Source organism: Ictidomys tridecemlineatus, chromosome 9, assembly GCF_052094955.1.
Source record: "Ictidomys tridecemlineatus isolate mIctTri1 chromosome 9, mIctTri1.hap1, whole genome shotgun sequence".
NCBI lineage: Eukaryota > Metazoa > Chordata > Mammalia > Rodentia > Sciuridae > Ictidomys > Ictidomys tridecemlineatus.
In genome coordinates this window covers 134,232,270-134,304,358 of record NC_135485.1, presented here as the reverse complement: position 1 = coordinate 134,304,358, position 72,089 = coordinate 134,232,270, and the positions used below count along the sequence as shown (strand labels likewise).

The 72,089-nt window shown below is 40.3% G+C and overlaps 1 long non-coding RNA gene across 1 annotated transcript; it reads right to left on the bottom strand.

The window, feature by feature from the left end:
• Positions 1 to 14,227: 14,227 nt before the first annotated feature.
• Positions 14,228 to 63,297, bottom strand: LOC120892592 (uncharacterized). The gene is made up of 6 exons (XR_005737350.2): positions 63,156 to 63,297; positions 52,019 to 52,073; positions 51,700 to 51,827; positions 48,029 to 48,272; positions 43,235 to 47,154; positions 14,228 to 16,936 (listed from the first exon to the last, which is right to left on the bottom strand). It is a non-coding gene; the product is annotated as an uncharacterized LOC120892592 (long non-coding RNA).
• Between the last annotated feature and the right edge of the window lie 8,792 nt (positions 63,298 to 72,089).

Below are 72,089 nucleotides of genomic sequence, written 5' to 3'. Positions count from 1 at the left end.
TTCGAGTCTTTGTCCTGCTCCTTCCTTCACCCCAAGGGAAGCCGTCCAAGCACACCAGTTGTTTCATGCCACCATGTCTTAGTTGTCACCCTCCGCCTCTGTCCCATGCTTACCCTTCACATGTAGCACCCTGTTTCCAAGGTAACTGCTCTCATACACTTCAAGAGTCATCTTTTCAATTTCTCCCGTGCCTTCCTTGTTTAGATCTGAACCCACGTTCCGCAGTATCCTTACTTTTACCCCCACATTTCTGCACTTACTTTTTAAAACATTTCTTTCTCCCCTGCTTACAATACATGATATAACTAGCGCTCAATGAATGTGGCTAACTAAATGAATGTCTTGAATACATGAATGAATGAGTGCTTTCTGCATTTCTGCAGCTCAAGTGCTTGGTTTCCAATCCTTTCTCTCGCCACTTACCCGGTGGACGAATTTGGCAAAATAACTTCAAGTTGCTGTCTCCGTTTCTCAGTTATAAAATGGAAATGGTAATAATACTGTCCGCCTCATTGAGTTGTTATGAGGTTTTAAATGAGTTAGTATTTGTAAGGCTCTAGAAGAAGTTTCTGGAACATAGTGCTAAGTGTGCAAAATGCATCAGCATCCCGGAGCAGAGGTGAAAACTACCTGAGGTTGGTTAGGTCCATGGAGACGGGGAGCAGAGACAGATTCACAAGCTGTGAGGAGAGAGAACTGTTGGGCTTGATGACCAAGGGAGAAAAAGAAGTTAGGACCAAGTCTTGGGATTCTATTACGAGTCACTGCAAGGGGAAGACAGGCCTCCTCCATGAGTTCATTACTTCTAAGCATTTGTTCACCTCAAAAAGCAAAGAGGGTCTGAACTTGAAGGATAAACACAATCAACTTCTCTGGGAAAGAGGGAGTCTGGTGTTTTTTAAAGACAACAACGATGTGCTCTAAATAGTCGAGAAACAGATTGGCCTTTATTCTGTTCCAGGATCCCATCCAAGACACCACATTACATTTAGTTGCCAAATCTCCTGAGAGTCCTCTTGGCTGTGATATTTTCTCAGACTTTCCTTATTTTTGATGACTGCATATAATTTGTATTGCCACAAACTTAAGGGCTAACACAATACACATTTATCTTCTAGTTTTGTGTAATGGTGCTGGGTCATATGAATGTGTCTCACTGATTAAAGAAAAATTAAGAGATATTCTCTGTAAGGATGATGAAGTTGAAACTACTGTTCACCCCTCTCTAACCATGACATTTACCTATAGACCGACCTTTCCCCCAGCCTCTGGTAACTACCATTCCAATCTCTACTTCTTGGAGGTCAACTTTTTTAGAATCACATATGAGTGATATTTACGGCATGCACAGTAGGCTGACTATAATTATCTATAATGCTTTATGTATTTCCAAATAGCTAGAAGAGAGAATTTTGAATGTTCTCACCATAAAGAAATTATAAATGTTGCCAGGTATGGAGGTGCACACCTGAAATCCCAGCTACTCAAGAGGCTGAGGCAGGGCAATTCAGAAAGAACCTGTCTCAAAATAAAATAAAAAGGGTATAACTCAGTGTATAGCACTTGACTCACATGTGTGAGGACCTGAGTTCTACCCCCAGTACTCTAAACGAAAAGGAAGGAGGAGGAGGAGGAACAGAGAAATATCCCAAATACGCTGATTTGACCATTGCACAATGCATACATTTATCAAAACATCATCTTGTACCCTGTAAATATATACAATTATTGTCTGTCGATCAAAAATAAAAATAAAACAAGAAAAACTCAGAATAAAAATGCATGCTTAATATACATACTGATACTGGCAACCCTCACTTTTCATATTCATATATGTGTGTATGTATACATACGTGCATATATTTCAATTATCATGGTTTAGTTAAATAACACTAGTGCCTCAATAACCTGGCTCAAATTTCATTTGTATATTAACTGCAATTATGCTTCCTTGTACAAACTTACCAAGAGTAGGGTGAATGGTACTTCTTACCATATCACTAACAGTATGGGTAAGTATCTGTTATGCCTGGGACAACTGACATACTCCTTTCTAAGTCTGATGGGCTTCTAACACTTTATTCTCTGTGCTTTCAACACCTTGAAATATTTCCAAGAACTTTTTTAAAAAATTTTACGTGAATTTTTTTTAGCCAGCATCACTTCCTCTTGGATGTCTTCATCCTGTTCCTCACGACTACATTTTTATGTTCAGTAAACTTTCAGTAAGTTCCCAGGGCTGGCATCTAGAGCCTCTCAAATGGCAGCAGTGTCAGCATACCCATGGTCAGCTGTCTTCTTTCACATCTCATTTCATCTCTGGCCGTATTACTTTTCATTTCTCCACCGCACTTTCATCTGTTACACAATTCGCTCTTTCAATCATCAGTTTTGTAAACTGGCACGAGTTAATCACAGGGAGACATGGAGGCAACCCAATTTCATGCTTTGCTGTCCGTGAGTTAACTAAATAACAGATGTACAGTAACCACAGTGAGGTGATTGGTACATCTCTTATTTGCACAGTGATTTCTGAAGTGAGCTGTTGGCAGAGAAGTTTGTTCCTCCTTATCTCAAGGTGTTATGTTCCCAGCACACACTACAGTTATTCCTGAGAATTGTAAGTGAGACCAGGCTGAGAAGTGGGTTGTTCAAGGCCACCCAGAGCACTTTCCTCCACTTGTCCTTTCCCTCCCCCTTTCCATTCCCTTTCTCTTTCCCCCTTCCCCCTTCCTGTTCCTCTATTTTCTTTCCCCCATTTAAATCTGTGAGTCCTTTTTGCAGAACCCGGTTCCATCCTGGTAGAGTCTGAATCTGTTGAGACCACAGAGATTGTCTTTTCTGAAAACCTTCCATCTTGAAATGGTGGTAGAGGATCCATAGACCAGTGACCTTCTGAGGCTCTCCTTCCTCATCCTTCCGAGGTAGGATGCCTACAAGAAGACAAATATCTCCCTCCTGATATTATTAATCATCTTTCACGACACCTGGAAATACATTTCTCTCAAATTCTCCTTCCACTATGAGGGAGAACAGGAAAAAATAACAAGGATGTTAAACGATAGGCACTTTGGGTCGAGGCCGGCGAATCTAGGAAATACTGAAAATTAAGGATTGGGATTTACGGAATCCCTTTACCTTTCTGGATGCTGTTTGACTTACCTGTCAACCACAAGCTTTCCAGTAAATATGGCTGAAGAAGAGGACAGAGATGATCTGGGCCCAGGTTCTATAACAGATAGCCAACATGCTTCTGTTGAAAGAATCCACATTTAAGCAGATTCTTGGTCCCACTTTTAACCTACCATGTTAGAAGTAACAACAGGGATTGGGATGGAGGGGAGGTGGCCCTGAGAATCGGCATCTTTAATAAGTTATCCAGGTGATGAAGTCTAAAGCTTGGGAATCACTACTGGCCACTCTTCTTTCAGTACAAAAAAAGGGGGAAAATAGGGCTGAGGCTGTGGGTCAGCAGTAGCACACTTTCCTGACATGTGTGAGGCACTGGGTTTGATTTTTTTTTTAAAGAAGTATGGGGGAACAGCCTGCTCTCCAAAGTATTGTGCTTCACTCCTGCAATCCTTCAAAACAGAAAAAGGGTGATGAAGGTAGCATTTAATGTATCAAATATTCGTTTTCATTCCCTTTCCTAAAAGAGGACCATGTGTCCTGTCTTTGGCCATGAGAATTTCGAAGAGCTTGACATCACACCAGGTCACATGCCTGATGACAAAAGCGACGTAAAACTGATGTGAGTGACATCTGGGAAGATGCTACAGGAGCCATCCTTGCCTCTGCCAATGCTCTATCTTTCTGCCGCAGACTTGGATAAGACCTTCTTTTCCTTTAGTCTGGATCCCCAGATGAAGAAACTACGTGAGGTAGACTAGCGTTTACATTGGTAGGAGAGGAAACAAAGTGTCATTACAAAAACTGAGATCCTGGATTTGTTTTGTTTTGTTTTACTTTGTTTGTGAGTTGGGTACTGGGGATTGAACTCAGAGGCACTCCCCCAGCCCTGTTTTGTGTTTTATTTGGAGACAGTGTGTCAATGAGTTGCTTAGCACCTTGCTTTTGCTGAAGCTAGCTTTGAACTTATGATCCTCCTGCCTCAGCCTCCTAAGCTGCTGGGGCTGAATTTGTTTTTCAGTGGAGGACCAACATGAAGATTTTTAATCTGAGGAGATAATTTTTTAAAACTTCCTTTCCTAAAAAGAATAGTAGATATGAACATGCAAAAGTAAAAAGTGACTTTTGCTATCTCTAAGGTAGTGCAATGGGTGCACCTGCCAATCCCCAGTGATAGGATGACCCAGGTGTGTAGCCCTCCACCCTGCACTGTCTCACAGACAACAGGACAGCTCTGATACACCTCAAAACAATGGAGACAGGAACTATCTGCCCTGATTCCCTGCTATGGACACATACAGTTGATTATAAAATAGCACCAGGAAAATTGTCTTCAAATCTATCTGAGTTTTGCAAAGCTTCTCCTGTTTGGTTTTCAAAAATCACCTTCTCTTCTTTCATGACAACAGGACAAGACAAAGTGTCTGCTTTAATATTCAAGACCTGTTATTCCCAGACAGTATAGTGCTGTTCAGCAGGAAAGTTCTATTCAACATATTAAAAAATTCCTCTAACTCTTCCCCTCTAATGTGTTTTGAATGTGTCCCCCTCCCCCCCAAAAATATGTGTTAGAAATTTAACCTTCAGTACAAGAGTATCGGGAGGTTTTTAGGTCAAGATGTCTCCACCCCACAAATGGAATAATGCTGATTTTGAAAGGGTTCCAGGCCGTGGGTCTGCTATGCTCATCTCTCTCACCCTCTCGTGTTCTCTTTGCCCTTGCTAGATGCACTAGCCTTTTGATCTTGGACTTCCCAGCCTGAAGAACTGTGAGCTGATAAATTTCTGTTCCTTATAAATTACCCTGTCTGTGGTACGCTATTACAGCAGCACAAGACAAGACACATTCTCATCACATGTGAATCACAGACACCCTGACTGATACCTTTGTAGGTTCCCAATTTCATCTTCCCAAGAGCATAGACTACAAACACAAATCAGAATGGAAGAGCAAAGTGTGTGGCTAAATCATCTACACATTTCCTACTGAGTAATAAAAAAAAAAACAATGGCAAGACTCTGAAATATATAGAGATACCATTGGGATCTATTTTCTTGTACATGGAAAAGAACACCCAGAAACTGCCTTTCTTCAATTGGTAATCTTCTAAGTAAATAAAAATATTATGCAAATGTTAAAAGAATCGGTCTAAATGATACTGAAAGCATGTTTACTTAATATGCTGAAAGTATGTGCAGGTCTACTCTATACCTGGGTGGCATGTAATTTTATTAAAGCAATTAATCACACAGAATTTTATTAAAGCAATTATCACATGCCATTTTTGCTTCTTGATTAGTCTACATAGTACAAGAACAAATGTCTCTGTTTCAAAATAAAAAGCCAGTAATCCCTCTAAGGTGTGATTAGAACCATGTCATTTGGCACACTGTGCTTTAAAATGGTATCAATTTCTTCCCCATCACACTTCCAAAATATATGACCATAATAAGAATGCCATCTAGACTGGTTAGGGCATTTGTTCATTAAAAAGCCAACTCTCAGCTACCTTTAAAGCCCAAAGATTTATCAGATATAATTTTTCAAGCATGCTTAAAGAAGCAACCTTAAGCCAAACACCTGAGTTTCCAATATGTTGTTTCAAATACAGAGAAAAGATGGTTCCATGTAAGAAAGAGCTGTCAATAAGCCACAAATAACTAAGGAGAATTGAATGTGCCTTTATATCATGACCCAAGCCAACTGAGTCAGAAGTCAAGATAGTTGAAGTCTCTCTTTCTCCCTGACTTAGGAACCTTTGATGCTGGGGAACTATCTTTAACTCTTACAAGGATCCCAGTATCATCCAGGAGTTTCTGAGACTGTCCAGTCAGGACTGAGGAAAAGAGGATGTTCTAAATTCCACCAGGACTTACCTGTGGAGGGACCGTCTCAGGCCAAGATAACCACTAGAAGCCTGACAAGTAGGTTTTTTTCCCTTCCTTCTCTCACTGCAAGAATTCAAGGTATGTTAAAAGGTCTAGAAGTTTTCCACCTGGTCCAACACTTCCCAGGATACCCCAGAAGGCTCTGGCCTTGTGTCATAACCCCAGAGAATGTCTAGATTTCTGTAACTGACTCGAGAACTTGTACAGGCACACACATGGGTACATACGTACGTGTGCACACCCATACTAATTATAGGCTGGCCCACTCACTCAGACTGATATCTGAACAAAGACTCAAGATACATCCATTCTCCTCAAGGTTTAAGGGTACAAAATAGCATGCTTTCTTTATCAACTGGCCATCGCTGCCAGAGGCACCTCCACTCCACTAAATTTGTCATCACGGTGATGGGACAGGGATGCCCTCCATCTCTCAGGGATTCTTTTACTTCTCATGCACCTTCTTATAACACTTTCTTCCCCATCACACTTCCAAAATATATGACCATAATAAGAATGCCATCTAGACTGGTTAGGGCATTTGTTCATTAAAAAGCCAACTCTCAGCTAAATGAAGAGCCAAAGATCATTAGAGGTGACAGAGCATGGAATTTTTGAAATGAGTGCCTCCCATAAGGCCTCAAATATCACCTTGGCCGTTTATGACTCTCTTGGTGTGTATTTTATACACCATTTATTTAAAACAGCTTTGAGAGAAGGTCATTCAGGTATTTGGATGTGGGTTAACATCTAAAATGAGCCATGGTTTATTATTCTTCTTATTGTCCACTTACTAAGGAGAGTAGAGTAGATGGCTGAAGTCTATGGGCTCATTTGAAAAAGTGCAAAAACAGCACTTTTCTTCTCTTCTTATTAGAATGAATACCTTGATATTTAAGGCTCTAACCCTGCAGAAGTGAGTGGTGATTTTGTGCATATAGTACATCTCTCCTCCTCCTTCCAACTCCTGAGCATAATATTCTAACTCAGGCAGGGAAGAGCTTCGGTGAAAGGACATTAGTGTCTGCAGCAATGTTCGGTGTAAATGAATTGGATCTATAAGACAATCTTATCAAGCTTGTTTTAGCATAAGTGGCAGCTTTATGTTGTAGCACGAGAGGAGGCAGTGAAGGATACCGAGATGCCCCATAAACCTGCAGGAATTTTACAAGCCAAGATAGATGTTGAGATAATGAGGACAGATTTACTTGTCAGAAGCTCTGATGACCAAATGAGAGTTTTCCATGATTTCCAAAAAGAATGTTTTTAATACATTCATGACACCATAACGCTCCACAGCAATTGATGATCCACAGAAAGGCATGTAAATTCGTATCAAAAAGATCCACCTCTGCTTGTCAGGAACACCAGTGGGCAATTTGAGAGTCACTTCGGCTCGGTGGTATTTTTGAATATTCACTTTTGCAAACTCATCTCCAGTTTGCTCTCATTATTCTGGAACTAATTGAAGGGCTCCACACAGGAAGACTAAAAGCAATTCCTTTAAGACGCTGAGCAGGATTTTTATGAAAGTTCCCCGTGAATGGGAACTAGGGGGAAATAGCAACCATAGGGCCAAAGATGAAGCTCTGTGGTTTAGAACATCTTTGAGAGGAACAGAGGAGGATTAAATGGTTAAGGCTCAGAACATAAAGAGGCTAATGGTGGAAGGCCCCCAGAGGACAGTTTAAAACTGTTAATGTTCGATGAATTTATTAACCTAGAAAAAGAATGGGTTGTGAATTTAACAGTGTGCTAATGTTACAGAAGTGTTAAGAGAATTCAGAAATGAGAGGGCTGTGAGAGCCACCAGGGCCACCTGATTCCTTTCCATGATGCCTTCTGGGCCAAGCGAAGAACCCACATGATGTAGAACCCTGCATTAAAAGACCATGATGGAATTTCCTAAGCCAGGACCCAAGAAAGGGAACAGAGCACCGTAGTCCTTCCTGGTATACAAGAAAATATAAGTTCAACCGTCTGTTGCTTAGTGATAAACATATTATTGAGCATGGAGGAAAGACTCCATTTAATGAGAATTAGGAATCAGAAAGAATATGGGAGGTTCACGCAGGATTAAGAAATAAAAATTGCAGCAGAACTGGGATTAGTTTGTGCCAATGTGTAAGCCAGTGATGGAAGTCTATGGTGAACACCATTTTTGTTTGTTTGATAAGCAAATTCAGACTTTCAAAAGGGAAAAGGGTTTCAAACACGAAGTCCTATTATTTCCCTCAAGACCAGTACCCCCAGCTGCTCCAAATGGAGCAGCAAAGTGAAATTAACCAGTTCCCTCAGAAGGCTGCAGTGGTTCAGCTTCAGGGGCTTGTTAATTCTCCTTCTCCAGGGGCTCCCAGTGAGGCCTGAGAGCAGAGCAGAGAGGCAGAGTGAAGAGAAGAATTAACAAGCTTCCTAAAGCATTGTACCCCTGCTCCTTCCAAGGGAATTGGTTAATTTCACTTTGTAACTCCATTCAGATCAGCTCAAGTTTGAAAAAAGCTCCAATTAAACAGAGGCAGGAGGGAGACAAAGGCAATTGGGTACGAAAGGGAAGGAATGGGTAGAATTTAAATCAGTGACCTCAATCCAAAGCATGCCCCCCTCCCCCGCTAAATACTCAAGCAAAAGTTTTTGTTTTCTAAAAAATCTAGCCAAGACATAAAAAAAAAGTAATTTTAAAAAATTTTAGTCTTCCTTTGAATCTCAGGAGAGCTTCTGAGATATCACTTCTTCTTCAGCTGACTCACAGGACTAACTGCTATTTATGTCCGATCCATGTTAAACCCACTCACCCTTTAACTCTGGATACCATGAAAGCCTGCACCCATTTCCAACATGAAATGACTTTATCCAATGTTTTAAAGTTAAAAAAAAGAGAGAGAAATGAGCTACGGGAGGCTTATAAGCACTGCCTTGAATTACAGAAAGGGGGAGAGAAATAAAGGAATGGAAGAAACTAATAGAAAAAATAAAGGATGATAAATGGAAGAGGTCAGAAGGGGAAAAACGGTGAAAATAATAAGTGTATAAAAGTTAACTAAAGCATGAGGAACCATATTTAAAAGGTACTTTGAAGGGCATAAGTATATATATATGTATATGTAAACCTATGGACAAATTCCAGGTGGATTCCACGCATAGCCTTAGGAAAATTTCTGAGCTTTTCAAAGAAAGAAATGTCAACTTCCTTTCAGAAAATGAGTATAGAAATAAGGTCCACTGTTGAAGACCATTGCACCAGAGGATATGTATGTAAGGTACCTGAAATAGCACATGTCCAATAAATGGCAGTTATTATTATTATTTTTATTAAAACTTAAAAATAGATAAATCTGGGGCTCAAAATAATTTAAGATATCATATTATTAGTAGATTCCCCAATTAATTTTGCATCAATCTAACCTATATGGAGCTTTATAAAACTAGAGCTTTGAAGGCCCAACCTCAAATTTATTAACTCCAAATTTCTCTAAGTATTGTCCAGAAATCTATTTCCAATCCACCAGATAATTTTGACTAATGATTCTTGGATGAGCTAGGGCACTTGCTGATATGTCACAGTAGCAGTAGATAACCAAGGACCCTAGGTGTCCTGTGTCTCTGTGAGATCTTGTCTCTTATAGCACTTCATCTCTATAGTCAACTACAGTGTTGTATTCAGTGTCCTTAGAAATTTGGTTATTGTTATTGTCAACATTATTATTACCGGGTACCATTTGTTGTTCTGATTCTGTGCACTTAATGAATCCTACCATTTTGTCACAAACTCTGGCCCCAGAGTTTGTGACAAAAATGGTGGGATTCATACTGTACCCATACGGTATCGTGGAAAACAATACAATTCTTTTCTCAAGTCTGCTGATCCACACCCAGCCACAGGTAATCATTCCAATACTCATATCCTGGCACACTCCCAGCTTGCATGGGATCAAGGGAAGGTTTTGTGGTTTTCCTGCCAAGCTAAGATCATTAAAAGGTCTTCTTCAGGTATCCATCCAGTCCTGGGACATTGTTATGTTCTGCCTCCTGCAATATAAACTCCAAACTTTGTTCTTGATTCCCACTGACCACCTACAGAGGAGGTGAAAAAATGATGGTCATCTTCCCTGTTTTATCCTCTTTTTGCTTCAATATCTCTTCCATCAGCTTGCTTCTGAAGAGCTCTTACCTCTCCTAAACAGCATCTAAGCAGAGGAGGTAGAATGAAAAAAAAGGTAAGAAAGTTTTACCTAGGTGTGGAGATGGCTGCATTGGTGTTTAAGCAGACCCCTGTCCTTGCAGGAGCCTTTGTGGGATCTTGGGAAATCTGCATCAGAGCAAACCTTTAGCTAGCAATCCCCAGGGCAGGAGCTCCTTACCTGACTGCCTGGACTCTTCTCCAAGCCCTTGGTATTTGGTCATAAACTTCCATTATCTTTCTGCCTAGTTTTCCTCGTCCTTTCAAGCAGCCTGTTAGAATAGGATCTAAAATGACCCTCCACAGCTCCCTCTCATACAGCTGTTTACGGTAAACAAATTTTGCTACCTATCATTTAGAGTGTAGCTCCATTCTGTAATAGTTTCCCAAAACTGTCCTAACAAAGTACCACAAACCTAGTGGCTTAAAAACAACTGAAATATATGGTTTGAACATTCTGGAGGCTAGAAGTCCAAGAATCCATGGGATGATGGCAGGGCCATGCTTCCTCTGAACCGTGTAGGGTGAGCCACTCGGTGCCTCCTCCGGCTTTGGGGTGTTTGTAGTAACCTTTGGCATTCTTTGACCAGTGAATGCGTCATTCCATTCTGGGCCTCTGTCACCACATGTCCATTTTCTCCCATGTCTCTGTCCCTTATCTTCTAATAAGATACCAGTCTTATTGGATTAGGGTTCACCCTAATGTACTATAACCTCATCTTAACTTGAATTACACACACAAAGACTCTTCCAAATAAGTTTTATTCTTGACTAGAAGTTGGGATTTTCCAAAAATCATATATGTTTTGGAAATGGGCACAGGTCAGCCATAACACATGTCAATATATAACTTCATTTGAGCACATAATGTAATTGCACATGTGCAAATAGACCATAGAGTCAAAAAGCTACTTTGTACCATTAAAAAAAAAATCTGCATGCATACCTACATGTACTCCTCCACCACTTCAGCCCCTCTAGTTACAGACACTTGGATTAAATGGATTCCCCAATGTATGCTTTATCTAATTTTTCATCTCACATTTCCTGCTTAATAGTTATGTGCAAGTCAGGTCAGCTTCAGGGACTTCCTGTAAAACACACATGGCTGGAATGACGGAGTTCTGGGGAAAACCCCTGTGCCATTCTCCACTTCCTCAGTTCACAACACTCCAACCTCTGGCTCTTTGAGACTCTTTATTCTCCATAGAATCTTCTACCAACAGGCTCTGTTTAGTTCCAGTTTATGGATGAAAGTTGTCCAACTAATTTCAGCTTCAACTTCATTATTCCAAACTTGATGTGGCTTTGAACAAACTTTCAAACCACTTGCAGTATTTGAGAAACAAAACTCCCAGCAACTGGAGGTTCAGTTGTGTACAACCAAACGAACAAGCATAGCACATTTGGCAAGTAAATACAGTCCTGCCTATCTGCATCCACCTTTTCGGAACACCATTTTCTTCCTCTCTTGTCAACTCTGACCTGCTATCAAGAAACCTTCTGTTCTCCAGTTTTCTGAAATTGACATGACAGCCAGTGTGAACTGACCTGAGAAATTTACTTGAGAGAGAAAAAAAAACATATCTAATAAGTTGCACCTTAGGAATATTCACATGTCTAAGTAATATTACACAAAGAAACTCTCTTAAGGGGGAGTCAATTCAAAAATCACTGAATTATAGAACTGGACAGGGCCTGCATCCACCTCCCCGGGGTCTTAGTGCACTGGACTAATTCAATTATTGAACAGAGTTTGTGTGTGTGGTTCTGGGGACCCCAAGCCTCACATATGCTGAGCACGTGCTCTGCTACTAAGCTTCTTTCCTGCCCATCTGACATATATTTTGAAAGCCAATATGGACCTTCATTGTGTTGTATTCTAGTTTATACCAGTTTGTTCTGGGATAAACCATGTTAGTTAGACATTTGTCTAGCTTCCATTAGGAGCAATCATCACTTATTACATGATAATATAGTACCTTATATAGAGTACTCAATTAAATGTTTATGGAATTGAATTCAGTCCCATCAGCTTCTAATTTTACTGTTAAGGAAAAACAATATACTGGAATACAAGGGACTTTCCTAAAGTTGTGTCTGGTCAGTGGAAAACACCAAATGAATCACTAGCATTTAAGGCACCAGAGTAGGAAAATACATTCTGCCTAATTCTAACCTTTAAATCTTACCATATTGGCACCCACCTAACCATTCCACCAACATGAAAGAATGGCCTTATTTTTAAAATATATCTGGCTCAAATTTTAACCTTTAGCACTAGTTTATTGGAAAAATCACCAATTTACACATTCAATATGTGCTTTCTCATAAGTGTTCAGATAATTATTCTTGGTCCCGATGTCTAATAGTTTTATGATAACCATGGAGTGTGGTAGAGCAGGAGTAGTGACTGAATCAGCCTCACTATATGCAGAGAGAATTTGCAAGACACCCTGTTTGAAAGAGGAATGGTGTAAACCTTGAAGGAAGTAGGAAGAGGGTGACTGGACTGGTAATGAATGAAAATAGTCACATGAAAAATGGCTGGAGAAGTAGAAGACTTGGGGCCTTGAATAAAAAGGATATCAGAGAGCCCATAGGTGTTATTTTAAAATATTTGAAGGTATTGGATGTGGTAAATGAGTAAATTATCTCCACGTGTCTGCAGAGCAATAAATAAAACCAAAGTTGAAGCAAGAAGAAATCAATCACCATCAATTTAGGTATTATTTTGCCCTCTGACCAGGTATTCCTCTTTTCCCATCCTTGGTGGCATCTAGGACAAGACTCTCTGCCCCATTTATTTAGAAGAACCTCATATTTCAATAATAATAATAATAATAATAATAATATACTAGGGTTTTAACCTTGGGTACTGTACCACTGAGCTACATCTCCAGCCCATTTTTGTTGTTTTGCTTTTTATTTTTTATAGCATCTCACTATATTTCCCAACTTATAATTTTCCTGCTTCAGTCTCTTAAATTACTGGAATTACAGATTGTGCCAAATAATTTCAAAAGCCCCATCCAATAACATAAAAATGTTGAACCTTATCCTATTTGAAATGTCTTCTTCCCCTGCATCTGGCTGCAATCTGAACCACCTGAGGGATTGTACCCCTCTCTCCTCCCTCCACCTCTGTGCTCAGTCACCAGCTACTCCATTTGATGACTCCAGGGACAAAGCCAGGACAGAGGGAGGACTCAGCAGAAATGGCTCAGTCCTATGGGGTGGGTGGAGCCCTACCAAGGCTCTCCCAGGGATGGTTTCTCTCACTGATGTTTTGACAAACTTTCTGAGAATTTGCCAAATGTAGGTCAACGTGAGCAAGATCACATCTCCAGCTGCTGCTTGTGACCCCCTGGTGGGATCTGACTGCCCTTTATGTAGTCCTTTTGGACTGGACCTTTCAAGCTGCCCTCTCTGCAGTTTCCCCCAATGAGATTCAAGTCTAGGCACTGGCAAGGACATGGATCTGTCTACAGTTGGAACAAGTGCGGCTCATTCCCAGCGTTTTTCTTCCCTCTGCCACCAGCAAGGGCAGCTCCACCCACAGCCTGTCACCAGCAAACTGTTTAAGAGTAACTCAAGTGTCCAGTCTCCAAATGTCCAGAGCTTGACCAATACACATCAGGTACCATTTTTATTAATTAAACTTATCTTAACTGAAATATATGTATATGTTATCTACATAAATGATACACATTAATGGGGTACATGTGTTGTTACAATATATGGACACATTGCATAATGTTTAAATCAAGTTAAACACATTTATCTCAAGCATTTATCTTTTCTTTATGGTAAAATTTTCAAAATTTTTCTAGCTTTTTGAAATATACAGTGCTTTATTGTTATCAGTACTTACTCTGTTGGGCCAGGGCACACCAGAATCTCTTATACATGTCTAAGGTAACTTTGTACTCTTTGATCAGCCCATCCCCACCCCATCTTCCCCTGCCCTCCCGTCTCTAGTCATCAACATTCAATCTTTCTATGAGATCGACTTTTTAAAACCCTTACCTGTACACTCGTCTTTCTGTTCCTGGCTTATTTCACTTAACACGATGTTCTCTAGCTCCGTCCATATTGTTACCCATGAAAGAATTTTATTTCTTTTTATAGCTTGTAGTATTCCATTGCATATGTATGTACCACATTTTCTTCATCTGTTAATCAGTTGATGGATGCTTACATTGTTTCCATTTTGGGCTATTGGGGACAATGTTACATTAAATATGAGAGTACAGATGTCTCTTTGACATACTGATTTTGTTTCCTTTGATTGATTGATTGAGATGATGCTGGGGATTGAACCCAGGGCCTTGTGCACACTAGGCAAGTACTCTAGCAACTGAGCTATATTCCCAGCCCTGATTTTATTTCCTTTGGAGATATAAACCCAGTAGTGGGATTTTGAATCATATAGTATTTTTTTTAAGTTTTTTTGAGAAGACTATATTTTCTCCATAATGGCTATACTAATTTATATTCCTATTAAGAGTGTGCAAGTCTTCCCTTTCCTCTACATTCTCATCTGCACTTGTTATATTTAGTCTTTGATAATAGCCATTTTGCTGGGGTGATAGCCCATTGTAGTTTTGATTTGCGTTTCCCTGATGCGGAGTATTTCCATGATGCTGAGTATTTTTTCAAATACTTATTGGCCACTTGCATGTCTTCTTTAGAGAAATGTCTGCTTAGGCCCATCTTTAAGTCAGGTTATTTGTGGGAATTTTTTTCTATTGAGTTTTTTGCATTCCCTTTACGTTCTGTGCATTGATCTCTTGTCAGATGTACACTTTGCAAATGTTTTCCCCAATTCTGTAGGTTGTCTCTTCATCCTGAGGATTGTTTCTTTTGCTGTGCTTTTTAGCTTCCTGTAACCCATTTGTCTAATTTTTTGTTTCCTGTGCTTTCAGGTCTTATAAACCTTGCCTATACAATATTCTAAAGCATTTTAACTGTTTTTTCTAGTAGTTTCATAGATTCAGGTCTGTCTTACATTTAAATTTTTAATCTATTTTGAGTTGATTTTTGTGAGTGGTGAGAGATAGAGAGGCCTACATTCATCCTTCTGCATGTGACTGTTAAATTTTCTCAGCACTATTTATTGAAATTTCCAATGAATGTTCATAAAATCTTTGTTAAAAATCAGTTGGCTGTCAATGTGTGAGTCTATATCTAGACAGTCTATTCTGTTCCATGTGTCATGCTATTTTAATGACTATTCCTTTGTAGTATATATTGAAGTTCATTAATGTCAGGGATTTTTATGGTCTCACACAAATTTTAGGGTTGTTTTTCTAGTTCTGTGAAAAATTTTATTGAAACTTTGATAGGGATTGCATTTGCTCTGTGGATCACTTTGGGTGATAGGGGCATTTAAAAAATACTATCACTTTCAATCCATGAACACGTGGTGTCTTTCCATTTTTTAAATGTCCTCTTCAATTAGTTTCATCAATGTTTTATAGTTTTCATTGTAGAGATCTTTCACCTCTTTGGTTAAGTTGAGTTCTAGTTGTTTTTATTGTTGTAGTTATTGAAAATGGAATTGTTTTCTGGATTTTCATTTCAGAAAATTTGCTCTTGACATAAAGTAATACTACTAATTTTTTCATGTTGATTTTGTATCCTGTAACTTTGCTAAATTTATTAGTTCTGATAGTTTTTTGGTGAAACCTTTGGATTACATGTCAGGTTTTGTGAATAGTTTGAATCTTAAGTTTCTTCCAAAGGTTCATGTGGTACAAGCTTGTTCACCAGGGTGGTGCTATTGGAGGTGGTATATTGTTAAGAGATGGGAGGCATTTAGGTTATTGGGGGTGTACCTTTGAAGGGAATGGTGGGATCTCTGTCTCTTCCTCTCTTTTTCACTTCTAGTCATGAGATGAGCAGTTTTATTCCAACATACATTCTTGACATGATGTGCCACCACCAGTCCAAAGCAACAGCTTCAACCAATTATAAACTGAAACTTCTATTGCTGTGAGTCAAAATAAACCTTTCCTCTCTATGTTGTTTGTCTCAGATATTTGTTATAGCAATGGAAAACTGACTAACATGAAGCTTTAGCCGGATCCTCCTTTGTACTTAGCGTAGGGAGGTAAAGATGGACTCTCACACTATGGCACACAGAAAATATTCCCCCAAGTTATATCTTCCCTGAAGTCACTCAACCTTGCTATGCCTGAAGAGAGCGATAGCTAGTTCAGGCAGACCCAGTTTAAGATCACCTCATTTGCAAGTCTAGCTCCTTCTTAATTTAGAATGTTTTGTTTTCCAACTCGTGGGCATCTGTAGACAACAGCAAAACATTCCACTGAACATCCTGTAGCTTAAATAAAATGCTTTCATAATTTGGAACAGTTCAGAAAATGATGTAGCTGTCAGCCTCATAAACTTAAGAGTTCAGGCAGAGGCTAGATTTTGATTCTAGATTATCCGAATGCAGGTAACATAGATTGGAAGGCTGTGATCTCTAAGGTCCTTTATTTCTTAAGATGTAATGATCCACAGGCTGTCTCTGTACTGGATGACCTGAAAGATTACCCTCATCTTCAAGGACAAACAGGGGGAAGAACATCAACAGAAAACAAGAATATGATGCAACTCAATAAACATCTCCACATGTCCTAGTTGGCTATTATTTATTTGATCTCTTCTCATTTTGTTTGAATTGGCATATCTTGATAGTACCAAGCTTGTTATTTCAACTCCAACATAAAAACCCTGCAGGGATAAAATGAGAGTTCTGAGTTCAGATATATCAAGTATTCAGATAATAATAAAAAAAAAAGCTTAAAAAATAAAATAGCCATAACATTGAAACAGTTAAGCCATGTGAAAATACTCAACATCATTCTATTTAAAATAATTACTAATAATTACAATAAAAGCAATTAACATAATTCCATTCTCTCCTCCCTTTTCCTTTAGGCATTTTCATTTTAATTGCACTTGTATATTTTCTTTCTCAGGCCAGGTATCATCCAATATAGTCAGGGTTCTCCATTCCCCCTCAATTTGCTTTAGTTGGAATTTTTCTTGGAAACTAAAAAAAAAAGTATGTTTTAAATTCTAGGTTAGTGTTTCCCTAATCCTCTTGCTCCAAGTTCATCAGCACATACTCTTTGCTCTTTTGAGAAAATCTAGCTGCAGAACCCATTTGGTTTCTGAGTGGTCCCAAGGAACTCATGGCCACACCATAAGTGAGCAGGGTACATTTTCTAACATTTGCCTGCACAAGGTGGAGAAGCCAGCCAGCGTCGGACACCCCTCCTCAAACCACCCGAGTAGATCCTCTTGCCTCTAGCCACGTTTCAGTTCAACCTCCTTGGAAGTTTTCTTTCCTCTTTTGACGTTTTTCTTCCTCGCTGTCCACCTTCACTCTAGGGCCTTGGCTACTCTTTCCCAGATTTTCCTCAGAAATTTCTCCTTCTTTCTTGGGTGTGTGGGGTAAATCAGATCTTCTTTTGGATGTCCTCTCAGTACCATTAGTTGACGTTACATGGATGATTTGAGGTCTGATTTTCCTCAGTAGCCACAGTAGTCACACTCAATCTGGGGGCACAAATATGGGACAAAGCGGGTGTGGAGAGTGAGCCGGACGGTGCTACCCTGTTCCTATGAAGTTCATGAGTCCACCAGCCCCAAGACATGGTCAGCAGGATTCTATTCCTTTCCAGGGTCCACATTTTTCATGGCTCTCAAGACTGCATTCCACAAGACTTTTTATTCCCAACTCCACATCTACAGACTTGTTGAGATGGGAATAAGGACCACAATGATCCAGATGATTATACCTTAAATTTATAGGGCACTTGTCTAAGGAACTCAGACTTCAGCTGAGGATCCAAGACTTCCCATCACCTCCCCTCCCTAAATATCATAATCCCCAAAGTAGTGATTAGGCCTACACATGAAGATATGTGAAGAGCTTAAATACTTTTTAAAGAGTTAGCCCTGGGTACAGTGTTCTGGCACGCCCCACCCATACCCCAGTCCAGGGGTGATGAAGTCGGAAGCAGCGGTGAGTTTGGGCACCGATGGTTGTTGTAAGGTAGTTTACTCTCTGCCTAAATAAAGCACCAAGATACGCATCAGGGATTGTCAGGGAAGGTGTGCATCAACTGTCAGCCCCCGATAGTCACCGACCACAGATTCTTCTAAGACGTGCTCCCCACCTCCCACCTAGGACCAACTGCCTTCTTTACTCCACCTGTTCTGTCATCTCTGCAGGAAGAGGATAAGAGAGAGAGGCCTGCAGCTTACCTGAGGTTAATGATTACCCTGTGGCTTTTCTCTGCCGTGTACACATGCTAATGTTTTTTATTATCACCTGGAAACTTTTACAGGGAAAGAAAGGAGTGCACCACAGGCGCAGGTTACCCATAGCCTTCCTCACTGTGGAGTGTGTGTGTGTGTGTGTGTGTTTAGTCAACAGCATATTATAAAATGAAGAACCTAAGGCCAAGAAATGACTCCAATCAAAACGACCTCTTCCAAAGTGTGTTGTTGAACCCTGAAAGAAATGCTCCTGCATGATTTCCAAGTGACGTTCTCGAGGGCAATCGGCATACTGCATGGGACAGGTATTACCGCCCCATTGATTTAAATGGATGTTTTGCACCATCAGCACACCCAAAGCACACATGGAGAACCTTCATTTACATGCCTTAAATACTGCCTTTACTAGGAAAGTGCGTGTCTTCGTGTGGTTAAGAGACTATAATTTTGGCCCAGCAAAGCTGCTTTTTGGTTGATAAAATGAAAGCCTTTGGAGATTAATAGGTTCTGTGTGCCCTCATTCATTTTTCACAGGTACAACCGTGCTGATTCCTGCACCATAGCAATTTAAGCCTCACCTGAGAGGTAGGAATCATGGTGCAGTCTTCCCCAGATGGACCCTGTTTGTCCAGTCTCCCACAATCCTCCAGTTCCTAAGTCAATACCTTCTCCTCCATAGACTTCTGAGAGTTAAAACTAAACTTCACAGCAAGTATGAAGCTATTTGAAGGGGTCAAACATCTCGCCCAGTAAAGATTACTACAGTAGAGCTCACTGAAATGACCTTTGGGGTCTTTGGAATACTTCTTCCCTAGACAAGTGTGCTACACACAAAAAGTTGTATTTCCCCCAAAACATATTTGTCTCAAGGTTTAAGCCCATCCACAAGAAAAACATAGCTGCCTTCCATGGTGTCCCCACCTCGGTCCCTATCAAGGCTATGCTAATCTCTCTTATAAGTGGCTCAATTTTTTTTACTACATTTGGGGCTTACTGCTGTGTGGCTTTTAGGTTGGGATTCTTTTTTTAAAGCTTTGTCTAAAGGCTATCCATTTGATCAGAGAGTAACATCCTGAACACATCTTTTATCATTTCCCAGTCAGACCTGGGCTGCAGGTGGAATCCTGCAGCTATTTTGTTTAACATTAAAAATGATTTCATTTTGCTGCCAAAAGCTGGTCTTGCTGATCATGTTGCTCCTCAGAAGCCTAGAGAACTAGGGCTTTACCTACGTTTCAGTAGTGAGAGATGGCAGACAATCCTAATTAAGAAAGAAACAAAGACAGGGAGAAAGACTACAACATAGAACAAGAACAGCAACTCAACTGTGGTCGCTATTTCCATAATCCAAAGGAGGCCGGGAAATTGTCAAGGCCGAGGGAACTGCTTTCAAGAGCAGTCTCCACTCCAAGACAAAAGCAGAGATGCCGCTGAACCTGCTCAGATCCCACTCCTTCCTTCAGTTCAGTGAGGATTTCAATTTAATCCAGTGTTGCAAACCCACCAACTCAGTCGAAAACATTGCAAATTCTGAAGGGCAACTCATTGTCCTATTGCATTCACTATTTGGATTCAGAGAGTCTGAAGCTGTTTGCCCCAGGCATTATTTCTTCTTCTCCTGATTTCAGATCATCAGTTCAGATCTCCTGCTTGAGGACTTAGAATTGATATAGGTAATGTCGACATCCGCAGTACCATAACCTGCTGTAGATGACACTCCGTCTGTTGACTCGGGTATCTAATCCTGCTACTGAACAAGTGAACCTATATTATTTATAGTCCTGAATAATGGCGGTGACCATCACCCAGAGTAGCAGAACATGAAGACTAACTCTGAATACAGCACAGGGGAAATCCAACATTCTCAATCAAATCAGAACCTGTTTGTGCATTTGGCTCCCATAATAGTTTCTTTGTGTTCTACATACAAGCATCAGAAAAAAGGAAAGGAATCTATCTCTAGAATTAGAAAAGGCCTGGCTTTGGCATCAGACTCTGATGCCTGATTCTGCTGACTCACGTGCAGAGAAGACAGTGCCTGCTAGGTACTTCCTGATGTTCCCATCTTGAATACTTCCAACTGACGGAGCCAGCTTAATGACCCACAGACAGAAATAACTGTGGAAAAAGTTCTGGCTCCGGGAACATTAAAGACCACATATCTCTTATTCAGCCCTGCAAATTTACTGAAATATTCTTCAAAATTCAAAGGATAAAAGACCATTTTAGTCCAACAAACTTACCCAAAACAGTGTCAACAGTCCTGCAAATGAAGAGAGTGATAAATTTGGGTTCTTTTATGGTCAGAAAGAGATGCAGAAATCACTTCAGTTGAGTGATTACTTTCTCTCAGACATTCTACATGTACCTCATTTATTTCTCACTACAGCAGAGATTATTATTATTTTTAAAATTTTGATGTATATTTTCTTTTTTATTTCATTGGGGTTCTTTTTAGTCATACATTACAGTAGAATTCATTTTGATATAATTATACAAGTATGAAATATATGAAAAAAATGTTCAACATCTCTAGCAATTAGAGAAATGCAAATTAAAGCTACACTGAGGTTTCATCTCACTCCAGCCAGAATGGCAATTATCGAGAATACAAGTAACAATAAATATTGGCAAGGATGTGAAGGAAAAGGTACACTCATACATTGCTGGAGGGACTGCAAATTTGTGCAACCACTCTGGAAATCATACTATCATTAACTTCATCTTTTTGAAAAATCAATTGAGACTAAAACAATGGTAATAACATCTACAATGACAGTTTCTGTACTAAGTGCTTTAAATGAATTATCTCATAGAAAACTACCCAGAAAAGACAGGTATTTTTATCCTCATTTTATAAATAAAGAAACTGGGGTATGTGGAGTTGGAGTAATTTGCCCAAGGTCACACAGCAGTGGTCAAGATTAAAACCCAAGTCAACTTTACTAGGCTACAACCACCACGGGAGCCAGATAGGATATACTTTACTTGTAATCAATCCTAGCACTTAGTTGCTGGTTACGTGAAGTGCAGTAGGCCTCTCTCAATTACCACTAACAATTAGGATGACTGAAAGCTTATAGTGTTCACTAGAAAATGAAGGCATCACTTAGACACAGAATCCAGATCAGTGTCTGGAGTCTCATCAATGGGTACTTGGAGGGACTATTACAGCTATTAATGTCTAAAGCAGTTTAACATATATGAAGCTTTGTGCAGGCTACTTCCCTGAATTGCTGACCAAGAAATCTCATGGTGATAAAAACATTAGTTTGAGTACCAATAAATACATTATTAACTATTTTCTCCATAATTTAAATTGTATTTGTTTAAAACTATAATCAATTACTGTATTTATTGAAAGTTGCTTTCAATTTTGGAAATGGAGTCCCTTTGAAGATTTTGTCAGACAAGGTCACATTTTTTTGTGTGTGTTTGCCGTTTATTACCATCCCAGCAAATCTGTGATTTATCTTATCACCTATACAATGATAAAATAAAAGTCCTATGAAGAAGTTTGAAAATATCCTCATATTGTCTGAGGACACCTATAGGTTTTCAAACTGATTTGGCTAACCATGTATCTAAGGTAAGTTTTGAAGTTTCTGGGGTTTTCTACTTATTGACTGTGGAAGAGGCCCAGAACTAGATGAATTTGCCCGTATCCGTGTGCAACTCTCTGTTTGCCAACATCTCCTGCCCTAGGTGGCCCTATGATTGAGATCAGACAGCAGCAGTAATACACACCTCTTTCATGCCAAGCCCCATAGAACATCCCAAGCCCTTTTCCAAGCCCATTCTTCCTAATCTATGCACCAAGAAGTAAAAGGCTCAGAAATGGTGAAGTCACATAATGGAAAGATACCAGATCACTCAGTGGCCACTTGGAGCAAAGCCGCTCCATAAGGAGCCTCTGTAAGTATTTATGGGAGATAATCTTGGTTGGGTTAAACCACGTTTTCATAGCAGCCAGCCTTATTTTATAGTGACATTGGATCTAGAAAGCTAAAATATTACTATCTACCTCATCAAGACTCTCTGGAAATAAGATGATGAACATACGTACATAGCAACTGTTCCTCTTAATTTACACAAATTTGAGTCTTTAGCCCCTAAATGATTTCTTTCACCTGTTAGCTAAAGAATGCAGAAAGTTAAATATGTGTCTTATGATGTATGCCTGTATAAATGAACACACATGCCTTTATTAATGTGTGCCATGTAAACACGCACCTATGGAATGGGGCCAGTCTTTAGGTTGGCCACTTGCTGGTAGATGTGAAAAGAAAAGCAATAAATCACGGATTTTAGGGCAATCATTTTATGCTCCTGCCAGATTCCCCACCAGCATTCTCCTCCCTAGAGCAATGAACACAAGATTCAGTCATGTAGAATCACAGAATGGCAATCCCACGGTGTGAACTCAATGTAGCTCTTTATCTTGAAATCCTAGAGCTTCAGAATTCAAGCTTGTGCCCCAACAGGATGGCCTCTTCACATTATCATTAAGCAAGCAGGAGACTGTCCCAAGATAGAAAGCTATTGTGACTGATTTCTGGGACTTTCAAAAGCTCCTCCAAACTAAACTGAACTATAACCAAAGAACTTTTCCTAACAATGCTGGTTTCTGCATCAGACATTGATAAATGAAGATCACAATTTTAGAAAATATCCCAGAACTTCTTCACAAGAAATTGGAGGGAACACTAGCATGACTAGCATGGTTGAAATCAGTTATACCTACAGAAAAATATAACAGTTCAAGGCCAGCACATTAAATGTTCAAGGTGTACAACCAGGTATCTGGTCAGATTGGTTCAAGAGAGAGATATAAATTCACAGCTAAGATCTGTCCTAGCACTAAACTTCTTTATAGATACAAAGGAACTGAGCTAGGATCCCAGGTCTGGGTAGAATTTAAATTCCTGATGCTACCTACCACTGCTCATCTCCCTGATACAAATATCTTTCTGTGATCCTGTTGTCCAGATTAGGCTCATCCAAGATTCCATCATCTTCTATTTTATTATTTTGCCTTTTTCATTGCTTGACTAGTTAATTTGGCTCTTCTGAGGTCTACAAATCTAACTTCTAAGGAGTGCATACAAGTTGAAAATATATCAGTGACTCTGTGCTCTTGATACACTGCATTCTGAAACTATAGCTTCTCCCATCTGATAGGTTCAACCTGAGGAATTAAAGAACTGGAAGCAGGTATCCTGGGCCAACGCCAGATCACTGTGCGAGATGAAGAAATGCTGGAGACCACATAGGAAAACAGCACAGGTTCTCATGACCATGTTGAGAGCCTATCCCGAAAGACCCTAAAGCTGAAGAAGCAAGATCAGAAAGCAAAGAGTAGAGCCAAATACTCCCAAGCTTGAGTCTGGAGCTGTGGGCTCTGGCAACAAATTCTGCCAAATAAGAACTTCTTCAGTAGGATTTGAATTCGGCCTCCTGCAGGTGCAGGACCTCTTTCTCCATGGATGTTCCACACTTTTTCAATTGGTAAAATGGCTATAGGTCAGAGATCCTGGATGAAGTTTTGTCTCTGCGGGGAAAAACTTCCAACAAATGTAAGACATTTTACAGCAGTTTTGCCCAGCCCAGCCCAGTCTGGGAAAATCCAGTCAAGCTCCCAGCCTGGCAATGGGGGGTCTTTGGGCCCCATCCTCTGTTACATTCAGGTGGCTGCAGTGGACCCCTCCATTGCTATTGGTAGCTCTGGTTCTACCAAGAGCTACCATGGCTTCTACCTGTTGGAGACCACACAGCCACATTCTTCTCGTTGTTCCCAGTAACAGAGCAATCTGTAGTATTATTATTTTGTCACAAATTTTCTAAGATTTAACTTATCTTAAGGCAATCTGGGGAGCTTGGGCATTGGATAGATACAAAATATGTGGGCAATATAGGTTACCCTAGCACAAAAACCTCACTTTCAATTTTTCCATCTCTCTCTACAAAGAAGAGAGAGGGGGGGGAGAGAGAGAGAAAGAGAGAATGTTTTTCTCATTGCCACATTCACTCAATGCCACTAACTACCTGTTTCCGTATGTAATAAATAGTAATTGTTGGGTTGAATGTGGAAATGCATTACATATAACAACAGGTTACAATTATACGAAGCAAATACTCCATTACATTTCTTGAAAATTTATTCTATTTTCAAAATTCATCATCATAATATATATACTAATATTTTGGCAAAATTACTTGGCTGTATCAGGAATACAGTGTGCTAGGGATACATAACAAAATGCCTCAGATCAGGTGCATCAGGAAGTGTATCCTCTCACAGTGGTTAAATTCAGAAAGCAGAGATCTGGTCGTGGCAGATCTCCTTGGTTTGCAGATGTCCTGACACAGCTTTTTTTTTTGTGTAGATGTATATTCCTCGTGTCTCTCTGTATGCCCAAATAGCCTCTTATTATGAGGACACAGTCATGTTGAATTGGAGTCTATCCTAAAGGCCTCATTTTAACTTTATCTTTGTCAGGCCTCTTCTTCGTACATAGTACAGTCTTAGGAACTTGAGGTTAGGGCTTGAATTTTGAGGGTACACAATTCAACTCATGATACCAAGTCACAAATTACATTATATAAGAGAATATAACAGCATAATTATGAGCCTTAGGATCATTGTATTGAGAATTGATTCTAGATGGATCCAGGAGTGAATGCATCTGGTGCATTTTAACCTAGGAGGAATCTTTGCCATTAACTCATTTAAAAATATACTTGTCTTTTTCATACCAGGTACTGTTGGTGCTATACATAAACATATCAGCAATGGTCCCTGTCTTTAAGAAGCTCAGGACCCAGTGAACACCCAGGGTCAGAATTCAAAGCAATCCATATTAGAAACCATAATGAGTTGTGAGATAAGTCATCAACTGTGTTAGAATTCTCCAGAAAAACAGAATAAGTAGGATGTGTGTACATATGTGTGTTGGAGTCTGCAGGTCCAAGACTCAGGAAGAGCTAATGTTGAAGTTGGAGTCTAAAGGCAAGAAAAAGCTAATCTCCTGGCTTGGAAGGCAGCCAGACAGGTGGATTTCTTTTTCATTTGGGAAAGGCTCAGGATTTTGGCTCTATTCAGATCTTCAATTGATTAGATGGAACCCATCTATATTAGGAAGATGAATGTGCTTTACTAAATCTATCAATTTAAATGTTAATTCCAACCCAAAACACTGTAAAAAAAAATGTTTGACTAAATAACTGGGCACCTTTGGCCCAATCAAGTTAACACATAAAATTAACCATCACAGCAAATATAAGAATATTTGTCAGAGACTCTTCCACCTATTACCCATGTGAAGAATACAAAAGAGTTGAGGAAAGAATACATACAAAAGGGTTTTGGAGAGAATGTGTGGGGACACTGGAGGCTCATGGGTTATTCTTCTGTGAGAAACACCTGCCCCAAAGGGAAAGGATTTGTTCACCCCTCACCTCAACCAGTATGCAAGGGCTTCAGTGGAGAGGTGGAGAGGTGTCCTGCTGCTGGAGAAATGCAGTGAATGGGAGCTTGACTTTCCGCTTGAAAAAATCCAAAAGCAGAGTGGGCTCCCTCCTATGCAGGTAGGAGAGGCAGCAAATTTCAATGGCCTGCCTCCCAAATTTGGTAGACACAAAGAGTGCTTGCCATGATTAGATGTGGGCCACATGTGGACCATTTTATTATTGTTTGTCTCCCACAGGAACAAACAGATCTCAGCACTGACATGCTTAAAATACTACAGCATTCCTAGAGTCAGAGACTCTATCACCGGCATCAAGGGAAATGCAGATGAGAACCCTCAGTGCTGAGAGTTCCAAAGGGACTTAAATTTCACCCTCCAAGAAGAAGAAAAGCCTTTAACTTCAGTCAGGTCATGAGAATATGAAATAAACTTATGAATGTAATAGTCAAAGAAGGTATTTCCAGCTCACATGCCTCTTTTTCCACTGTAAATGAACAGATTAGAAAACACAGAAATGAAGGTGAGAGATGAAGAGCTGGTACAGAATGAGAAAGCTGACCACATACACTTCACCACCAAATTGCAATCTATCAGTTGGATTTAGCTAAAAAAAAAAAAAAAAAAATGGGAAAGGCTGTTGAGAGCAGTGGCGCGCACCTGTAGTCCCAGCTACTCGGGAGGCTGAGGCAGGAGGATCGCTTAAGCCCAGGAGTTCTGGGCTGGAGTGCTCTATGCCGATCCGGTGTCTGCACTAAGTTCGGCATCAATATGGTGACCTCCTGGGAGCAGGGGGGCCACCAGGTTGCCTAAGGAGGGGTGAACCAACCCAGGTCAGCTCATCCGAAGACGGGTAAGGACCATATGTAGTATTGGACAACCTAAGGCAGGCACGGTCCCTAAGCCACATGCTTGTTGTTTAAACAGAGAGGGGGAGATGTTGAGAGCCACAGCCAAAGGGGCCCCAGCAAACTTCCAGCTGCCAGCAAACTTCCAGCTGCCGGCTGATGATTGGCTCACAGCGGCCCCAGCAACTTCTAGCTGATTGGCTCCTCTGTGGTGATGCTCATTGGGCTGTTTCCCCGCCCTTTCAGACTGCGGAGCTGCTCATTGGGGGACTTTTTTTGGCTCCGCCCACATGACCCAGCCAATCGGCCTCAAGAGCAGGAGGAGTGGGAGGAACAGTAGAGAAGGGTAACAGCAGGAGGGATGAGGGGAGGGAAAGAAGAGACACCGGGGATTGTAATGGGCCAAATCATATTCCATGCATGTGTGAATATGTGAAAATGAGCTCCACTATGATATCTTACTACAGGGCACTAATACAAACATCAATAAAAGAAATCTCACCCAGGTATTTCTATGGGAATAGAGATGAACTGACTTCAAAGACCATAAAAATAATCAGGTGTTGGGAGATGAATGCACTTGTCCTGGTGAAAGATGATGGGAACCTGGATTAAGATGAAGTCAAGGTTGCAAGAAAAGGAAACTTTTAGGAGACACAGAAGAAATTAAATCAATCAAACCTTATTACAAAATCAGCTATCAGTGGTGGGCAAGCAAGGTTTTGAGGATGATGCTCAGGTTTCTGACTTGAATAATCTTCTCCAGCACATGATGCTAGAAACCCCAGAGCTGAGAGCTGAGGCTTGGACGAAGGTGTCCCTATGGTTGTCAAGAGCGAGCCAGGCCCCACTCAGCTAGGCATGTATTCTGCTATTTCCTGTTCCTGTTTCAGATCACCCCTCTGTGGCTAGTGGCATAAAGTCCCCCCAAGACGGCCATGCTGTAATCCTGGAAACTGAATGCTAGGTCTTGTGGGAAATGGAATTAAGGTTGCATGTGGAATTAAGTAGCTCACCCTCTGACATACAAACAGCGAGAGTGTCTTGGATTATCCTGAGAGGCCTGATGTCATCACAAGGTCGTTAAATGTGAAACAGGGAGTCAGAAGAGTCAGCATCAGAGTGATGCAATGTGACAGAGACTTGAATCGCCACTGCTGACTTCCAAGGTGGAAGAGAGCCCGGCACAAGGAAGTCAGGCAGTGCTAAAATCTGGAAAAGGTAAAACAAACAAACAAAAAACCCTTGCAGCCTGAAAGTTCCTTGTTTTTATCCTCGTGAGACCCATGTCAGACATCTAACCTTCAGAATGGTAAGAAGTTAAATTTGTGCTGTTTTAAGCCAGTAAATTTGTGAGAATGTGTTATAGCAGGAAGTGAGTGTGGAACCCACTTGCCATTTATCCTCTCTTAGCAAGTCCCTGGTCCCAGATTCATCCACAACCCCAATTTGTTTACATCTCACTAACATCTCATGGTTGTCTCCACTTGTTATCTGCAGTTTATTTAGATAGTATTTATAAGCTGGTTACAATATGCTTGCCACTGGGTAACTACCACTATAGTGAGTTAAACCACTAGGTGTATTCCCCAGGAAGAGTTAGACCCATGAAATTATCTCAGTACAAACATGAACAAAAAGAATATTTTCTCTCTCTCTCTCTCTCTCTCTCTCTCTCTCTCTCTCTCTCTCTCTCTGTCTCTCTCTCCTGCTTATCTAATCATCATTCAACTAAAACATTTCTCAAGCAATAATTTAGTTATAAAATTTAGGCAGCTTTCTGTCACCAGATATAATATTTATTTTGCTGTGGAATTAATTAATGTTTAGGAAATGCCATGTAAATGTTAGCTCTGATTCTTTTCTTATTTATAGTACGTACATAACCTTAAATTTAATTTCATTCAATAGAAAATGCCATGAAATATAAGTGGTAAGGGTGGATGAACATTATATGCCCTCTGACTTTTTGTCAGCAACCTACGTATAATATTTAGAGCTTAGAATGATGAAGACAATATCTCTCAGGCCAAGCTTGGCCCAACATTCGTGAAACATAGATGTAAATGACTTTGGCGGCAGACTTACAAATGAAACGAAGCCACTACAATTTTCCTATAATTTTTTAAATGGGGGTGAAAAGAAGACAGCAAGAGGCAAGACTGTCCAAACTATGTCTTTAGGGCAATGAGAATATTCTATGTATTTATTTAGGTCCAAAATATATTTCCAAATAGAGATAAAAATGCTAATTTTTAAGGTCACAGATATTCTTAACATTGGCTTCCTAGGTTTATACTGTGGGTCTCTCTCTTGGAAGATGGGTCACAACTGAAAAAGTGCTTTATAATCACTGTGCCACTGCAGGATGCTCCTAGAGGTTAAAGGGAAAAAAAACCATGGTGTTTCCAAGACCCCACCATGTTCCTGGTGGGAGCAGGAATCATGTGAACAGGAGGTTCTTAGATAAAGTGGCCACCATCCATCCACCCAAACCAGCAAAGCCTCTGATCTCTGGGTTGTCCTTCGTTTTAACATTAACTTATCTCCATGCACAAAACAAGGCAGAAAGAGGCTCTACCACAGAACCCAAGAACTTTCACTCCAATCTGTGCCTTGGAATAAAAGGCATAAACTGCAGACAAAATCACAAATATTTTAAACATTTGAAAATTGTTTTTTTTTTTAAAGAGTTAAGCCATATGCCATAAATCTCAAAACACAGGGTAATTGCAGTCTGTGTGGCACGTCTGTTTGTGTAGCAAACCTATATCTGAGCCTCTCAGGAGGACTGAGGTGTCATCTGCCACAGCTGTGTAATTGAAGATCTGATGCGTAGAACTATATAAGTTATTTGCAACTCACAGAGCTCAGGAGGTTTTTTCTTTCAGAATGAAACCGTAGAGTTCTGGGTTATAATTGTATTTCTACCACACAAATGTTTATGTTGTGATAGAAGCAGGTCCTAAAACAGACAGTCCAAATGTATGGAATTTCACCTTTTCTCAATAACGCAATTTTTAATCAGTTACTAAGTACCAGAAGTAAAATGCACCTGAGCCCAGGCACTCAGTGAATCCTGGGTGGCAATGTTCATTCCCATGTTGTTTTGCACAAAGTGAACGTCCTGAAATACATCCTCATCCTTTTTCTCATTATCTGCCCCCTCTTAAATATTGAGGCAGAAGCATTTCATGAATATCTTCGTGCCTATGTGAGCGTGGTTGTTCCATGCACACAGAATCAGGTATTGCTCCATGCAGACTCTGGTGCAATATCAGACACTTGGGAACTCCTGCGACCTGTGCCCCATGGAAGCATACTCCCTTTTCCTCTGCACTAACTTGAGAAGAGTTGGTTGGTTTGTCCCTGAGGTTTTCTGGGTGAATTTCCACAAAGTGTCACCAAGAGGGTCTGATGGCTGGTTCTTGCCTTGATGAATAAAAGGTACAGTTCAAATAACTGACCATGGGCCACCCAGGTGTGCCTCTGAGGTAAGCTTGGCACAACTTCAGTCCATAGGTAGGACCCAAATCCTTCTCTGGCCTATGAGAAAATAAATAGAGAGGAAGCCAGATGACCACCAAGGACTACAGAGAAGTTCTATAAGAAGTTCTAGCTTTCTGTTCATTTTATTTATTATTTTTTAGTTGTTAATATTATTGTTGTTGTTGTTATTTGCAGTTGTGGGGATGAACTCAGGAGAGCTCACCCACTGAGTAATTCTCAACCCTTTTTTGTTTCAAGATAGTGTCTTGCTAAGTTGCTTAGGCTGCCCTCCAGCTGGTGATCCTCCTGCCTCAGCCTCCAGTGGAGCTGTGACAACAGGTGTGTGCCACCACACCTCGTTTCTGCTGCTCATTTTAAAAACACTATATCGGGCTGGGGATGTGGCTCAAGCGGTAGTGCGCTCGCCTGGCGTGCATGCAGCCCGGGTTCGATCCTCAGCACCACATACCAACAAAGATGTTGTGTCTGCCGAAAACTAAAAAAATAAATAAATATTGAAATTCATTCTCTCTCTCTCTCTCTCTCTCTCTCTCTCTCTCTCTCTCTCTCATAAAATAGATAAATAAATAAATAAATAAAATAAAATAAAATAAAATAAAAACACCATATCATGTGCAGGACTCAGAACAAAGAGAACCCTATGTTTCTCACGAACAGACCTTGAGTTGCTTTCAGAGTCAGAAGCTGGGAGTGCAGTCCTTCATGAAGTCCTCATTTGAAGGATTTATCTAGAAGGGCAGCCTTTCTAAGAACTTGTCTTGGAAGGAATGCCATGAGGAAGTGAGAGAAGAGAGCTGATAAGAAAGGCCCACACCAGCCAAAATCAGGGTCAAAAAGATGGCAGTGTCAAAGGGAGGCAGACTGCTCTTGGTTCCTTTTGTATCCCACTACTTAAATTTTCCCCCATTTATGAATTTAAATTTTCCTCATAATTTATTTAATTTTGCCACAGTTATTCTCTAACTCTGCCTACAACACCATAAATAAATAATAAAACACTATTTGACTATATTAGAGTCAGTTCCTACAAAGCCATCCTTTGTTGAGCTGTTTTGGCAGATAGTGGACTGTTTAAGCAGGGACATATTCATTTTTGTATGTCTAGAATTAAGTGTGTATTTGGCAGTGAATGCAGAGAAGAGTTTATTCATCTGAGTTGGTTTTACTGGGGACAGAACCCAAGGTCTCACACATGCTAGGCAGTGCTCTATCGCTTTATATCTCTAGCCCTTAATTTGAGTTTTTTTTTAAAAAAATATTCCACAAATATCTAGCATCTATATCTTCCTTAGCATGGGTATGTCCTAGTCCTTAGAAACTTTGAATAATGAAGCATAAAATAAATATTTATCATAAGGAAAGACGTGTTAGGATTCAGACATAATAAAGAATGTGAAAATTCCCATTAGCCTGAGACAGCTTGCCATAGTTTGGGGACACCATGGATCCAGGAAAATTTCATTACTTTCATTCAAGGATATGTTCAGAGAGGATACTGTGCATAAATTTTAAGCGACTGACAGCTTATGGAATAATGGTGGTTTGACCCTCAACGGAAAGGAAAACTGAATTAATGCTGAAAGTCAGTGTCTGACCAACACAGGGAAAGTAGCTGCAGTATTAAGTTCTGCATAGTTGCAGTTGCGCCCCAAATCCCACTTCTTCAGCTCCACCCCACAAATCCAGAAGCAGAGCAAAGGTGTAAAAGATTCAGTGAAGTCCTCATGTGAAGGATGCGGTTCTCAGAGCCGTGATTGTCTTGATCTTCCTTTCCTTCAGACCTAGTAAAAGTAAAGAATCACAAGGCTGTAAGATCCCACCTTGCCTGCAGGGGTGCCCAGTTTCTCCTCTCCTGGCACACAGAGGCAGCTTCAGATGCCCGTCACTTCATAGCCGGCTAGGTGGAGCTGGCGCACATGTGGGAGGAGATGGACGAGGAGAAGAGGGACCGCCATCCTCCAGCCTCACCCAGGCACAGACTGCCGTGGCTCAAGAGTCCACAGTGAAACCATCCTGACCCGAAGCTCAAGAATCACCATTTGCAGAACATTTCCCAGCCTTAGCAGAAAATGTGGTTTTCTAAGGAGATGACTGGCTACAGGACTGGGGTCTACCTATTAGGCTCTGAAAATCCTCTCTCCCTGAAGTAGGCAGCTCTTCTTTTTGTAGCCATGGCACCTCCTATGCTATCAGTCAAGGCAAAAACTAGACAGATGAGCAAACAGGCTTCTTATAGACCTGAGCCTCCATGGAACCTTGCAAGTGTTCCGACGAGGTCCTTGCAGCCTAGAGCCAGGGAACATCCTGAAGCTCAAGGACAAGAGGAGGGATGAGGCAGCACAGAAATAAGGCGATTCTCACCACTTCATAGACAACCTGCAGCTGTGGACGCTTGATTTCTTCCCAAATTTCCACGATGTCAGACAACCAAGCCGAGCTCATGGGATTACCTTCCTTTATCACAGATGGTAGTATAAAGCACACTCCATGATCAAAGAGAAAACTGCCCCCAGAAAACCTCTTATGCAGTGGAGCCCTGCAATATTTTCAGGTCTTGATTATGAATTTAGGCAGGACGGTAGGTCCGTAGTCACTCAGGTTCTATGGTAGGTTAGTGGTCACGGCACGGCTTTGGAGTCACGCTGCTGGCTTGGAGTCCTGGCTCAGCTATTCTACAGTTAAGTGACTTGATGGCAATTATTGAACCTCTCAGGGAATCAGCTGTCTCACCTGCAAAGTGGGGATGGTGATAATGTACCTAGCTCACAAATATTTAACAAAAGCAATGAACTCAGGAGAGATGTGTACCCAACAAGGGCTTCCTAAGCCTCCGTTATGCCTAAACTGGCATTTCAACAGTTTATGAAAAGGAAATGTTGGGGAAAGAGTGAATGGATTCTCTGGTCTTGTTAGAGGATGAGAAAGTACTGGGAAATAATTTTTAAAAAGAAGGAAACAAAAATCCTTGGAAGCCGAAGAGGGAGTAAGGCCTAGGGCTGTTTAGTAACAGATTATACTCCAGAAGAGGAAAGTCCCTGTACTATGCAGTGAAGTCAAATGTGTTTTTCATGAACATTTAGAATTTTCTATGATTGGATCAGCCAACCATTAAGTTTTAAATTAAGAAAAGCCCTATAGAGAAGATAGACAGCCATCTAGGACACAAAATAGAGATTTAAAAAAAAAAAACCTTAATTTGATTTTCACATAATCTCTTTATAAGATTAATACAAATGTCTACAAAGCAGAATAGCCTCTGTAAACCAAAAATTTTTTACAAAAAAATTGAGCTTAGATGAGATATCCCTAATAAATCCAAGCAAGTGGTCCATATATTATTACTTTCATATGTAGCATATCTAAATAGCTATTTCAAAAGAAAAAGCAAAAAAATGTAGGCTTACTTTTTAAATTCACAATAACAGAGCAATATCGTTAATAGTTCCATTTGGGATTTATTTACATATTCATTATATGAATGCTATAAAAAGGTTAATTTCCCCTTCACTACATTAAGATTTATACAGAGTAGTATGGAATTGTGTAAGCATTTTAAATAATTGACCACCAGCCTTACTTTTTCATTTTGGGAGGAGAGGGGAGAAAATGGGGATTGAACTCAGGGCCACTTGACCACTGAGCCACATCCCAGCCCTATTCTGTATTTATACTTAGAGACAAGGTCTCACTGAGTTGCTTAGAGCCTCACTTTTGCTAAAGTTGGCTTTGAACTCACGATCCTCCTGCCTCAGCCTCCTGAGCTGCTGGGATCACAGTGTGTGCCACCGCACCTGGCTTAATTTTCAATTTTTAAAACTGGAGCCTATAGAAGAGAATCAACTTGCCCATCATAACTAAAATAATTCACAGGATGATGTCACATGGGAATGTGTCCTGATTCAGAGGGGACCACACAACATTGCATATGCAGTGGATCAGATTCCTGGAACTAGTAGAACAAATTACCACCACCTGAGTGGCCTAAAACAAGAGAGATGTATTCTTTAGGGGTTCTGAGAGCCATCAAGTCCAGAACCAGGGTGTAGGCAGTGCAGCGTTCCCTCCAAGGATGCGGGAATGCGTCTGTTTCTTGCATCTTCCAGCTGCTGCTGGCCCTTGGCCTTCCTTCGTCTTTCCTTAAAGTCTTTGAGTTCCTTCTTTACATCACCCTCTCTCATGGGTCCAACTTCAAACTTCCTTGTCTAGAGCTCACTTAGGACAATCCAGGACAAACTCTTTCCTCAAGATACTTTAGTTCATCACATTTTTTGCCATACAAGGCAATAACCCCAACACTCACCCCCATATAAACCAATAATCACAGTTGCTGGTGACTCAGAGGTAGCCATGTCTGAGGACGGGAGGAAGAGGGGCTGGAGGAGCCACGTTCGGCCCACTGAAGCCCAGGAGTACTAATGAGCCTACAATCACTGCCTTTTACTCTTTGACCTATAACTCGCCCTTGTTAATGAACTGAGAGGTGATTCTAGAACTATGGAATTCCATCAACTCAGCAAACCATTTTTATCTAGATCTCAGGCTTCCGTTCCCCTGGGCAGGTGAGTTAAACGTGACAGGTTGGATGCATCCCATTACCTCTGCTCATTCCTCAAATTCCACTAAAAAAAAAGCAGTTAAGGAATACAACAGGGAAAGATCTGTGTGTTCAAACATTATGGAAGAAGAGACGAAGACAGAGAGACATGTAAGGCAGAGTTAGCAAGGTGGAAAGCCTGTGGACAAGCAGTGACCGACTTCATGACAATGCTAAGCTGGCCAAGGGAGAGGTCAGTAAGACACATGTGGATTCCTACTGGAGACTTCCAGGGAATCTGGGGCATAGAAGCATTGTCATCTTCAAGGCCAGAGAGAGAGATAAAGGTTCAGTAACCCTTTTCTTGCAACTCCTAAAGACAGTATTTAGGAGTTGAAATGTAAAGGGTTTTTGTTGTTGTTGTTGTTGTTAAAAAAAAAACTCCTTTGGCAGCAAAATTTGCTATTGCCCAAACTAATTCACTATCAATTTATGACCTAAAATATGTAAAGCTAATTTTAGTCTTTATTCATGCCCTCTTAGTGAGAATATCCATGTTCGACTGCAAAAGAGTCAATGTGTTTGATTAAGGAGGCTGCTGCAGATTCCTCTAGGTAATATATCTATTTTTGCACCTTATTACTTTCTAAAATTTAAAAGAGAATTTGAATTATCAAACACATCTGGCCAGAAGGGGTTTTGATAAGAGATTCTGGAACTGTGTAATGAACAATTTCTAGTCCCAAATTCCTCCCATATCTTTCTCTATTCCTACAGGAAGCGAAGTTTACTCCCTGGGAAAACTGAATCTGAAAAGTCCTAGTTCTCTGTGAGATCTTGCACATGAAGGCTAAGTCTGGCTCTATCCTAAAATGGGAAGATTAAGTTGAAGTATACAAAGAGTGATAATTCCAATTCCCCTGCATGCTCACAGAAAAGAACACCTGGGTTTGTATCCTTATTGGTCAACTTTCCATTAGGTGACAAAATACCTGAGACAACAAACTTAAAAGGCAGAAAGGTTTATTTTGGCTTGCAGTCTGTCTGAAAGCCTTTCGTTCTTGTCACTTGGGTTTGTGGAAACATAGTACGTTAGGTGGCAGAGGAGGCCTGTTCACCCTCTGGCAGCCAGAAAGTGAAAAAGAGAGAGAGAGAGAGAGAGAGAGAGAGAGAGAGAGAGAGAGAGAGAGAGAGGGCTCAGAGTCCCAATACCCTCTTCAAGGACATTCTCCCAATGACATAACTTCCTCCACCTGGTTTCTCTTCAGTTCCACGCCTCCCAATAGCACCATGGGCTGGGGACCAACCCTTCAACATGCGAGCCTTTGGGGGACATTCAAAATTCAAACTAAAGCAGTACTCCGGGGGAGAATATTGGAGATTGGAAGATTTTCCCCTGAGCTGGCTTAAAATAAAAGACCTCGACATTTGCCATTTGGGGGTTCCTCTGAAAACAGTGGGAACTCCATTCCATCTGTTCACCCTACAGAGATGTCTCACCCAGGGGTACAGGACTTTAAATTAGACTGAATGGCAGTTAAGGATCACTAGACATTTGAGAACATGAAAGGCTAAATAAAACCAATGGGAAAACCAACTCAGTTATAAAGTTTCCCCAAAGCTATAATTAATATTCTTAGAAAGGTAACAGATTATATCCATAAAACGAGACTAGGAGTTTTACCTTTTTTAAAAAAAAAAATCTGCTATTGCCCAAACTAATTCACTATCAACTTATGACCTAAAATATGTAAAGCTATTTCAGAAAATAAATAGTATAAGCAGATGAAGGGCATAAGATATTTTGTATTCTGTGGAAGTGTTGGAAATTCAAACGGGAAAGAAACCATCGCCAGAAAAGAGAACAGAAAGAGAAATACCCGGAAAATGAGGAAGAAATGTACACAGAGGTCACTGAACATCATGGAATTTTAAGAAGATCCTGAAATCTCCCAGGGATAAGGGTCATGTTGAGAAGAAGGGGTCATAAATCAAAAAGGCACTGACACTAGAAGATGACTGACTAGTCTTCAAAGTCCTGAGGAAAACTGATTTCTAACTAGACTTGTACATCTAACGTGTTAATTTCAACAGCAGCATTTATCACCTTCCAGATAGCACAGTAAGTGACTTGGAGGAGTTATTTCCAGAAACCTGAAGAAACACGGAATCAAAGAAACAGGTGAGTCTAGATTTTGAAAGGAAGTTGGAATTTCACAGACAACATGTCTTCTACGGGATGTTTTGTTGGAAGCAATGAGGATATAGTGACTGGGAAGATGGACGTAAATCCAGTCCTCAAAGCACTTAAATTCTACGTCGTACATCCTGCTAAAACCTTCTTTTTCTACATCTTTGTTATGCTTTGGGCTTCTCAGTCTTCTTCTTGTCTTCAAGTAGGTTATAAATAAGCCCTGGTTATTTTTAGAAAAGAATTTAAAATGCTGCATTCTTCACAAGGTGCCCAAGTGAACGTTCATTTTTTCATATCCAAAAAGTCCTTTGAACTTCAGCCATATGGCTTTAAACACTTACTGCTTTCTCAGTAAATTACAGCAACTCACAAACATGTTGCCTTCTCAATTAGAACCTGAATTCCTTAAGGGACCTCTCATATTCCCTATGTAACTCCTGCACATAGTAGACGCTCAATAATTAGCTGAGAATCTAAGGATACTCTCACCTTCAAACACTGAAACAACCATATGAATAGTGGTTTATATCCTAGGACACTCATTTTTTATTTTGATTTTTGTTGAATGTTTTATTGGTGGTATAACTTCAGTTTACAGAAAAAAAAACATAAATAAGGAGCCCCCATGTACCTCACATCCAACTTTTCCTATTACTAATGTAGCCATTATTATGGTACATCAGCCATGATTAAAGAACTTATATTGATACATTATCAACAACTAAAGTCCATAGTTCTTAGTTTTTATAATCTTCTATTTTCTGTTCCAGGATCTCATCCCAGATGCTTCATTAATTTAGTGGTTAAGACTCCTTTGGGCTGTGATGGTTTCTTAGATTGTTTTTCTTTTTGATAACAGTATTAGTTTTCTTTTGCTACAGTAAAATATTGTTGCAAAAAATCGTGGCTTAAAATAACATAAATTTATGACCTTCCAATTCTTTGGGTCATAAGTCGGCTACAGGACTAAATGGCATTAAACCAAGGTAGCAGGACTTCTTTGCTTGTTTGTTTCCCTTCTTCTTTCTGCTGGCTCTAGAGAACAATCTGCCTTTGTCACTTCAAGCTTCTATGGGCCACCCACATTCCTATCACAATGACCCTTGATACTTTTGAGTAGTATTGCTTAGGTATTTTGTAGAATATTCTGCAACAGAGATCCATCTTGTATTTTCCTCATGAATAGACTGGAGTTATGAGTTTGAGGAGGAAAACCACAGGGGTAAAGACACACTCTCATTCCACCTCAAGTGTGCATGACACATCGACGTGACTTTCCACTCACTGTGAGCTCCATCACCTGCGTGAGGTAGCGTCTGCTAGAAGTGGTGGAGAGAATCTTCAGTTCCACCCTCTCAAATATTGGCAACCTCCCTGGAACCTGTGGGTATGTCAGGTTACATGACAGAGGAAATTTAAGATTGCAGATGGAATTAAATTTTCTAAATGACTCATGTTCGGGAGGAAGGTTACCCTTAAATTACCAGTGTGGGCCCAAGATGATCAAAGGCAGAGGAAAGTGTGTAAGACAAGGGCGCAGTTCTCAGGTGGTGGGATGTGAGAACTGGGCTGTTGCTGATAGCTTGGAAGGTGGAGGAGGGGCCACCAGCCAAGGAGTGTGGATGGCTTCCAGAAGCTTCCAAAAGGGCATGAGGCCCTGTCCATGTCCTTCCAACACTTTGATTTTAGCCCAATGTTAGATAGTTGATAGATCGATATTTAACCCCAAAATTGTAAGATAGTTATTTTACGGTTTTACAGAAGTATGTTGGTGACATTTGTTGCAGCATCTGTAGAAAACTGATACCTCGGGGATTTCTGCTATAAAGTTACTTTTGTCAACTTCTTTTTCTACTCTTCAGAAGGAAACCACTATGCACAATCCATATTTAAGGACCAGGAGTTCCGTTCCACTTCCTTGGGGGTATCTACACAAACTATCTAGAATTCTTCTACAAGGGAAATTTGTCTAGACTTCTCCATTTATTTATTCATTTAATGATTTATTTATATGAATATGGATTCACAATTATTTATTTTATATTTAGGATTATAACCCAATGCTGTTTCATTTATTTTGTGGCTCTTATTTTCCAATGTCAGCCATTCACAGATCTTTCATTTGGCTCCACTATCCCTTTGACATATCTTTATCATTGTGAGGGGGGTTTGTTTTGAGCATTTCCTCATTTTCTGGCACTATAATATGACTCATATTTTTCAAGTCTGCAGTTAAGTACAGCAGGTTCAGTAGCTCGACGGTATCCATGGGACACCACTCTTTCTTTCTGCTCTGCCATCTACAAAGTGCCAACAGTGCATGCATACGTGACCGTGTATCAGCTGCAGAGCTTTAAGCATCACAGAAACTTTCCACAGTGTTCTTAAGAAGGGAGAGGGCTGGAGAAAAACGGCTTTATTCTTTGGTGCCTATTTTTTATAAAGGCAGTAAATCATCTGAAAAGCTTCCATTAATATCCATATTTACCCCCTTGGCTAAAACTGAATCATATGACCAGCCCTGTACCAAATACAAGCAAAAAAAAATCTTCATGCTTGGTTTTGACTGATCTTATCTGCCAGGGCTGGGGACAATGCCTGTCCACCCCCACCACCATCAAAGAAATACAATAAAATAAATAAAGACCAACAGGAGTTTATTTGCAAGGATGAGGAAAGGAGTAGTTTGCTCTTCAGTGAGTACCTAACACAGCACATTCATAACAGATAGTTGGGTTTTGTTTTGCCTTATTTTTAACATGAAACGAGTTTGAAAGACATATGCAGAGACATGGGTTAATTTATCATTACATTTGGAAATGAATTTCTTATGCTCCTGAAATAGGCAGGCAGCTGAAAAGACAAAAACATAATTTTCATATTGACATAAAACGTAATTGTTTTAAATGTTAAAATCCCTAAAAGGAAAGTTATATATTTCAGGAGCTTGCTATACATATTCCAACAAAGATTCTCAAAACTCACATTTGTAAGGTGAATTTTGTTTTGGATGTGTCAATTTAGCTAGACTCTAACCCCCATTCATTCAATCGAGCACTATTCTAAATGTTCCTTTCAAGCGAACCTGCAAATGTAATTAAAGCCCATAATCAGTGGACTTGAAGTGAACTAAATTATTCTGTATAATCTGAGAGGGCTTGTTCAATCAGCTGGAAAAAAAAAATTTAAAAGCAAGTCTGAATTTCCACCAGATGAGAATCTCTTCTTTGGAGGGCAGCTCCTGCCCATGCCCAGGTGCTGGAACTCGCCCATGAGCACCTCCTTATTGCCTGCTCGGTGGAGTCCAGAAGTCTGCAATCCCACAGTTGGGTGAGCCAATTCTTTGTAATAAATCTGTCTTCCTCCATCTCTCCCTCCAACACCGTTCTAGCTACCTTGCTTTCTATCACCTACCTCTTTCTCTCTCTCTCTCTCTTTCTCTGTCATCTATCTGCCCATCCCACTGATCCTGCTTCTCTGGAATGATCATCTTCTGGCTTAGGATTATAACAATATTTTTCTTCACCCTGATATTTCCATGATGTCTTTTCTCTTAAAATTATATTAACTCTTGACAGACCGATGCACTCTACATGAACCACTTTCTCCAAAAGGAAATTTCTTCTGAGCTTGGCTACATTAGGAGGGAAAACTTGAGGAAGGATTGAGATGGAGGGAGAGTGGGGCAGAGTGCAGAAGGTGGGGCCACGGAATCACAAGATGAAAAATAACTCAAGTTGACATTTTGACAAAATAAATACATCTCAAACATCTGCTGGTCTTCGGGTGTTTTGAGTACTCCATGAGCTTGTTGACACATGCTAGAAGTAAAGGAGAATCTAAAGCTGACTCCGATGATTGCCTTTCAACAGGGGCCAAGTAAAAGTGCTTTCATTTCTTCAAAAAATAAACTTCTCTAATTTCCTTAGTTAGGATCGTCCATCCTTTGTTTTCTAGGACATTTCTTCAGTCTTGATTGTTTGCCTGAAAAAATAATTAATGAACCACAGAAAGTATTCTTTCCTGTGAATCCATGTCAGCCAATATCTACCTTCTTCTCTCTTTATTTTGCGTCTTCTTACATTCTCTCTCTCTCTCTCTCTCTCTCTATATATATATATATATATATATATATATATATATATGTGTGTGTGTGTGTGTGTGTGTGTGTGTGTGTGTGTGTGTATGTATATACACATATACATAATACGTATGTGTGTGTGTATTTGTGGTGCTGGGATTGAACTGTGGGTTTTGTGCATGCATGTGAGGCAAACACTCTACCAACTGAGCTATACCCCCAGCCCTCATTCAGTATGATTTGCATATTAACTTCATTGGTTTTCCATCTCCCATACTAGAACATAAGCTCTAGCAGGCTAGGATTTTTGCCTGTATTCTTGTATGTAGTAAATGCCTGATACACAGCAGATGCTAGCTTCACTCTTACTGAGTCTGTCATAATAACATAATAAGAGTACTTAACTCATTAGTTTACTATGAGTGGAAAATGATAACGCTGGAATATCCCCAGTCAATCATAACTTGAACTTTCCATGAGAATTCCAATGTCTGCTTCCTTCCAAACAGAGTTTATGGAGATGGAGTAATATGGGGCAGAAATAAAGCATTCATCAGCTTTACTCGTTTTCAGAATTTACTATTCTGTTGTCTATAATTACTTCATTCTCCAGCTATGACACTATCTTGGGTCCTAGGTTGTTGGTTAGTCTGCTCTAACCTAGCGCATCACTAATTAGGGATTTAGGAATAACATACTGCTACCTGTCACTTAAGTCTGCCAGACAGCCAACAAATAGGATAACTGTTGCCTGGCATTATGCTGAAAGTGGTGAAGTATCAAAGACCAATGAGGCATTTTCAGTAACTAATAACAATATCAAGAAAGTGTTCTTCAGACTTAACCTGAATAGCTTAGATTATATTTGGCAGTCAGTCCATTCCTCTTATTCTTTCTTTAGTGGAAAGGAAGAAAAGACATGTATTCCTTCTGCAATAAAACATTGAATAGAGCTTGCAAATAAATGCATTTGAATATTCAGACCAAAGAACAAAGATTTTCAAAGCTTCATTCTCCAACACTTTGCAGTTGAGAATGAATGATCCCATGTTAAATAAAAGATACTCGTGTATAAACTCCACAGAGACACGCTCAGGAATGTTAACATGGGTTGTCTCTGGGTCACAGGGGTTGTTTGTTGTGCTTAATATCTCCATTTTTCTCTGTTGTGGGGATGCATTATTCATATACCAATAATAAGAAGAAAGAAAAGCATTTTTTTTCTTTGAAATGGCATTTTAGATCTTAAGGGTAATAGAAATTTTGCAACTGTCTGCAAAGTCTTATTACCATTAACTAAGTAGAATGGAAGAAAAGATAAAAAGCAACAGGAGTTTAAAACATAAAAATAGGTACACACAGGTCATAGAAGAAATACACAGTCAAAACATCAGTGAGTAAACTCTTCAGTTAACTCAAAGCATTTATAAGCAACTTCTCATGGCCCTTCTGATATTTTCTCATAAACACTAGGAAATCAACCCATTTGGGGACTGCGGGCTATTGGCAAGGGACAAAACACAAAGCACATTTCTTACTAATAATATTTTACTTTAAAACACCATTGATCTTAAGTTACCTCCACAATTGCAAATTGGGGGCTTTTCAAGTAATTTATAGGGAAAAACTGTGAAGTTTATCTTTGAAATGAAATGAAATAATACCTGCACTTCCTACTTTGGGGAAATTTTATGTTAAATCACCCCGACAGGCAGAGATGACAAAACATTGAGCAATATTTAAAGATTTCATTTCTCTTCCTGATAACGACAAGGTTCACTTTGCGCCCTCAGAGGGGAAATCAAATCTGATTTACCGTCAGCTGCCTCTGTGCCACAATCCACATTTCACATTCCTTGAACAGACTCAGCATGGCAATGACATTAGGGTCCTTTCTCAATGGGGCTGATCACCTGCCACATGCCTGACAAATCGTCACAGGCGTCCATTTAAAGCTACCTGTTTCTTTATCATGATAAAGCAGGATGCACAGCGTGTGGTCAACTGTCAGAATCTCACTGGCAGAAGGAAGCTCGATTGACACCACCTTTCTTTGAAAAGGGCAAACAGAATCAGCCAAAGAGACAGTCCACGGCCATTCTTCTCACCTTCCTTCCTCCTCGCTTTGCTTCACCCAAACAGCAGAATGTCTCACTGCTTTCCTTGGCCCTGTCTAGAAAAGCTCAAGTAAGATTTTTTAAGAAAGCCCTGGGGAATGCCTGAAAAGCAACCCTGAGCAGCCTGACTCTCATAATCCACAAATTACTATTCTGATCCCGAGTCCCAAGCACACGGGCAGTAAGCTGAGGGGAAGCGCCGGTGAATGGGTTGTGAATTTCAACGTCCAACAGAGAAAGAATTAAAATGTTTAATCATCTCCCAATCTCACAGGTGTAGCAAAGCAAATGCTAGCTGCCCAGATGGAATTATTGTGGGGAGCAAAGAGAAAGTGCATCCTTTTGAATGCATGCCTGGGTTATATTCCGTGGTTTTCAGTTTTGCCTCAAGCTGGATCCAAGTTAGTCAAGACTGTGGCGCGGGGCATAACTCCCAGGGGCATGTCCCCACGCCTGTGCCTGTCATCACTAGAGACCACTCCTCAGAGGCAACTGCCATAAATTCCCAATGATAAGATTTGGAAGGGGAATGGGGAAGGCAAGACACAATCTGCTGTGCTGTTGAAGAGATACTGAGATAAAGGATATAACTCCATTCATCAACATTCTCCTCTTGGATAACAGAGGGCAGGAAGTCAGAAAAATGTTTATAGGGGAAGGGCCCAGGTGAGTGACGAAGGGAGATTGCATTCTTCACTAAGAGGAAGCAAAGCAAAACAGCATGGTAAATGCTCATTTTAATACAAGGTTTAATTAATTGTCTGTATTTTCCTTCCCAAAGCCCGAAAATGTTTGCAAGAGTCATATTCAGCTTGCTTTGTCTCGACTCAAAAGCATTTCTTCTGTTGAGAATCCCGTGTTTCCTCTCATGGCATGGATTCTTGTGCCACCCCGTGCAGACCTACCGAAGTTACCCATTTGTATCTGAAGCAGTTATTTTTTGCTGTTGGGCCACCTTTCAATTTTAAAACTTTGGAAGGTCAACAACCTTCCATCTCAGAATTGCTAGGAAATGTGCAACTAGGATTCTCTGCTCATATTACCAATCCCTGTTCCACAAAGAGAAAAAAGAAAAAGTAGCACTGATGTTTCTGCATTCAGGCAAAAGAAATTCACAGCATGTGGCTGAGGGTTTTTCTTATGTTTATTAGTCATTCATGTTCTATTTAGTGATTATTACTTTGCCTACTCATCTGATGCATTGTTTGCCTTGTTCTTATTTACAATCTATATTTACTATGTCAAAATTAAAACAATTCTTTGCCAGTAAAAAAAAAGAAGAGAAGAAGAAGAAAAGAAGAAAAGAAATTCTTGGCAAAGCTTGGTACACACGTTAGGGACTGCCAATTTTCCGTTGGCTGAAAGTATAGATAGCAGACTTTTTTTTTAATGGGATCATTTACATTTTTTGAATATGCAAATGAGCTTCCAACAGATTTGAGAAGTTGACAATAGATTCTCTTAAGCCTCTGGACACTTGGTTTCTGGGTTCTCCAGCCTCTGGGTTTTCCTCCTGCCTCTCAAGTTACAGGCTCACTTCCCTGTCCCCTGGGGCTCTCTGTGCAATCCACAGCACCTTCTTCTCTCGTCCACTGCAGACATTAGCTCCTATAATGCCTCTTCCTCCAGTACTGAGTTTTTCTGCACTGAGGTTCCACTCTTACAGATGGGAATACCATACGCATGTGGCTAACACGTTCGTTTGCACAAAAAATAGTTATTATTCATGATCCCCCTGTCCTTCTCACCCCCATCATCCTTTGGCAGGTAGCTTCCAAGATAGATCTTTATTTGGCTGAAAGAACTGAATGGAGGCCCTAGGGGTGACCACGGGTAATTTGTTGTGGAAGATGGGGTGGGGACAAGGTCAGGTGGAGGTAGGCTTGTGGAAGGAAAGGTGGGAACTGAGGCAGCTTCCACTGAGAAGAGTCTTGGTGAAAGAGTAAAACCCTTAAAAGGCACAAGGTGAGACATTTGGGTATGTGACTTCCAACCTTGCTGGCCCTCACAAACCCTCGTGGAGTCACACTGTTCACAGTGTTTCTGAAGCCACATTTGTGTACGGGAAATTTTTATTTTTGTTGGTCTGTGTGTTTGGGGCATGCAAAGACATGCTCAGCCGATCCCCACTATAGAAACTAGAACAAAGGTGGCCAGCCTCACTTCCCTGTCCCCTGGGGCTCTCTGTGCAATCCACAGCACCTTCCTCTCACATCCACCGCAAGCAACTGGAACTCAATCTCACTTGCTTCTCTTCTGCCATTTCCCTTTCAGGAAATGACAGAGCCATTCCCCCACTTGTCCTTGACGGACAACTCTACTAGAAAACAGCCGCCATGTTTGACCTCCACGTCTGTCTCAAATCTGTCCTCTTTTCTCCATCATAGTTCTGGCTCAAGTACCATCATCCCTCTCTCTAGAAGAATTATTAATGCTTCCTAACTGGCCTCCTGTTTCCACTCTTCCCGCTTTCCAATCCGAGTAATCTTTGAAACATATCACATCATAAAAGCAGAGCCTCTCACTATTCTTAAAATCCAAAGTCCTTATTTTTACTGACAAGAACTTTCATGATATGACCAACGTTTCCACCCAGTCTTACAATCCTCCTTTTCTTTCTTGCCATATTCAAGGCTCCTGATCCCCGTGTCATTTCTCTGAAGAGCTAAGTGACTTCCTACTTATAAATATGTGGTTTTCTTTGCTTGAGAGCCCCATCCCCATTAGGAACCCACCTGTCCTTACCTCACTAACTCCTTTCTTCTGCTCACACTTCCCCAGTCAGCTGCGATGTCACTTCCTCAGAGAACCTTTTACTCCTCTCCCATACCCTCATCCCTCCCAGACTTATCAGCTCCCCCTGTTATGCACCCTCCTAGCGAAATACACGTCTGCTCCAGGGCATTTACTTCATCCATAATAAATAACCTCTTCTAAAATCATTAATGTCCACCTCCACCACCTGACCCATGATGCTGATGTTGTAGCCTTGTGTTGGTGACTGCTGATCATTTAATGTCACATAGGCACTCCTATCCAGGCTCAGGATTTCTGCGATAGATTCTTTTAAGGCTAATATATTAAAAATTGAAAGATCTCTGTATCAATCATAATTCTATTTGCTATTTCTATTTCTCTATTGATGCTAGAAGAAGATGCTACCGGAGACACTCAGTAACTATAGGAAAGTAAGACTGAGATGTGGGTGAGAGTAAAATAAAAATGCTGGGAACTGCAGGGCAGGGGAGTTCTCCTTCCAAGGATGCATCAGTCACCAACAAGGACACCATCTCCCACGACCCAGGCAGCCGTGCACTTCCTGAGGTAAAGGAGCAGGGTCCATTCCACTTGAGTCTCACCCTCATTGCTGAGGGAGCTCAGGAAGGAGTCCATTAGTGCCACCTGGGCGACAGATTTATGGTTTCATCATCATGCCCACTAATAAATGAACTGGCGATATGAATCAAATTCACTGGAATCTCTGTTCATCTTGAATACATTGTAAAAAAATCAAAGTCAAAGTGATGTGCTCCGTACTATTTCAGACGTAATAAAGCCTAAAGCCCTCTCTGCCAAATGGGAATTATGTGCACTGAGCTATTGTATCTAACCCAAAATATTTGGGGGCCTAATAGCCCATGGCGCACAGCTCATCAAAAGAGACCAGGAGAAAAGACAAGCTTTACATCAGCAGCCGACTCCTTTGCTACACCCCCCCCACCCTGTTTCCACCTCCAAGAGAATCAGCATAGGCACTTGGACCTGCAGTGGTGTCTCCAGTGTCTTTCCCTAAGAAACCACTTCAGCCTCTCCTCCATTTGCCAGCCAGTGTGTACGATTTTTGATTCCCTCGTTCGACAGGAATTTCACGTGTATTCAGTAGATGTCCACAGCATGTATTGCTTCAGGTTCTGTGGAAAAATGAAATATAAAAGGAAAGAAAACCGCAGCTCTGAAACTAAGTTAATATTTTCACATTCATAACTTTCATATATAGGCACGTAAACCAATCCAGGGGACTACTCGCTTTAAAAGTGGAGACCCTTTAGCTCATAGATCATAATGATGGGTTTTAAGTGAATTTCAGAATAAAAGGGAGGTCACTGTGGGATAAGTTAAGTCTAAGAAATATACTTGGAAGAACACAGAAGGTGAAGGGTTGAGCTGTACTGGTACCTACAGCTTGTTTAAGGGGGACCATGAAGAAAGATTTTGAATCTGAATACATTAATAGGGATAAAGGAGGAATAAACCCTTAACGAGAAAGCCATAATAAAAGTGGTGTTTTAAGGAAATGATAGGTTAAAAGTTGGATGGGCCAACAGTGGCAAGAGAGTTGTGACTACAAGTACAAGATGCTGAAGGCCTACCTAGTTGACAGAGAATGAGAATAAATGGAACAATAATTGGGAATGTTGTTGAGAAATGAGAATCTATGCATTTCAGTGGCAAGAGAGTTGTCAGAGATTTTAGGAAGGGTGGGAAACTTGGACATTTTTATATTTAGAGTTGTTTTGTTGAAATTGGAGTGGGACATCCATCTGAGAACTGGGTAGGTTTTGTTTTCAGTGTTTGGCAATAAGGATGGTGATTCCAAGGGACCTGCCAAAACTTGCGATTGAGAGGCCCTTGGAGTTCATGGGGTTCAAGTCCCTTGCAGAGTTCAGGATTCCTTCCTAGATCCTTCCACCCAGGTATGAGTACTTTCTGTTTCAGGTCACTACGAGAAATCGTCCCTTATGCAGTATTAGTATTTACTCTCCTGTAACTTGTACCTAAAGTTACCTGCTGAAACAGCTCTGAATAAGAATATGTGCTCTTCACATATATGAGAGTCAATGCCTTTCGAGAACACGTTACTCCCTTCAGGTACAGCTCGTTCTCACAACACAGAAACTCCTCGTTTATTAATAGACATTAGAAAGGCATCACGAGGATCTCCCAGCTACAAGATTTACTGATGCTATTTCCATCTTATGGTTGGTTCATGGTCTCTCTTGCTACAAAAGGACAGACAACTTCCTATTCCCTGAGAGAAAGAGAAAAAAAAAACATAAAAACCACATTCTAAACAAAGCATCTTAAGTTCAGTAAAAACCCAACTCCAGCAAGTCTGAGGAATTTGTGGTGGAGCTTCTAACTTGAATGAAAAAAAAATAAATAGATTTAAAGAATCAAATTCGATGTTTCAAAGGATTGTGATTTTCTACTTCCATTCACACTATAAATTTAGCAGGCTCTAGTGATTTTTAAAAATTTGTTATTATTTTCTGATATTTATAACAATTCATCTGCTTCTAAACCTTGAAGTGCATTCATGAAAAAGAAAAATCCATTTAGGTATCTATTACCTCTGAATGGAGGCTGAGTTTGAAACCTCCACACACTAACAAATGTTTGCCTATGCAAATGAGTTTTGCACTGGTATTCTGGCCGAGATAATAAATTGTTATTATTCATGCTCGTAATAACATATATCTACATTGTAAGTTTCTCAGAAGAATTGAAACGAATTCTTCCTTATTCTACAGCAACTCTCATTTATAAAAGTCACAAAATAGTACCTTTGTTGTTCCAAGTGAGAAAATGTTAGAAAGATACACACAGGCCCATCAAAGCCAAAGTTGGTGTCCAATGTGCCAGTAGTCAGAGGATACTCATGAATTAACACTCCTCTGATGTTTTATCTTTCTAATTCAGTACCAGCTAATTTTATAAAACCCAAATCAAGAAGAATAAAAAAAATACTACATGCACCTACTGTGTGACCAATGTTATATGATATGGAAGACACAGTCTACCCCTAACTTGGAGACTCTTGTTAAGAGAGTATATCTTGACTTGTTTAGGGAAAGCAGTAGCTAAATTACAAGAAATAAAAAGAGCTCTGTTTTATTTCCTACTCTGCAACCAACCTGAAGCTAGTTATTTATCCCACCTGTAAAATGTAATAAAACTGCACACGACAGGCCTATCCCAGAAGGAGAAGTGAGGATTCATCTCCTGTAGGTGTCTGGTGTTGTTGCGATATACAAATTGCAGCTCTTCATTTTGCTTTGAGAACACATTCATGGTCCTTGCACCCTGGAGGCTACCTTCAGCTGTCCTGATAGTAGATCAACCTCTACTCAACATTCCTTCTCCAGCATCTCCTGAGGATTAGCGAAGACCAAGCTAAAAATATTGCTCAATGATTGCACTTTAAATCATACACGGTTGAGACTTACAAGGTCTCAATTTACTTTAGTAATACAAAATTAACCTTGTAGGTGCAAAATTACAGTATTATTTTATAATTATAGCTATATTCTCTATATTTATGGGGTATTTCAAAATACCTGACCTTCCCAATGTAGGTTAACTAATTATTTTGTATCTGGCAAGGAGTAACTTCATTAGACCTGTATCTCTCAGTGGAAGTGTGGCTAACACTTCTTCATCTGACCAGGTTCTATTACCATTGTGCCTGACACATTAATTAAATTTCACGCCCAAGCATGAACTTAGAATTTTAAAAAAGCTTAGCCCACTGCACCCATGTGACACTTAGTTGTTTATAGCATCAGACTCTCAGTGTAAAAGGCCTATAAATAAATTTATATTTATTGTCTGTGTATATTTTGTTTTTTTTTCTCTCTACTAGACCACAAGCTCTTTGGGGGGCAGGAAATTTTGTTGTTTTTTTTTTTTAAATTCATGCTTGTAATCAGAGTTTCTAGAAAGATACTTTGCACATGGGAAGCAGATAATAAATATGTGTTGCATACTGGAAATGCATTTGGACTGAAATGAAAGATACAGATTTTTCAATGTATTGTGTTGAGTGAGTAGAACACTGTCTGAGTGTAGTCAGAGTTTAGTTGGTCATATTCTCATTTATTCAGGTTTTAAACAATTACTAGTCTAAAATGAAAGATGAATGAAGTTATGTTGTCTTTTTTTTCCCCTATGGTCATTTCTTAAAGAGGCAAACGTAGTGCAGGCTACTAAACAATATTATATACAATGTCATACAACATGAATCAAGAAATTCACTTTCCTTAAATAGAATCAAGTTGAGAAGTCTTTTTTTGGGGGTGGGGGAGGGGTAACTGGGGATTGAACTCAGGGGCACTCAACCACTGAGCCACAAAACCCAGCCTTATTTTATATTTTATTTAGAAACAGGGACTCACTGAGTTGCTTAGTGCTTTTCTATTGCTGAGGTTGGCTTTGAACTAGGGATCCTCCTATCTCAGCCTCCTAAGCTTCTGGGATAACAGATGTGTACCACCATACCCAGCGAAAGTAATTTTTAATTACAGCAAATTGAAAAAAAAAAATAGAAATATTTTTTTTCTTTCTTTCTTTCTTTCTTTTTTTTTTTTTTTTGTGGTACTGGAAACAGAACCCAGAACCTCACATATGTTAGGCAAGCACTCTACTGCTGATGAGAAAATCATCTCTTCTTGTTTTCTAATTTCAAACATTTATTTTGATTATAAATACTTAAGAAATACTTCAATATTTAAATGTACATAAACCATTTAAGTAAATAAAAATTGAAACTTGAAATTTATTTTGTAAGCACAAAACCCAGGAAATTCTCACTGATTATCACACTATACATCCTTAAATTTTTCTCAACCTGAAGCTTTATGTTTTCTGTATCTTTTTTTCTCTGTAAAAAAAGTGAAAGAACAAATTACTTGCTACTTCCTTTGACTGAGAAGAACTGATACAAAATTACCTATTTTTAACATAAAAATTGGAGTTTAAGAATTTTTGTATGAATCATAGAAATCCTCTGACAGAACTCGGGAGTTACATGTTAAAGCACAGCTATGAAATTAAGTGAGCTATTCTAAAAGAACTCTCTTTTTACCATATATGTTCCGTATGCCTTCATAACGTTGGTACACAATTGGATATGACTCAAGTAACCTTCAAAGTTCATTTAATTTTTTTTTCAATTTCCAGTAAGAATATAAAAATATTAGGTCGTAGTAGAAATGCAAGTGAAATAAGGAAGCTTGCTGTTGAAAAGCCTAAAGTAAATTTGTAGACACTAAACCTAGACCCAAACCATGACTAAGATAATTATAAATGACAAGTAAAAATAATTATAAAGTAAAAGTCAATGAGCACAAGCCACCCTCTGTTGAACTCTACTCATCAAAAGTGCCTTTTAGAACAAAAGCACTAACAGTTAATGATGGAAGTGGTTTCACAGCCTAGAGATACCCATAGGTAGGTTTAAGAGGTTGCCATAGATCAGGATCTATTCATTTCACATTCACCTGAATAAGCAATGTCACTGGCTGCAACATCCATATTAAGACTATTGGTAAATAAGATCAGGAAAGTAACCAATGACCAAAATGTAAGAGCTGTCCCTATGACAACTAGAATACATATCCAACATAGAGTTATATATTAAATCCATGTGTCAGTTTTCCATTACTGTGACAAAATACCTGAGATAATCAATTTAGAAAGAGAAAAGGCTTCTTTTGGCTCACGGATTCAGAGGTTTCAGTCCATGGATGCTTGGTCCTTTTGCTTTAGGTCTGTGGTGGAACACATGGTAGAGGAGGACTCTCACCTATAAGTAAAAGGAAAGCAAAAGAAGCAGAAGAAGAGGTCAGGGTCCCAATTTCTCCTCAGAAGGCTCACTCTGATAACCTAACATGCTCCCACTAGTTCCTACCTCTTAAAAGTTCTACCACCTCCCAATAATCCCATAAGCTAGAGACCAAGCCTCCTAACACACAGGTCTTTCGGGAGGGTACTTACCCAAACCATGGCGACCCTCTCTTGATTTTTCCATATATATGAATTCACTTTATTTCTAAGTAGATATAAAGCAACACGATATTAAACATCAATAAGTAAATTAATAAATACTAACCCTACTTGAAAGTTCAGAAATCAATACAATTGATTTTCTACTTCTCCTGTCACTAGATAAAAACAGCTTTTTAGAATCATTCATTTCACAGTGAATATCAGAGTGGATTTGCATTGCTATTGCGATCAGAAAATTTAATAAAACTGTAGGAGAAAAAAAAAATAAGGGAAACCAAGCAACAGATTTGTTTTCTTTCAGATGCTAAATTGCATGTGGAGAAAGAACTGTGTTTTCTCTTTTTCTATTCCAAATCAGGTTCAGCATTAACTTTATTTATTTTTACTTTATGACATTTCAGTCTTTGATGAAGCACCCTTTGGGGGGGTTAGATCCTGAAAAACAACAATATAAAAACTACAACTTGGAACCAAAGTTAAATATAAAAGCAAAGAAATTCAAGAGAGCAAGCATTAACTAAAGACACTAAATAGGTAAGATTTTGCAATGACCGTGACATCTAAAATACCATGCGCATTTCTTCTAGAAAGAACTTAAAGGAAGCTCTCTTTGTTCCACTTATAAAGTCATGCCATAGTTTTTCTTAATGGTGTTTGTATGGTGTCTATTGAGTCAATGTGGCCAGAAATAAGAAAACTTTAAGCCATATTTGTCTGATTGGCTCCATCAGGAAGTAGAGACAGACAACAAGGGTGGTTCCCAAGCCTTAGCTGCAGCTGCCCTGCATCACCTGGAGGACTTAGATTAATAGGTAGACCTCCCCGGGGGGGTCTGTAATAGGTCTGTGGTATGGAGGGCTACCCAGATTTCATTTTCTAACAAGGTCCCAGGTAATTCTGGTATTTCTGGTCCTAGTACCCACTTTATAAACTGAGAGGAAAGGAGACTGTTAAGAATTGAAATGCATTAATATATAGGCTCCTCAGAATCCAGTTGGACTGAGAATTCCAATCCAGGAGTTTAACGGCCAATGAAAATATCACCTACAGGGTGTCACTATTTTCAAGTCCTTCTAGAAACTACCTCAGAAATACCAACTATATCTAATGGTTCAGGTACGTGAGAACCAACTCCATACCTTGCTCCAAGGCCAAGAGGAATGTTGGAAAGTTGGTGTGTATTACATGCCCTCCCGCTCCACTCCTGGACTCACTACATACCTCTTCCACCATGTGGGTATACACACAGAGCACACTCAGCCAGTCCATCAGTAAAGCTACCGGGCAGGAATAACAGTACTAATATCACATAGCATGGGTGTAAATATTTAAAAGTTACAAATACCATTTTATAAAACCACTAAATAAAATATGCCTTGTCCACTTAGCTTGACAAATATATTTTCATAACAACTTGGCAGGTGCAATTCTAATTTATTAAATGCAGACTTAGAGTTTTGTGCCTGAAAATTGAGATCTAACCCCTAACCTTCAAGATATTCATCTTCCCTTTCCAACCCCAGCTGTAATTTACACTGGGAGGGGCCAGGAGATTCGACTACGTACCGTAGAGAACAGCTACCATCCCCTGGCCATCTCTTGGACCCACTGTTGGATACTATGGCATGGTCTTAGGAGAGTGGGGCCATGGGAGATGCTTTCCAGACCATGGGGAACAGGGTCAGGGCCTGGTGAACAAGGAGCTCTTAGACCACTGTTCCCCGAATAGAGTCTAGAAGAGGGGCACAGGTCTAGGTGGGAAAGTGCCCTTAGTCCCTGTAGAATCCCTACCCCGTGGGGCGAACAAGGCTAGAAGAACATCAAAGAGCAACCTCTAAAAAACAGGAGGGGAAACTGTGAAGACGGAACTACTGTTTTCCTCACCAGAGTCCTAGGATCCTCATATATTATATATTTTTTCACCAAAACCTCAAGTACTTTATTCATCTTAAATCGCAAGCAACTGAAGACAGAATAAGGTATTTTGCTCTTAAACACATCTTTTTACTTGTATTAAAATTTCTATTATAAACAGTCTAATGGTATAATAGGAGGACAGGAAAAGTGTGTCAATAGGAAATAGATGTTATTCCCTGATGCTATGAGGCCTCTGCACACAACATGCTGTAAGATAAAATTTAATTGGCATATTTAAAGAACATAGGTGAACTTGAAAATAGGTGGCACAGGGAGTTAATTTATTTCCCACAAATGTATATTTTAATCATCCAGGAATAAATCTAGAGTATAGACTGTTTCTTAAAGTTATTAGAACAAAGAATATTGTTTCAGAGAGCATCTAACTGAATTGGTGCTTCTCAGCACACGTGTTGGAAATGGTGGATTAGATGATGTGTTAGTTATCTATTGCTTTGTTACAAATTTCCCTGAATTGTGGCTTAAAAGATGATGCATGTTTATCATCTCTTAGAGTTTCCACAGGTCAGGAATCTGGGAGAGGCTAAGCTTGGAGATTCAGGCTCAGAGTCTCTGATGCAATTGCGGTCTGTCAGCCAGCCAGGATCAAGTCAAGTGAAGGCTTGACCAGGACTGGAGGATTACAGGCAGGGTAGCTGACCCCCACCACTGGCAACGGTGCCAGTTATGGATATAGGCCTTTCTCCTCAGAGGAGCCTCTTCCTAAGAGGCTGGAAGGTCCCCATCCCATGGCATCTCGTGTTTCCTAAAGGGAGAGTCCAAGGCAAAAGCCACTGAGTTTTCAATAACCTAACGTCAGAAGAGACACAGTCTCACCTCCACCATATTCTATGGATCACAAAGTCAACCCTCGTCCAACCCGGAAGGGGACGGTGCAGGGCCATGACTGCCCAGAAGAAAGGACCACTGAGGGAGTGCTGACTCCCACAGATGGCTCCTATGGACTCCTCAAGTTCTAAGAATGCATAATTGGTGAAAATCTAGACTTGTTACCAATGATACTGAAAAACATTCAGTCGGAAATGAACTGTTGCGGATGTATAAAGTTGATCACTATAGAAACAGAATATTGGCTCCTCAGAGATGCCTGTCTCCTAATCCCTGGAATCTATGAATACATCCCCGAGTGTGGGAAAAATGGATTTTGTAGATGTGATTAAGTTAAGGACCTTGAAATGGGAAGAGTATCCTGGACTGTCTGAGTTGGCCCAATACAGTCCCAATATAATTGCAGGGTCCATCAAATTGAATACATTTTTTTGGCTGTGGTCAGATAAATGATGATGGGAGAGAAAAAAACAAAGAGAAGGCAGTGGGAGAAAGACTTGGCCCCCAATTGTTCTGGTTTGGAAGATGGAGGAGGAAGGAAGTCAAAGAATGCAAAAAAGAGAGAACCACCCCTCCTCCAGTGTCTCCTGGAGCTAGCCTTCAGACGCCTTGATTCTAGCGCAGGGAAACTCATGTTGGGCTTCCGGTCTACACAACTATAAGAACACACAAATTTGCATTGTCCCAAGCCACTAAGTCTGAGGTGATTTGTTATAAACCCATCGGAAACTATACCATCACCATAGAAACTTACTTTTTTTTTTTTTAACATTTTGTTTTAGTCGGGTTTTGAGTCACTGTAACCAAAAGATCTGACAACAGCCACGTAGAGAAGGAAGCGTTTATTTTACTGGGACTCACAGTTCCAGAGGTCTCCGTTCATAGATGGCCATTTCCACAGTTCTGGGTCCAAGGTGAGGGAGAACATGATGGCAGAAACGTGTGGCAAAGGAAAACAGCTCAGGGCATGGCAACCAGGAAGCCCAGAAAGAGCTCCGCTCCGCAGGGATTAAAAACATAAGCCCCAAAGGCACATCTCGGCACCCACTTCCTCCATCCACACCTTACCTGGCCACAGTTGGCACCCAGTTAATCCATTTCAGAGGATTAATCCATTGATTAGGTTACGACTCTCATAATCTATTTCACCTCTGAAAATTCTTGCATTGTCTCATACTTGAGCTTTTGGGAGACACCACATATCTACTCCATAAAAACGTTATTATATTAAAATCTGGAATTAGTTAGTTATTCAGCACATAGAATATTATCTAATGGAATTTTCAGTTATCATTAGCATTGTATTTTGTTTCCTTACATTAACATTCAAAGTTTGCCTTGAGACCAAACTGACAAAAATCAACATCTCCTGAGTCAGAATATGTACTGTAGTGAAATTATTTTGAAGAACATATTTTTTCTCACAGGAGACAACACAGAATTATATTTTAAACAACAATTTTTCTGGGAACTGCTAAAGATAGATGAGATTTAGGAATTGCAAGGATAGGTTTCAAGGGGAATAGAAGGTTGAAAATGCATACGTTAAAAATTTTGTATAATGATTTGAGTGCATAAAATATTTTAAACTATTTTATATCACTATTGGTTTTAAATCATGATAGAAATGATATTACTTATCATTTGTAATCTGTTTGAATACGTAATAGTAGTATACTACTAAGGCCTGAATTCCATCAATAAGTTTAAGGTCTAGTCACTAACCTCAGGATGTGCACAACCTAAATGAAAATATAAGACAAAATATAAAACATAAAATTACTGTTAGATTTCAAAATAGAAGAGATGACAGACTAGCAAGTGATTAATTTCCAAATAACTTATTCAAAATTATATAGGACATCAAAAGAAGGAAAGATAATCAGCAGGTGAGACAACAAAAAACATCATAATAAAGATGCTATTTTATGTGGACTTTGAAAATTGCAAGACATTGTATTATATAAGGAGGAAAGTAATTCTAAACAGCTAACTTAGAGATAGGAAAATACTTCAATCATTATATGAATCATTCTATATTATGGTTGTTTATTACCTTCTTAGGAACTATTTAAGGACAAGAACATGTCCCACATTTGTACCCCAGAATTTATGAACATACCCAGCACATAATAAAGAAGAATCAACATCTTATTTTACATAAACATAGGGAGTACAATGTGATATTTTAACACAGAAATACATAGTGAAATGATTAGGTAAGCAAATTAACATGCCCATAATTGCCCATAGTTACTTCTTTGTGTGTGTGTGTGTTAGAGCACCCAAATCTACTCTATTAGAATTTTTTCAATGTACCATACAGTATTATTGATCATTCTCCTGCAGCACATTAAACCTCTAAATTTATTCATGCTGTATAACTGCAGGTTTGTACCCTTTGACCTATAGTTTCCCACTTCCTTCCCTCCCTACTACTGGTAACCACCATTCCAGTGTTTCTATGTATTTGACTCTTTTAGATTCAATATATAAGTGAGGCCACATAGTATTTTTCTTTCCGGATCTCACTTATTTCACTTAGCATAATGTTCTCCAGGTTCATCTATACTGTCACAAAGAATGGGATCTTTTTTGAGGTTGCAATTTTTTCCTCGTAAGTGTGGGTGGGGGAGGCAGGCTGTACCTTGATCCTTTTTTTGCCAATGGACATCTTGGCTACTATGAACCACACTGCAATAAATATGGTGGCATGGCTCTCCCTATACAATGTTGAGAACATTTCCTTTGGGTATGTACCAAGCAGTGACATTGCTGGATCATTTAGTAATTCTATTAAACAAATATTTAGAAGGTGAAACAGACACTTTTGGAACAGTGAATTATAGTGAAAAAAAATTATTTCCATGAAATACATTTAAAGGAACTTTGTAAGCTGAATTTGGGTTTAAGGAGAGATTTAGGTGCCTATTAGAAGGTTGTGTTGACTTTCTATGAAGGAGATAGAAAAAAACATGAACCAAGGACTAGCAATGAGAAAGGAAGGGACATATGATGTAGCAATAATAAAGAAATTACAAAACCTGGTGAATCATTAGATCTGAGGCAAAGAAAGAGCCAGGATGAAGTTTTGAGGCTTGAACCCGAGTGACTGTGGTAATGATGCTGCAGTTAACAAGAATGAGGAAACGAGAGCAGGATACCTCGTGAGGAAGGATGTCGGGTTGGTTTCCAGCATGCCGAGTGAAGCACAGACACACAAAGCACAAATGGATGGGGACCTCAGGAAGGGAGATTCATTCAAGGGAGAGCTATTGAGCATACATCATGAGAGAGGATGAGGTTACCAGTTAAGCACTGGAAAAGAAGAGAATGAAAACACCACTTGAGAAGCTTCCACATTTAATGAAATAAAGGAAAGAAGAGACACTGGTAAAGGAGAGAGAATGAGCCGAGGTGCCCCAAGGAGGCCTGGGCAAGCTGGCCCATGTCTACACTGGGACCACAGGCTTCAAAGACAGAAGAGGGTCTTCTGATTTTGCACGTGTTTTTGGTTTGTGTTAGGTGTCTGCTGTGATCTTCTTTGACAGGAAGATGAAAAGAGCAATGGATATTGTGTATCTCCGGAATCTTTCTGACTTTGGAAATTTATTAAGTCAGAAGTCGATATCGTGAAACTGAAATCATGGAGCTTTCCACGAGAAATACTGAAGAGCCCACCAGACTCTTCAGGAATATGTGCTGGGTGTGTTTCCAGAGCAGCCCAAATCATTGCAGGTTCATGGAGCAGCTAACGGCCAAGCTGCCCACCTGCCGAAGCTCAAGTATGTGTGTCCTAGACAGCAGGTTGCCCATGCCTTGAATCCAGCAAGACTAAGAATAGGTAGAACCCAGAAAAATCAATCTTATCTAGGTGTGCACAGAGATCTGCAATCCAGGTGGTTCCAAGGCTCCTTTAATAGGAAATTCAAATAAGCATGTACATTTTCCCCCATTCTTTGGGGGCATCTAATAACTGAACCACAAGGGAGGAGAGTAGCCACTCTACCACCCAAAAAATTGAGAGGGTGACATTTGCTCATGATATGCAGCATGATAGAACAGAAATGGGTTCTTCTACAATAAGCACTACCTCTACCAAATTTACAATAAGGATTTCTGGTAGGATGAAAACATGTTAAATTAGCAAAACTTTGGGTGCAAAAAGGCGTCTCTTATATGCCAGTAGCTAAAGCACGCTGTCTCCACTCACGCTGACACTTTGTCAACACACTATGCTAATTATTCAGGATAACATTTTTCATAATTGGCAAGGCCATGCCCCCTGCGTGGACTTTCTCAGTGAATGTTGGAAATTGCTAAATACAATTTATGTAATTTATTTTTGTCAATGACCTTATTAGAGCTTCTACTGCCAAACAGTATCTGTGGGTGGATGTGCGTACGAAAATGCAGTCTTGACTTTTTCAAAAAAGAAGTTATATAACTTTACACTTCATAAATTTAACAACCAAAATGTTATCTGTAATAAGTGTTTCGAGGAAGCACTGTTTTACCACTGACTGGTTTGATGGGAGTTGATTAGATAATGGTGTTTCATCTCTGTGTTGTTACTGATATTGGCCCCATTCCAGTTGGCTGCTAAGGTGTCTAAACACTCACAAACAAAAATTACCCATAAAACTTGTGACAGGGTTCTCTAGGTTCATGGATACAGATCACTGCACATCTGGATGGGTTGTTTTGGCTCAGTTTATAATGTCATATCCCTTGTAAACATGATACACCTGTCTCTCCATTTAACAGACAGTTTTGGAGACTAAAGCATTTATTTTCTCCTGGAAATTTACAGTGTCATATTATTTACCAATATTGAACCCAAGAGTCACTTAATCATTCCAGAATTTCCATTAGTTTATCTTCACATACAATAGCCCTTTATTTAAGTAAATTAGAAGGAAAAAAAATCTGCTTTTATTTTGGCATAATGGAGAAGTTAAAGGGACACAATGAAAACATCAAATAGCTAGTGATTTCCATTCTCTTTCAGAGAATAAAGATTGGGACTTGCAACTATTTTCATGTTTTACATGTTGGAATTACTTTTCCTGTGGATGTTACAAAGGATCAATCACCAAACTTTTTGTGAGCATTAACCATGTACAAGGCACTGCAGCACAGACTTACAAGTTACGAAAAAGTGTATCACTGTTGTTACACTATTCCACAGGAGCTTACAACCCACTTAGGAGGATAGGATGGATACGCATGAAAAGATACCGAAATGGACAATAAATAGGTGTCAATCATGCGCAGGGTGGGAATAAAGCAGGTGATGAATGGCAGGTGCCAGTGTCTGTAGCAAACAAGGATGAGGCTGCCCTTTGATTTAAGACCCGATCTGCTGCCTGCAGAGTCAATCACGGTTGGTACTCTGCCTCTCATCTCAAAATCATTGACTTCAAATGAGCCACATTATTAGTGTAGGCCTCAGGATTTATTTCCAGGCAATGCCATGAAATATATATCAGATTTTCTGCTCCTCATCCATCCCCTGCATTCTGCTGCTAAGCCTCAAATACAAACTCTCATCCCCAAGGTGTATACACATTGCACCCTCAGCTTTATGTTTACTGAATATGCCAGCCAAAATCATTACACTGGGAAGGAAACTTAGGGGCCAAAACTCAAATGCTCTTCAGACATTTGGAAGTGGGAATTGAATAGTCTTTAGAACAAAAGCCCTGGAGTTCCATCTTCATAATTGTGGTGCTAAAGGAGTAGTTTAAGATAGCAATGTGAAAGGCAGTTTCTGAAGAAGAAGACACACTCATGAATTTTCTTGTGACCACGGTACTTAACTGTCCTAAGAAAATGTTGGTAGATTAAATAAATGACCTTAGATCTTCTCCTAATTCATCGATTCCATTCTATCTACCTTTAAGTACCTACTATATGCCAGGTTCTGTGATAGATGCTAGGAAAACAAAGATGAATCAGCTCAGCATTCAAGAAATTTTCCCTTTGGTGGGGAAGAGACAAGAAAACACATTACAAAAAAAAAGTGTGTATGTGCTCCTACAGGAGCATGGAATAGAAAGGAAGGAAGGAAACCAAGACAGGGGGGAATCTCTAAGCTGAGTTTTTAGAAGGTAAAAAGATGGGTAAAGACAGACCTGGAGAAGAAGACAATACCTGTGTTGTAGGTTCATGGGGCCCAAATAGCACCCATTTTCTCCCCCCAAAAAATCAATTGAAAGTAATTCACACATGACAGCAGAGGGGAGCTGGTATGGAGAGAACATTTGTGTACCCCCAGGTTCGTATGTTAAAATCCCACACCCAGCAATGGTGTTGCTGACGGAGCCACTGGGAAGTGATCGGAAGGTACAGGTGGAGCCATCCTGGATGGGACGTCCTTGTGAAAGAGACCTTTAGATTTCCATGGTCTCTTTTCGCCATGTGATGACACAGGGAAAAAAGTGACATTCCGTAACCTGGAAGAAGCCCCCACAAACACCTGGGCATGCCGACCCCTTGACCTCAGACTTCCAGCTCTAGAACTGTGAGAAATCAACATCTATTGGGTCTGAGCCCCCTGCACTGCCGTGTGTGGTTCCAGCAGCCCTGATGTCACCAGGGAAGGCTGCGGTGGAGGACACAGGTCACCCCTGTGGGTGAGAGTTGTCCAGACTCGGGCAGTCACAGACGATGCTGGACCAGCAGGACACGGAGCGGGTGGGGAGGCCAAGGGCAGGCTAGCTCCTAAAGAAAAGGAGGACTCTGGCTGTTCTTCCTTCCAAACCCTCCAGTTAGATAGGTCACACTCCACCTTCTCTGGGGTGAAGGGAGTGAGCACATAAACAGAGGAGTAAAGTCAGGCTTGTCGTCCTGGTAGGATTCTCTTCACCTTCATAAGACAGCAGGAATGGGAAAGAGACATTACTCCATTTCACTGTGAGGATGCAGAGACAGGAGAGAACGGCAGGGCACAGGAACAGGAGAGAACGGCCCCCGGCACAGGAAGGGCAAACAAACTGAATGAAAACAGACGACCTGGAACCACCTCTGAGGGGGGGGCTGGTGGGGGCCACCTCACAAAGGGGTATATGAAGGACCCAATGCACATGTCTCTCAGCGTTCACGTTGAAGCCCGAGGCGATGGTACTAGGTAGAACAGACTCACAAGGAAGGGTCTTGGGGAGTTCAATGGGATTACAAGAGCTCAGGAGGTGGGGGCCCTGGGGAATGGGGTTAGTGCCCTTGCAAGAGTCCCAAGAGAGCTTTCCTGCTCTCTCCACCATGTGAAATCACAAGTCTGGAACCGAGAAGTGTGCCCTGACCACAGCCCAACTATGCTGGCACCCTGATCTCCAACTCCCAGCTCCCAGAACTGCAAGGAATCAGTGTCTTAGCTACCCAGGCCGAGGTGCTTGGTTACAGCAGCCCAGACAAAGGCCTGCTGAAAATAAGAAACCAGGAGCTCTAGATTCTAAGCATGAGTGTGCACTCTGTCCCTGACCAGGAGAACCCACTCCTTACATCAAATCTAGTCACAGCTCAAATATTTTGAGGCCAGTTACCAGTGGTAATGGTGACAACCTGTGAGGGACACGCAAGTAACAGCAGGGGGATAAAGAGCTCAGTGCTGGACACAGTCTGAGCCCTACTGACCAGAGGCCACAAACCGCCCCCTCTGCCTGTTTGCTCATTTTCACATCTTCTCTGCCACAGTGCGACTCTGAAGGTTCTGAAGCAACAAACAGCTAAAGAAAATGATCACCTGTCCGTCTTCCAACAAGCACTCACAAGAACCTATATGGACATAATGTTAAAAGAAATTCATTTAAACTTCATTATTAACCTTGTAAGAGATAATTCTTCCAAGACAATTCCTTCCAATACCCTACGACCCTACGATTTCGTTCTGACCAGCAGAAGCAACTCTGAAAGAATTAAGTGGTACTAAAACATTGATTTCTGATGAACTCCACTATGAAGCTTAGGACTCTCAAATATTCTGTCTGAATCTCTCTATGAAAGACAATCTGGCCTGAACCAAAAACATGTAGGTGTACGTGTGTGTGTGTGTGTGTGTGTGTGTGTGTGTGTGTGTTGTGTGCACAATAGACTGAGGTACTTTAAAGTCTTTTCAGGACAACAGAAGAATATGAATATAATTACAAATATAAACACACACACACACACACACACACACACACACACACACAAACCTTATGAAAACCAAAATCAGCCCAGCCATGGTGTTGTGTTGTTTCTCCATCCATTGAATAAAAATTGCATCCGCCTGCAGCTGTCTTCCCTAATGGTGTTCAAGAGTCCTGAACAAAAAAAAACACCAAGTCAGGGTGCCTTTATTTGCATAGTGTCACCTCACCTTAATCTCGGACCTCTCCCTTGCTTCTCTCCACTCTGGCTGGGAAGGCCTTTGATTCCTGCTGCCGGAGTTCCTGTTTGCTCTCAGAATTGTCTGATCACTCAGGGCAGAGCAGAACAGCATGTCGCTGTTGCCTTTTTGGCAGAGGTTTGATATTCAACAGTAGGTGGCTTCTCACCAGTTTGGCTCTTGCTTTAGGACAATGAGTGACAAGATGTTAGTTCACACAGCACGGCTTATGTAACTTACAAAAGAAAAAGATCAGACTGGAGGTTTGCTCGGCAAATCAGCAAGATTTTCAAAACAAGAATAAAAGTCTTCTTTCCCTGTCTCCCAAGATAAAGAGGACTTGGCCAAGCTACTAAAGGGCAACTCAGTCAAGAAAATGAGTCTATGTGGAGAGTGTCACTTTTAGATGAAAACCATTCAAAATTGCCAGAATGGGTTCCCTGAAGATGTCCTTTGTGGGGAGAGGAGAGGTGGAAAACAGAAAATATTATTTATGAGAGTGTTCACTTATTTAAATAGTTGTTGGTCCGCTTTTTGTTGCTATGGCAAAGTACCTGAGAAAATCAGTGTAAAGCAGGAGAGATTTATTTTTGGCTCATGGTCCATGGTCTTTAGTTCATGGTCGATGGGCTCCATGGCTTTTAGGCCAATGGCAAGGCAAAAACATCATGGTGGAAGGGTGTAGCCGAGAGAGGAGAAAGGGCCAAGGACAAGACATCATCCCTAAGGGAATACCCCCCCCAGCACCTCTTCAGCTAGGTCTCACCTCCCACATCTTCTACCACCGCCCCCATAGTCCATCCAGCTATGAATCCCAAATAGATTAATCCGTTCTTGAGATCAGAGCCCTCGTGATCCCGTCATTTTCCAAAACACCACCTCTGAACATCACTGCACTTGGGACCAAGACTTTTACACCAAGAGCTGTTGGGAGCATTTCAGATCTAAAGCATACAACAGCAGTGCCCATGTTCATATAAGAAATCTACACCTAGCAAGAAAATGTCTACCCCAGAGTTTTAAGACACCCAAAATTATATAGCATAATTTTGCTAGATCCTAGTAAATTCCTGTAAATGCTTGTCTCCTGTTTAGAGGTGTTCTCAGCTGTACAGAAAGACAGTTGCTCAAAAGCAAACATCCTTTAACATGAAAGCTTTGAAATTGCTGTTTTTTGAATTTGGGAACTGGTGTTTTGAGACCTCAATTATGATTGATCATCACAGCTGCAAAAAAAAAAAAAAATCTTCCTGAGAAGTAATACAATAATTTCTGAAACTCGGCGTCTAGATTTCTCAACAAACCATGACAGTTTGTTCACATTTGACTCTTCCTCTTTGCTGCCTAGGAATAATAGTCACATTGCCAACAAAATTTCCAAGATTGTTCAATGTTTCCATGTATTTCTTTTCTGTATAAATTTTAGAAAGCAGAAACAAACAAAAATACAGTCTTTGCTTGCCTCCAGAGTCGGGAATGCTGATGTCAGTATACTTTCCTATAATTAACTCTGAAGGAAATAATTTTCCTCCAAATTCAAGCAGGCAGTTAGTTTTTCTTTCAGATAATTTAATGTCCATCCCCTCTACCCACCAGTCACACTTATATTCCTTGCTAAGATCACCTCTCGATGCAAGATCACCTCTCGATGCAATAATAGACCTGCAAGATCCATTTACCTCTACCTCTGGAGAAGTTAAATTTCCACATATGTGTTTGAAAATTAAGTAAAACAAAATAATTTCTACAACAACGATACAGTCTCCTTTTATAGAAATACGGCTAAAATAGAAGTCAAATACATTGACAAATCAACCAAACATGTTTCAATAAGCTAAAATCAAATGTATATCTTAAATATTGCATGGTCTTCCTTATTTTTTAAATCTGAAAAAGTATTACAAGTGTTGTTAGTAGCAAGTAAAGCAGAGAGGTGGGTCATGTCACAGAGCAGTCCATGATAGAGGTAGTGACAAGAGAAATGAGTTCAAGCCATCTCATCCACTAACCACTTCATCTCTCCAACCTGACCTCTCTGAGTCTCTGGACAATGGCTGTTCTGTCCCTTACTGCACTGGATGGTAATGAGGTTTAGCTCAAATTGCATATGTAAATATGCTTGAAAACTATAATGTATCTAGATAACAGTTAGATAAAGATTGTTGTTACCATGCAAATGTAAGGTGTTATGACTTTGTTAAGATGAGGTGAAAGCTGATAATCTTATCTTTGTGTTTCCACTTTTATTCTTTATAGAGAAGGATTTTTTTCTTCTTTCCTTCTATTTCCTTTTTTTTTTTTTTTTTTTTTTTTTTTTGGTACCAGGAATTAGGGGCACTTAACTCCTGAGCCATGTCTTTTAGTCCTTTTTAAATTTTTTATTTTTAGACAGGATCTCACTCAGTTTCTGAGGCCATCACTAAGTTGCTGAGGCTGGCCTTGAACTTTCTAACCTCCTGCTTCAGTCACCATGGTCTCTGGGATTACAGGCATTGTACTACCTGGCTAGAGAAGAATACTTTGTAAAAATCAAGCAGAGATTACAGAATCTCTATGAATGAAAGCAGCAAAGTATACAACTTAGTTCTTGAATCTTAACTTCCATCCTGCAACCTAGTTAAATCATATAATTGTGTGTGTGTGTGTGTGTGTGTGTGTGAGAGAGAGAGAGAGAGAGAGAGAGAGAGAGAGAGAGAGAGAGAATAATTGGAGACTGAACCCAGGGGCACTTTACCACTGAGCTATGTCTCAGCCCCTTTTACTTTTTTTTAAATTTTGAGACAGGGTTTCTCTAAGTTGCTGAGGCTAACCTTGAACTTGCAATCCTCCTGCCTCAGCCTCAGAGTCTCTGGGTTTACAGTTGTACGCCACTGTGCCTGACATGCCATATAATCTAATACTTTTAGATAGGAAAGGACATTAGTCAACCTGTAGTCCCAAATCATCATTTTGTAGGCAAAAAGACTGAAGTGCAGTTGTGAGATGGCATGACCAGTTTGTGCCCAGAAGGTCCCCACAAGTGTAAGAAGTCAGCAGATGGTGAGGAGCAGGGGTTCCTCCTTAGCTTCTGGCCACCTTTGCCGCTGATGGTAGTAGTTTCACAAAAGAGGAATTAGTATGGGGGTCACTGACCGCTAACGGTGCGGTAAATATCATTTCCCTGAAAGTTAAAAACAACAATCAGATTTGGTCACCTGGATGATTTGTGTTTGGAAAACGTCCGTGTTGACTGAACAAACACGCTCAGGCACCGCACATCTGTGCTCCATGCTGTGGCCGAGCTTTCATCCCACTAAGCCTGTTCTTTGAGAGGGACGGGCCTCCTGCTGGACTCAGCATGGGAACAACAGGGCAGGACACCAATTAGTGGAGGCATTTGCACTGATTCGACAGGACCACCGCGCAGGGAAGTCCGGCGGAGCCCAAGCGGTACTGGAAGAATGTCCTTTGGCAGTAAATAATTAAATTGAAAGTAAAAACGTTTTTCTTTATAGATGGAGATTTGATTTATGTTCAAGAAAATCTCCTGCCTTGGGAAAATCTGATCAGTTCCCAGTCCCATGAGATCTTGACAAAGCCACAAGGAATTGCACTGTTCTATGCTCCTCTTTTTCTGTCAACCAAACTCACCTTTTTGACCTTCAGCAGGACAGGCATGGGAACAGAGGTCATGACTCTGAGTTGGCCCAGCACGGGGTAGAAGCTGTCAAGAACCCAATCCCTACTTCCTCAAAATAGACACCCTCTTTAATTATGGGACTCTCTGGACCTCTTGTGCCATACTTTGGGAGCTCTTAAGTTTTGACTTCACTGTAATTGTTACATATTGTCTTTTCTACGTTTTTATACCATGAATCATTTTTAGAGTGAAAAATAAAGAAAAATAACCAGCCATGTGTTGGCTGCATTTTTTATAGCACATGTTTTGCTTTTAATCCTTATTTACAGATCTAATTCCCTCTTGGTCAATTTCCATTCAGACAGATCCACTAGAAAATACTAAGAAAAGATCACCAACCGAATCTCCTATGAAAATATCCTCAGAAATTTTCAACAGCTCTAAGAGGTTTGGCCTCAGACCCAAACATTAACATGATCGCTCAATTTTAATGAGGTCAAGCAAGCCGCTGGGCATCTGGCAGGTGCTCAAGGTCTTGGCCTGAGTGGGGAGGACCACCTTGTTCTTGCGGAGAGTGTAAGAGGTAGTGACAGGTGATAATGTAATGCACAAGGCTGCTGCCCTTGGTCACTTCATCTTTTCACCCCACTGCATCCCCAGTGGCGATGACATTCTAGCCAGATGTCTGCAGATTCACCAATGTCTGAGGACCTAAAATTTTTTACAGAGAAAATTTTTTTAAAAATTTAAATAAAGCCCTAACATATGTCACCTTGGGTTCATCAATCTAAGAAAATGAGAAAGAAAACAATCCTGTGAAAGTGCTAGGCAGAGAGATGAAGATTCCTACCTACACCGTTAATGTGATGTTTCAAAACACATGTGCATTCTGTCATGGTCGAATCAGGTTAAACGTGGCTCTCTCCTCCAATGTTTATCACTTGTGGTGAAAATAAACTCCTTCCTTTCAACTTATAGGAATGTACAGTACCATATCAATATCCATAGTCACCCTACTGTGCAAAGAGAACACCAGGGCTACTCTTCCCATCCAACTTGGTACCCACCAATTGACTTATACCATGCACTTAACAACCTAAGACCAGGATCACAAATCTTTGAAAGGTACTTCATGTGTCACCATGAGAGTACATATAGGAGGCCAGGTCACTGAAACCAAGAGGGGCAGAGTCCAAGAGAATATGCTGCAATGTGAGAAATGTTCAGCAATCACACTGTCCAATATGGTAGCCATTTGCCTTGAGTAGCCACTGAGTTCCTGAAATGTGCCTAGGGTGACTGGGGAACTGAGTTGTTACTTTTATTTAATTCTAACTAATTCAAATTAAAATTGCCACCTATAGCTAGTGGCTCTCTCATTTGACAGGACAGCTGAATTAGAGTATAAATAAATCTTGTGGGCTGTTAATCAATCAGATTCACTGAAAGCGGGCATCTTAAAGGAGAAAGCCTTCTTGCCTGGTGTTTTCCATTACTACCATCCTATTGGTGATCTAACGTCACCTGAGGATTTCTGAAATGAGGATTGAAAAGGGTAGGAAATCTTACCAATTAAGTCAGCACCTTTCAGGTGATAGAATATTGATAAGATGGCCACTTACACAGGCACCCTGGGTGCAGAGATGGTACCATGCAGTATTTTGCTTGACCCTATTCGAATCTCAGGCAAACCAGTCCACCAGCAGCTATAAGTAACAATAGTTACTCAGCTTGGAGAAAGCAGTATAAATTTGTCTTAATCAGAGTCTGTAAGTCAACTGAGGGGTTCTTTTAAGAGTTGACTGTTTTTACCTCCCAGGCAGATAGTCCAAGAATGTTTAAAGACATTAAGAGAAATACAGATGAGATGCAAAGAGCTTCCTCCAGACTTCACTATTGAGCAACAAAATGGGTTTCCAAAATGACACAAAATCACTAATGGGAGACATTGTCATACATGCCATCTGGTTTAGCCTATTGATGTCATCCACGCTGCTATTTCCAGAATTGTGTATCATATTTCAATAAAATATGTTTAACTCATTAAAGTCTTGCTATATCTTTTCCAGACTTTCGATTCCCACATGGTCTAGTGTATATGCATAATTACTTCCATAAGGTTAATAGGACTTTATATATATTGTTAATAAGGTGGTTATTTAGTTGCAAAAGGAACCAATGTGATTGGCACTGTATTGAAGTACACAAGTTCTTAACCTAGGGCATAAACTAAAACTTAGCCAAATGAAGGGTAAAGAGAGAATTACGCTTCAGTTATTCCAAACCTTTACTGGTAGACTATCTCAAGGGAAAAAAAAAAAGATTTTAGAAGCACTATGGAGTAGAATGAAATCATATAATCATAATTTCAACTTTTAAAAATTAGGGAAAATGGCAAGAAGAAAATATTGACATATTGGGCAAGAATTTAGAGAGAGTAATAAGCTTGGTATGTGTTCATTAGCAGTAGATAATAAGTTTAGCGGATTAATTATTAACTATTGTGTAAAATGAAATGCTGCTACAGGCTGTATTTATGAAGTGTGGTTTTGACAAGTAGTAATTATGTGAACACATCATTCCTTTGCAGAGTTGCTTTTTAAACTTTCAGTTTTTACTGTTTGCCCCCCCAAATGTTAACACCACAGATGCAAGCATCCGGGGGTCTTGATGCTTGCTTTCCAACCACAGCAGACACTCAACACTGCGCTCTGAGGAGCCAGCAGAGACTCTGACACAAGCTCGTCCCTGTGCCACGGTCCACTGCCACCCCAGGCCACAAGCAAAATGGAAGATATAAAGGGAGATGTGATGCAGGATGGTCAGAAAGAGCTCTTTGGGTCGTGAACAAAGAGGAGGTAGATCTGAGGGACCACAGGTGTTGGAAGAATTAAACATCCGAGACAAAGAAAGAGCTACGCGGGTCAGAACTCCAGGAGGCCTGCTCTTCTGCCTCCAGGCCTTGATCTGGCTGAAACTGTGTGCAGAAGTGAAAGCAAGGGCTTGTGACAGGTGACTCTCTCGGGCTACTTTCTCTAAGAGATCATCTGAACTCCTTCCACCAGCAGGACAGAGACCACATGGAGGTCTGTGCGGAAAATCAGATCACCAGCGTCCAACTGCTAAGGCTGCGGCTATTAGCTCTGCCTGAGTCTGTTAGAGAGAGAGAGAGAGAGAGAGAGAGAGAGAGAGAGAGAGATGTGCCCAAGTGCAAACTTCATGCCACTGGTAGTCTTGTGACCTTGGGTAAGTGAACTACACTGTCCAAGACTCAGTTCCCTCAACTATGAAGACGGGCACAGTAGCACTGATCCCATTGCATGGTGAGAACTCAAGGGGACTGTGACCAGGGAGTCTTTAGACCAATGGCTGATTTGTTAGGAACACTCAAGAAATGTTACTCATGATTATTATTTGTAGCTTTCCTACTGGGTTGAAATAGTTTAACTGTATTTCCCATAACAAACAAAATTACTGATATTTAACTTAACAGATAGACGTGGTGGCTTTAGTGGTTGGTAAATCTCATTAAATAGGTTCCTAATAGCCAACGGGTATTTAATGAGCACATTAGTGGTCTTGTTGCCTTTAAATTAAATCCTTATTTCAGCCATTTAATCTCTGTTTATAACTTATACTTTCATCCTTTAAAAAAAAACATATCAGGCCCTTTTAAAAAGACTAATGATGTCCATTGCCTCATTTTCTTCTCTGTTTTATCGTCTGCCTAATTCTTAGAAGCATTTGAGCAAAGACACTTGGTGCTATTTAATCCTGCTGGGTCATATGTTGCTGTGAAATTATTTTCTGTCTAACCACAAGTGCAATACACTGGCAAAACTTCCTCTTTCACATTTCAACAATCTGATGGACAGAATCCCAAGAGCAAATACTCATTTTCTCTCCATTTGGCCAGCGGGCTTCTGCCTTTGTGTTCTTTCTTACTCCCTTCTTGTCTGTGCCCCTTGCAAACGGCTTCAATCCCATCCTCCCTGTTCCCATCTACTCACAATACGAGTACCATTTCCTCATTGTGTTGATGTCCTTTCTTTCACCCCACACTTTCTATCAGCACGAACTCTTTCTCTAGGTTGATTAACCAACCTCGATTAAGGTCCTTTGTCCTTGTCTCCAATTGATCATCACACATTCATCAGGCACTGGATAAAAATCACAATGTGCCACCAGGTGGTAAGGGATCATTGGCCGCTAGAAGACATATTTACTAATCATATTGCAAAGATCAAGCTGACCCCTGCTTCAGATCTTGCAGGGAAAATGCAGAAAACTCACAAAAGGCCCCAGAAAAGTCATCTGTAAACATCTGTCAAGTTGTCAGCTGAGAACACCTGCCAGGATGTAGCTCAGCACACAGGACTCTGAGAACAGCCTTGGCTGCTTTCCTTACCTCCTCCCCTCCCCACCTCCAACCCGTGAAGAGCCTGAAGACTCTCTTGGTGAGCTAGAGAAGAAGGACTAAAAGGTTAGGCAATAAATCTCATCCCTCCCACTACAACTTCAGGCTCCCTAATCGCAGCAGATCCAAGCTGCCAGAGAGAAAGAAACATCAACTTTAAACACAAGGTCAAAGTTTTTGCTAATGTACGCTTTTGACAATTAAAGGAGTACACCAGGGTTCCATCTGAAAGGATGGACATGTTAGCTGCTAAGTGAGGCTAACTTAAGACCAGTTTCCAAAGTTGTTCTTTCTTTTTTTTTTTTTTGTAGCAGCTAAAGTTCTTTGGAGAAACTAAGAACTGGCCAAGATTGCTGAGTTGTTGCAACTCATTCTTTTAATCGACTCAGAGTAAACTTGGTTCATTACAATATTGAACTGAACATGCCCAGAAGTGTTTGTGTTCACCATCTTTTCTTTTCAAAAATGTGCTCTATGACCTTAAACCGAATGGGCTCCAATATGTGCCTGCCTCTACATGTACTTCCTATTATAGATACGTGAGGCTTCTCAATAAAATCCCCATGATTTCTTTGTCCAATGAGGGCATCGCTTTGCAAATAACCCCGGTGCTCGCCTAACTTGCTTCAAGTAATAAATCTTTCTGGCTTCTCTCGTCATCTGGCTGTCATCTTTGGCTTTATGTTCACCAAGAACCTGTTGCATTCACAGCACAAAGAGACAAAATTTAAGCTGCTTTATAACTAGGTTCCTCAAGTCATCTTTCTTCAATGGGTCGGTTGCTTTTTGAAGAGAATTTGGTGCTATCAGGGAACAAGATGGTGTCCCTACGAATGAAGATGTCATGCCCAAGCCAAGTTCAAAGAGAGTCCTTGAAACCATGGAAACC